This window comes from Trichoplusia ni, chromosome 2 (assembly GCF_003590095.1).
Source record: "Trichoplusia ni isolate ovarian cell line Hi5 chromosome 2, tn1, whole genome shotgun sequence".
NCBI classification, from domain to species: domain Eukaryota; kingdom Metazoa; phylum Arthropoda; class Insecta; order Lepidoptera; family Noctuidae; genus Trichoplusia; species Trichoplusia ni.
The window spans coordinates 16,384,952-16,446,340 of NC_039479.1; the positions used below are offsets into that span (position 1 = coordinate 16,384,952).

At 37.1% G+C, this 61,389-nt stretch overlaps 4 protein-coding genes and 1 long non-coding RNA gene across 14 annotated transcripts; 3 read left to right on the forward strand and 2 right to left on the reverse strand.

Moving 5' to 3' along the window:
- The first annotated feature begins 7,367 nt into the window (after positions 1-7,367).
- LOC113508432 lies at positions 7,368-9,454 on the forward strand. 2 transcript variants are annotated; one of them, XR_003402022.1, is made up of 3 exons: positions 7,368-7,580; positions 8,389-8,522; positions 9,134-9,454. It is a non-coding gene; the product is annotated as an uncharacterized LOC113508432 (long non-coding RNA). The 2 variants fall into 2 exon arrangements; XR_003402021.1 differs by having other exon boundaries at positions 7,368-8,522.
- Positions 9,455-12,755: 3,301 nt separating this feature from the next.
- On the forward strand, positions 12,756-36,978 carry LOC113508431 (gamma-tubulin complex component 2-like). 2 transcript variants are annotated; one of them, XM_026891474.1, is made up of 16 exons: positions 12,756-12,935; positions 13,036-13,203; positions 13,363-13,507; positions 14,116-14,302; positions 14,722-15,017; positions 15,219-15,347; positions 15,600-15,773; positions 16,051-16,228; positions 16,662-16,950; positions 17,226-17,341; positions 17,651-17,822; positions 18,342-18,510; positions 32,149-32,292; positions 32,689-32,766; positions 34,194-34,363; positions 34,665-36,978. In XM_026891474.1, the coding sequence occupies exons 1-16, from the start codon at positions 12,865-12,867 to the stop codon at positions 34,756-34,758; spliced, it is 2,580 nt and encodes an 859-aa protein (XP_026747275.1). In that variant the 5' UTR covers positions 12,756-12,864; the 3' UTR covers positions 34,759-36,978. The 2 variants fall into 2 exon arrangements, with proteins under 2 accessions (XP_026747275.1, XP_026747276.1); XM_026891475.1 differs by lacking the exon at positions 32,689-32,766 and having other exon boundaries at positions 12,757-12,935.
- LOC113508430 (transient receptor potential cation channel protein painless) lies at positions 18,686-32,129 on the reverse strand. Its single transcript, XM_026891473.1, has 2 exons — positions 31,128-32,129; positions 18,686-21,794 (listed from the first exon to the last, which is right to left on the reverse strand). The coding sequence occupies exon 2, from the start codon at positions 21,774-21,776 to the stop codon at positions 18,909-18,911; it is 2,868 nt and encodes a 955-aa protein (XP_026747274.1). The 5' UTR covers positions 21,777-21,794; positions 31,128-32,129; the 3' UTR covers positions 18,686-18,908.
- Positions 36,979-37,419: 441 nt separating the features above from the next.
- On the reverse strand, positions 37,420-49,788 carry LOC113508433 (dynamin-1-like protein). 8 transcript variants are annotated; one of them, XM_026891477.1, is made up of 15 exons: positions 49,539-49,788; positions 48,801-48,945; positions 47,687-47,895; positions 47,224-47,434; positions 46,622-46,731; positions 45,924-46,061; positions 45,135-45,375; positions 44,305-44,450; positions 43,639-43,782; positions 43,114-43,278; positions 41,944-42,018; positions 41,420-41,500; positions 40,320-40,497; positions 39,218-39,429; positions 37,420-38,951 (listed from the first exon to the last, which is right to left on the reverse strand). In XM_026891477.1, exons 1-15 carry the CDS (start codon positions 49,638-49,640, stop codon positions 38,895-38,897), a joined length of 2,214 nt encoding a protein of 737 aa, XP_026747278.1. In that variant the 5' UTR covers positions 49,641-49,788; the 3' UTR covers positions 37,420-38,894. The 8 variants fall into 8 exon arrangements, with proteins under 8 accessions (XP_026747278.1, XP_026747279.1, XP_026747277.1 ...); XM_026891478.1 differs by having other exon boundaries at positions 40,320-40,443; positions 43,096-43,278; XM_026891476.1 differs by having other exon boundaries at positions 43,096-43,278.
- Positions 49,789-50,282: 494 nt separating this feature from the next.
- Positions 50,283-58,771, forward strand: LOC113508434 (TIP41-like protein). The gene is made up of 6 exons (XM_026891485.1): positions 50,283-50,465; positions 50,544-50,701; positions 50,926-51,105; positions 57,569-57,782; positions 58,159-58,317; positions 58,573-58,771. Exons 1-6 carry the CDS (start codon positions 50,451-50,453, stop codon positions 58,675-58,677), a joined length of 831 nt encoding a protein of 276 aa, XP_026747286.1. The 5' UTR covers positions 50,283-50,450; the 3' UTR covers positions 58,678-58,771.
- The last annotated feature ends 2,618 nt before the right edge of the window (positions 58,772-61,389 follow it).

Genomic DNA, 61,389 nt, shown 5'->3' on the forward strand with positions numbered 1-61,389 from the left:
CACGCACTACTTAAGTATAGATTCTTTCGATGAGTTACTGTACTGTGAGTAATAGATTTCTATACTTTTTAAAAGAAATATTAATGATTCTCATTTGTAGAATAATCTGAGGCATTATTATCGCAGATGTTTATGGCTGAGCGAACTCAACAAGTGCTCGCATAAAGTTTCACTTCTCTCTGGAACGAGAGCGTCACGCCACGTAATAGTACGTAATTTCATCTTAATTATAGATTCTCTTAGAAGATTTATTTATTATAGCGAACAGTAAAATACGAGCCGAGAATAAACGATGGTATCTTAGAGAACAGGTGTTTATTATGAAATCGCAATCGTTTACAAAATAAAATAATTAAACTAATAAAGAGTGTGCTCCTGGCCATGGCTTTAAATAGAGTGATCAAACAAAGCTCCAGATGTCTCAATGAGGGAACAAAAAGTCAATAAGATGTCTCTGTACGGCCCTTTAGCGAGTGCATTGAGGCGCAGCGCTCACAATGTACCCGCAGACCAAAACCACTTCAATCATGAAAATAAAACGCATACAAAATGTGATGACGTTCAAAAAACCCTTTATGCCCCACCAGCCAGTTATTGAGACGATTGAATTTGTAAACCACAGTCCATATCCAATTAGGACGAAAGTTATTTCCTTGTGCTCAATCGAAGCTTCTTGGAAATCATTGCTGTATCAATCCGAGTAATTATAAAAAATAAGTATTCCATGTTTTGGGTATAAGCTACCATACCATTCAGAATTTCAGACATTTCGATACTTTCCTGTGTTTGTACTGTTGTTCCTATTCCAGCTGCTTCTTTTAATCAAAGGTTAACTGGTAAGTAAGACAATGGTACGTAAAGGATTATTAAAACTATTTGTGCTTAAAGTACGGGTTAGTATTCAGAATCATCCTATTATGGCTGCTTACTCATAAAGAGTTCGTCTTAAAAAAGTTGTCTATGGTCAAATTAAGTCAAAGTACGTAGGTAGTAGGACGAAGATAGCTGACGTTAATCTTAAAAGTGATAATTGTAATAAATAACTCTGTTAGTTACTACTGCTTATCTATACATGGCTGAAAGAGAGTAAAACAATTTAGTAAAACATGATAACATTGAGTAATCATTTGTTTATTATAGTACATAGGTATTTGAACTCCTTGTTGATAAAACTTAATAGATGTCGCTTCAGCAGTCTCGAAACAGGCCAAAGTTCCAGATGGTTGTCACAAAAGTACACATGTATTTGTGAATAGACGAAGGGTCTATTCACAAATACCCAGGTCATTAACCTTTGATTTTTGCAAAGCTCGTCAGTGGTTACTTGATAAACACATAAGTAACAATTTCAATTGAAGTACAAGTATCGGCATACAACGCCATCTAGTATGATAAAGGTAAACCATTCGTGGTAATATTTTCTTGAAATATAACAATAAAAAGATGAAAAATATTAGTTTATTGACTCAAATAATCAAAATTGTGTGCCTTTTTAATTAAATATAAACTATGATTCTATTATTCAGCATTTCCGGTTGGAAACATGCGCCTGAATAATTATTAAATCACTGTCATTAAAAAAAAAAAAGTTTATTTTTAATAACATTTGAACTCTTGTTCATAATTATAACTGGCCTGATATATACTAGTAAATATGATGTATATTATGTACTGCTAACGTAAGCTTCGATGGCTTGCATAACAATAGGAACTGTATGTTAATTATGATATTTCCCAACTCTGACTAGAATTTTTAAACATGTTTTGGTGTTCGTTTAATAGTACACTCCACAACACCATTATGTTTTGTATAATTTATAATGATCTAGGTTCTGTCCACATTATTATTTTGATCATAAATTCGAGTTGTAAATTTCGATTTGATCTGTGTACCAGCTTAGCAAAACGAAATCTTTGTACGTTCTGTATAATTGTTTATAATAATAACTTATTTACTTTTTATTACTTGGCATGAGTTTTCATGATTGAATCAAAAGATTACTTATTTCAACGGTGAGGGTTTCACATTAGCAATTTTGTTACATGTTCTTATTTTATTCAAGATAAGAAGAAGAAATTATGTTAAGCTAATCACAAAGTTTTAATCACGCTAACATAAAGTACCAAATTCAAACTGATATAAATATAAAAAGTAATACGGAGATGTAAACAGTGCGCACAACTTAGACGAGAGCGTAATCTAGTGACAAAAGCAAGAAACTACTAGTAAGTCTATTCCACAACAGATGTCGCTGTTACAAACTTTGAAGATAAATTATTTTAAAATTAAAGATGTAGTGAAAGTATTGAATAATATTTTATAATATTATATTCTGTTATATTCTTATCATATCAGGCAAACATAATAAGTCCCTGCTAGTCCTGCTACCTTCTACTTATGCAAGTATTAGATATTTAATGTTACCTACCTGTGTAAACCTAATTTTGTTTATACATAACTTTTTCCTGGTAACCAAATAAATAGTTGTTTTTTAGGAGTTGTATCATGAATTATCTGAACTTAATTTACTTATATCTTAAAGAGTTGAATGTTGACAAACTATTATTATCGCCTAATTTAGTGTCATTTTCCTATAGATCCAGCCTACACTGATAGAAAGACAAGTTCTGATCAACAACATCGATTCTCGTATGTGTATAATTTATTTTCCAAGAAAATACCTAACTATGTATGTGACCGGAAGCAATTACGACAACATTCTTGGTATCAATAGCTATAAACTGATTTTCACATGCCATCTACGTGATGATACGTAGGTGTAATGTTACCGTGTACACAAAAGTAATAAATTTACTTGACTATGTGCCTGTGGCCGCTTTGACCGCCAAATATCGTTATTTGTATTCAACATACGACTTACAAGTGCGCATCGAAGTCGGTACCAAAGACTACTTGAGTTTACCTCTAAGAGCTGTTTTTTTTTAATAGTTCCAGGGCAGGAGCGGTGACATCATTCAGGATACTCATAGAGATATCAAATAAGACCTAATATACCTTAGCGTTTGATGAGGAATTTACCAGAAGATTTATCGCCCAGGTGTAGGGGATTTTATCAGAAGGAAAGTACGCAAGTCGGAAATGATGCAATTTAAATTTATAAGACGTAAAAAGTATTAAGGATAATAAGCGATAAAGGTAGACCTTATAATCAACAAACAATTATGAAGTTCTTTGAACTCAGTTCATATTAGTAAAGAACTATTAGTCAATTGATTTATAATCAAATACTGCAGATAGCTAATGCAAATTTTTCAGCCCAAATTGGGACGCCATTTTTGTCGGTCTATTTAAACCTAATCATATTAAAATAAACAATATTAATTCACTCTATAAGTGCTTGTGTCGCGTTGGACAGTGAGCACCCTATTGTTTTATAACTTGTAATACATTCTGACTAAACAAGGATGTACATTCTAAACATTCCGGCTGAATTAATTTGAATGCTTGAATTTTCTTCATGGACAATTTATTGACTCGTTTTAATAAAACATAAGGCACAAGTGGTTTATGACATCGATGCTATTTCTATTGTTTATCCTCTTCCAAAAAGAAAAGGCGCGGCGATCAGAGTGAGGACCGTTAGGTGATAATAATCTAACAATAAGTGCTTAAGGCGCCAATGATATGTTCAATCAAACCCGTAATGCATATAGGAACATGTCATTTAGAATTACACAGAACAATATCGCGTCACATTTGAATTCTGATGTCAAACAAGGATCTGAATACAATTTGGTGCTTCTAACACGTGTGGGTCGTCTGTAGATAGTTATTATTCACATTTGGCACAAAGCCGACTTGGACCGCGGAGTCAACGCCCTTGCATCATGTAGGGAGGATCACGTAAGTGCCGAGGAAAGTCATGACGGAACTTACGCACAAGTTATGGAAATAAACTGTTGTGCTAACTGACGAGTGACGACTAAAGGACTTAATTTAATTCCTTCCTTTCAATTCTTTAACCTTCAACATTCTTAACATAGGTATCATCTGTGACAGGCACTATGAGTCAGTCAATATGTTAGATGTTTATTTGTTTTATAGTCTCGAACGTCTCGGTTACATTAAATTCGAAGAAGTCTCGGAAGGTGTTTATAAGTTGCGAAAACGCAACTTGAGCGTTCTGGGAAATGTGATTACCTTTGGAATTAAACTAAAAAATCCACTAATTCAATATTAGTCATATAAGTACATATCAAAATCCTTTCTTCCCATAAAAAAACCATTCACTTTTGAATTACTCTTTTAAATCAGACAAGGATTTAAAAGGGAAACTGTATACTACTCGCTATTTAATTTAAAATTTATATACCTTTTATACCATCCGAACAGTCCAGATTGCATCAGGGTAGCTCACCAATCAACAAATCAACTTTTAAACCCGTGGTTAGCTAAACCAACTTACGTACTTTACTTCGAATTACTCAGCGACTGGTAACAATAGATAGAGTCGGTTTTCCCCTATTACTCCGATGTTACTATGTCGGAGGCACCTAATCCATTCCGCTGTCGTATTCTACAATTAAATTACCATAGCGGTTGCGGGAACGCGGCCAGGAGGAAGCGGGCGTCCCCGCTGCATACTGATGCAGCGCTTTGTCTCAACTGTGGCCCTTAGACGATGGCCAGAGCCTAAATAGCTAAATACGAGTATATAAGGCTTTTCTGTTTTGTAAATCCTCCGCTACTTGTAGGATTAAGTAAAGAGATGTTTCAAGATTATTGGTGTTTTATTCCTGGGTATCAAAATCGTGGCAGGTTGATTGTGTAACCTTTTATGTGGTAGTCAATCAAAGTCCTTGTGATCTGATCATCAGCTCGGTTATAAACTGAGAGACAGAATCGGTCACTTAAAGTCCTGTACCACACAGTAAGTACTTTTTCGGCACCCCTAAGGATAAAATGCATACTGAGGCAGCGCTTTGTCTCATCGGAGGCCCTTAGACGATGGCCAAAGCCCAAATGGCTAAAACTCTAAGGGATTTTCTGTTTTGTTAACCTTCCGCCGCTTGACCAATCTAGGATGAAGTGAAGAAATGCTTCTAGATTATTGGTGTTTTATGCTTGGGTTGTTTATGCGTGGTTACATCTTATATTGCAATCAATCAAGGTCCTTGTGAGAGAGTCCCTGAGAAACAGAATAGGAACAATTGGTCAGTTAGGTACACTCTTAAAGTTAGCAACTGCTATGTCGGCACCCCTAAGGATAGTAAAAAAAATATTTGTATTGTGAGTTCAAGAGGACCGCAAAAATCAAAGAAACCTCTAATTTCATGCTCGTAGTCCGCACTTGACCATTGTTATCGTCAGTGAGAAGACTATAGATACATTTCGTTTTTTTTTATTTTTATCCTTCGGCCACTATTTTTGATACCGCATAAAACCTTATCCCGGTGTCTGGTTATTTTAGCCTGAACTGAGCATATCAAATAGATAAAAAATCTTTTTATAAATTGATGAGAAACAAAGACGTGCCATGCTTTTTTACATCATTTCATGGTCACATTTCCAATTCGTATTTTGGTCATAAAATCAACCTGACACAACTTGACTGGTCATAAGTAAAACGTGATACATATACGGTGAATATTTCTATTGCCTGCAAATGTAACATGTTAAATAAAAGAGGATTTGTTCATATTATATGAAATTTGTTCATAAACTTATTTCAAGAATCCTGAACAAATTGGTTGGTTGAGGCTACATATTAACGTATGTATAGGCTCATGAACAAGAGGCCTCAAGCCGCCTTATTTAACTGTCAATAAATTATGCACAGATTTCACGGAACGCTTGACGTTACTCATCAATATGACAATGACGAAAAAAAGATTGTTAACAGGTACTGGAGAAGTGTCAACATGAATAGTTTTGCACCGTTCTCGCTAGTTGGGGAGTCCGCGACCTTACCAGAATACAAAGACGGGCGGCTCCTTATGCACGGCAACGCATGCGCGGTCACCGACTCCAGACACGGCCTCCCCCCCCCCCCTCCCTCCGCTCCGCACTCCCGATACCTCCAGGCCACGTGCGCCGGCGCATACTTACCGTGAAAATGACCATTTCCACGAACGCACCGGAACCTGGACGTACACCAAATTATTTTGTAGATAGCAATAGGTGATTATTCGGCAGGCCATAAGGTAAGTAATTACTCTTAGGGGCTGTGCCTCTTTTATTAAATATTTATGTTGTATTATGACATTTACTTATTGGTTATATGTTTATTTATATGTTAATCGGTTATACAATTCAAATTCAAAAATATCAAGAAGCTCTTTTTGAACAGCAGGCAGATTCGCTCACCCTTTACGGCTTCATTAGGTTTTTTAAGGAACTAGTCCAAAAAACACAAAATATGGGTTACCAATACGCAACGATTGGCCTCAGTCGATTGGCTAATCGAGTAGTAAATCACGATATTAGGGCGTAGGACCACAGCTTTGCCTCCGGATCCGCATTGAGTAACTGCGGGGGCTCCAACGCAATAGGCACCTGATGTAACCGCTTGTACCACAACCTTTCCGCTGACGCAATCCAGCTGTTCCTACAAACGCACCATCTAAACCACGGAACATAGGAACATACATGGAAGTACTACATAGATGATGGCTATTAAACTAAATGACTGATATAAAACAAATTACTATTTATTATAACTTACACGAAGGTATTTTTGTATTATTGCATGTGAGAACCGAACAAATAAGATAATTGAAATTTAACTCACTTCACAGACAACAAAGAGCAACAACAATCAAAAAGCAACCAAATGACATTGACTCCAGTATTGCAGTACCACGGCCGTACAGGCATTTCCCTCTACTTTTCTGTTTTAGTAAACGGTGTCAGTCTCGCCGACGCGGAAATGATTAGAATAGCTTACGTCACTCATTATGAGTACAGTCCGAAATGCAAAGTAATGATTACACTATCTGTTCGTTCGTATGTTTGCAGGGTGGTCCTCTCCTAATGGGCCACCCCGGCTCTATGTCCTTGCAGCCCGAGAACTGAGAAGTCGGTATCAGCATTTGATAAGGCATTCTGAGATACAGGCGTACTTGTATAAATTGACAACCGTTTGCAATCCATTAGATGTGTTGTTCGGTTTCTGTTTTAGTAGGATTTTATACATTTTGTGTATAGCAATAATGTTTACTTTAGTGAATTAGTGAGATGTCTTAGTTATCTAGGTACTTATTTACCCTGAATAAATAATTTAACAATGTAACTAACGACGCGAGACGACATTGACATAGGGTCCGCAATAGTGACTATGCTGTTTTTTTAATGTCTGAACTGTATTTTACTTTAATGATGGATACATATCTTTTTTTTCAGGCAAACATAAATTGATCAAATTACAGTGAACAGAACTTACCTAAGCGTGACTTCAGCCCTTTGTACAAATTTTGCGAACTTGTTTCGTCACAATTAGTCACAAACCCCCTTTCCTAAACATTAAAAGAGTTTATCTTTATCAATTCTTATTAGTCAGGGAAAGACGAAAAATGTCTAAATTGCTTATGACCTTTAAACGTTACGATGTGCAAATAAAGTAAGTATTTATTGAGTAAGTGGGTTCTAAAATTTTCCGGTAAATGTTGATTGTGCTGTGCCTTTCATGAGGCCTTCTAAGAAGAAGTTATTCCGTAAAGATTTTCACCCAGTAGTATTTACACAGACAGTTACTTAAACCTAATAAAATTTAAGAACTTTTTTGAGCAATACTTATTTCAACATAAAATGTTATTTTTGTACTGCAGCGAAGCTGCGGTAAACATTTGAGTACTACCATGAGCTTTTATGACTATTTAGTTGATCATTAAATTCCGTAATAGTTTTATAAGTTGTCGTAAAGTTAGGGTAAAGACGGCTGGGCGCCTAATTTCATATTGAGTAACTGACGTTGCTGTGTGATGCTCGCAACTACTCAGTAATTTATTTTTATGAGAAGGGCCTAGGTAAGATTTTAACTCAGGTCTCACTGATTCGTCGCACTTGAATGCGGAGTAGCTTCAATTATTTTTTCCAAATAGATGTAGCAGCTCTATTTAATGACTTCTGCAATACAATGGCCCGATCCAACTGCTTCATACTTATGAAATTGTCAACTCACTCGCCTAGACCAAACCAGGTTTGAATCTATTCTGTTTGCTGTCGAATGGAAGACGATTTGGTTAAAATGAGAATGTGAATGAATGTTTTATTACTTCACTAATGCTCTACTAATGCTCTAAAGGCTAATGCTCCACTAAATTGTAGATAATAAATAAATTGATACTTTTTCTTTGTGACCCTCTAGTTTTCTTTGCAAGTATTTTTTTTCTCTCCTCTTTTATTCATTCTTGTCAATTTCGTTGTAGGTTCCAAGACAGACATTATTTTTTCTGGGACACATCAGGCCCAAGTGTTTCAGTGATGTTTATTGGTGTCAATGTAGATGCTAGCCTTCAGGAGTGGTTGCTGAGCATGAGTGTTTTTTGTTATCCCAAAAAAGGTACCTAATTATTAAAAATACTGTGGTCATAAATGTATGTTCCCAAAGATATTATATAAAAAAGAAGGGCATGTATCCATAACAAAAATAGCATCAAATCGAACACAGTAAGTTACAACTTGCAGTACCAAAGGATAATGAAATTCATCCGTTGTTCGATCAGATAATTCATATTGCAGTCTTTGCTAAACGCGCATTAATATTGTTTAGTCAATAACACAATGCAGGTACATGTACTTACTGCTTAAGTGAAAGGATTCTTAGCTTTCGAATATATACCTTATATGATAAACTCTACTGACATATTGTAAAATATTTACTCCTAACATGACAGAGGCACTCAATTACGGGAAGACCTTCAGCTAAGATTATTCGCTACGAAAGGAATAGACGAGTGCCCACTCCCATAGACTAATACAGCTCATAAAAATTTCAAAATCTCTTTGCCTTCATCAAGCTGTTCTACTACTGAGCATTTTGTTCAAGACAAGTTATACAAAAGGATTATAATATTACCCACTCCCTGATCTTTTATTATTTCCCATTTTACAGGACGCCAATTTTTACAAGTATTGCATTCAATAAACGCCTTTTTAACTTTATTTTTACAGATAGTCTACGAGGTTTGTTTGGGACCTATGAATCAGGTTCCCAAATGCTTCTGGAGTGCACGGAAGTATTTACTTATTAAACCACCGGGAACGAATTTCTTAAGGAGCCTGCGAGCCTCTATCTATAGGAAGAAAGATCCCCAAAAACCACCCAACGCATTATGAGCTAATTTGGAGCCCAAGTGCTTAAAAGAGAGTTCACCACTGAGTAATACTGGCATCCCCACTCCGACAACACAGAAAGCTAATCTTATCTTTCAAAAACGGAAAAATAATGATGGAGTTGATAGACTTTCATTGAATAAAACTTGAAAAACCCCATTTTATATCTATTACCGTGTCTCGCATATAAACAAACTGTTTTTACTGAAACATGGAATATTTTTTGTATTACACTTGAAGGTATCTTTCTTCATTGTTCAAAGCCTAACAATAGCAAGTTCTTTCTTCAAAACTTTTATTACGTGTTTAATATTTAAATCACTGTCATTTAGAATTTGAAATGCTATAGGAATAGCATGTACCTTGCCGCTATTTTTGATGCCTTCAACGTAACGTTGGTCATTATTTAAAAACAGAACACACTCGTTGACATAATCGCGCCTCCTTATTCGGCAAAAATACATTGTTTGGTGAGTCCATGAACAATAGAGTTAACAGTAAAGCTGTTTCTTATTCCGCTCGGATACGGACACGGGGGGACCGGTTGGAGTCTGTAAATTCCGTACATTGTAATTCAGATTGAATGTCGAAACGCACGAGTCGGCATGCGGCAATGCGGATGCTTCTACGCGCGAACTTTGACTTTTCGTTGTTCAACTGAAAAATATTGTTAAATGTTTTATGCGTCGTAAAGGTATTCTAGTAAACCAGGATTACTTACAAAAGTTGTTTCTGTGGTCGCACTCTAAAATACATTTATTCGAAGAACTTAATGATGATCATAAACATAATAATAACTATTTAAGTACTAATTTTTGAACATAACGTAATAATTTACTCATCCATTGCGTGTTTTCTAGGAAGCGGCATCGTTAGCATCTTCCGCGTCTCCACCCACTTTATTAATCAGTAAACGTCTCGCGGCCAATAAAAGTGCGGCATTTATAGAATAGCTGTATAAAATACATAAATCCAAGCCAAAAGAATGGCGTACCCTGTCCGACATCACAGAAACAGATTTCAAAGGCACGTCGTTTTTCATTGGCCCTATAAACTCAGGTGTTTATGGGGTTTGTCACTTTCGCATTTTTTTACCGACCCTTTTATAGACAAGTATGTGGAAATATTTATAGCGTTACAACTACCCGTGGAACAAGGATTTTGTTTCGAAATGACCGTTAAAATACTTTTCTTAACATTGGCTATTACTGTTTAATTGACTTGTTTTTAGAATTTAATGCTGAGAAGATATATACTGGGGTCATAAAAATAATAAAGAACAGCGCCAAACAGGTGCGTTGTGTTAAATATCGGCGATTCACGCAATTGGAGCTTGTAAAAGAACATCAAAGGACAGTCGGTAGGTCTTGTAACCTTTATTTTGCCAACACAAACAGGAGACTTATCATGTTACCTATTATTCGCAATCAAAACCATTTGGATCATGAATCGACAGTTTTACTCACAAGTGCCGATTCTTTGGTGTTTCTATCAAAAAATCAAAACAGATTGCGTTCCTTTGTCACTGCTTGATACAACTTCAACGTTCGCCGAACTTCTGTCAAAGCTTTTGTGTGATGCCGCCCTACGAAGGGAAAAAAGTTTTACGCTTGTGACACAACATTTATGCTATAAGGAACCGCTTTTTTAATGCCGCTTCCCACTGGTTTGTATGCTTTTTTTTCTAAATCGGATTACGTTGTGAATAATCGATATCGTTCATAGGACTTTTTTATTCGAGTAAACTTAACACCGACAAAATATATTGTAAGTGGATGTTAAGGTAATAATAGAGCGAATAGAATTAACACCAATTCTGAATTTAAAAGTGTGTGAATGCTCATTTTTGGTTTTAATCGACGTCTCTATGAAAATGTTTTAGTTGAAGTAGACATGTGTCATGAATGTGGTAACTAGGCAAAGACAATACTCAAACGCATTTGAGCGGTGACCTAATGTCTTCAAAAATCTATTTATTCGGAAGTTGAGTCAACATGATTCACCAATAGCATCATGCTGGTGGCATTGCGGTCAGCTGTTCGCGTTGCATATAATTATATATTCATAGATACCTTGAGAGTTTATATAAAGAGGTACCTAATTATTAATTTCACAGCAAAAAACGGCAAACAACTTACTAACGTTTCATAACATGCACAAACAAACAAAACACAATTTTTTTCTTGCGCTGGGATTCAGTCATTGAGGTGGTAGTTATATCACACTGTAGGTAATCTTTTCGGTTAAGTAAAAATAGAATTGTTCAGGAAATTTTAAACAGTTCGATGTGAATCTGAACTTAGGTAGTAAAATGCTAATTCGCTACAAGCGCCTTACCATAACGCAAAGGTTGTTCACGTATGACTTTTAGGTTCTTTCAATTGATTATTAAATGATTGCCCGACTAGTTTTGGACCCAACCGGAGTCCTTAATCGTGAGCTGACGTAATAATAAATCAGTGTCACGATAGTTACTATAAAAAGACTTCCATTGAATTAAATTACCTACAGAAACATACGTTTCTTAAATAGCTGATATATATCTGCAATTATCAAAGAATGATCGCTTGATCACCTGTATCCTAAAATTAAATACACATATATAAGATATTAACAAGCCATATAAGTCCATATTCAAACTTAACCTATATTATCCTTGTTTGAAATGTAGAGTGCCTTGCTGTTTTATCTTAGCAATATCTTCAGAGTAGGAGTTCAACTCAAGGCGTGATGGCGCGATAACATGCGCTAGCGTTTTACTAATGTTGTATTGGAAATTATTGCAAAGTATCAGCAAGATAAAATAAAAAATAAAATGTACAGTAAACATTGTTAGATGTGCGGTTATTATTAAACATGTCATCCACCTATATAACACAAACAAACTAAATTGAAATCGCTCTATCTACTCGAGAGCTGTGATGCCACAGACAGGCACATCCGCCAAGCTTATAACACCCTCTTTTTGCGAAGGCTTAAAGACGAGATTCAACTAAAAATCATAGTGCTCCAAGCTCCACAGTACTAAAAGACTCCTCTGCTTCAGTTAGTAACAAAAAGGTATGAAAAATACACAGCTAAAAAATAACTGCCGTAAATCGGTAAACACCAGTATTATTCTAGCCGGTATGACTAATAAGCCGTAATGAGAAATGAAAATAATACAAAGACTACTATGTATTTGTATTATTCTTATTTCAACCAGTAGCAAGATATGAAAAATATAATTCCAGGCAATCGCTAACAACTCTGGCCGCCATTTTGATTACATAGGTTTGTTTTTATTCGCAGCTTGCAATTTGCAAGTCGTTTTTGGTGTTTTTTAGTAATCTACATCGATTGAATACAGTAAAATGAATTGTGATTGAAATAGTCTATGATTGTCGACTGACGATACAAATCCCATAATAACGGTTAGAGTATAATATAACGACTAAAAGCATCGTTGCCACCATAAAAAACCGAAATCGTTTGTCAAACAAATTGTCAAGTGTATCAAACAACTGTCAAATTGAATTGAACACAAATGAATGAAGCTTTTACGATTTTCAAAATAATTTGCTAAATAAATGTTTCAAAACTGGATTTTACCGAAAGATAAAATGCAAGGCACAATTAAAGAGCTCCTTGACGCCTTAGGGTTAGCTAAGAGTTTGATTACATGTAGTACTTAAGCTGTCTTGAGTGGTCAAATGTTGTCGTTTTAAATTATTATTAATGTCTTTTTATTGAATGTGCAGATGTAGTTTGGAGGCGGACACTGTATTAGATTATATCCAGAATGATCCCAATTACGGAAACAGTAATTTGTCCTCAAAGCAAGTGAACGAATACGCTCAGAGATTGGCGCTAAAAGCTTCGAATGCTAAGGCGTTTTTGAAAAAATACGAAGAGCTCCGGAACAGAAAGTATGTTACTTATTCCTTTTTATAATACCTCTGGAAGTTAAGCGTATATATGAACGAAAATATAATTATGCCAATGAAATTACAACTCTTTCATGTTTACATACTGAAATAATTGCAGGTTACATTTTGATAAATAATTGTGTTGTAATTTGCTTTCAGTACTGATAATTTAGCAGACATTATAGCTCTCTTCTACAAGTTGGTTTGTGATGAGAAGAAATCAAAAATATATAAACCAAAAGTGGCTCCTAAACCTATATTGGGTGACAACAAACACCAGATCACTAAGGACGACCTTCCACAGGTAAGATTTACTAGGTTTTTCATTTTCATTTCAAATTAACATATTACATTCTTAATCAAAAGTGAATTTTTGCTGTATTTGTTATATTAATAAAATATATATTATGTTATTGTATTGTAACATATAATATACATAAGTAAGGCTAAAGACACTTGCTGATCAACTTAAAATCCTAAGCTGAGGTTAATTTAATTGACCAAAACTACCTAGTCTATTAATAAAGATTCTGTGGCTTGACAAGTATTTGCCTTATTATGATAATTTTCATGTGGTTACTGTGACAACCAGTTTATTTACACTGATTTCAGTGCTATCAGTTGTGATTCCAACATGGCACATTATACTTGGTCTATGGTACATATAACACCTTGAATTTAACCACATAATGTTAAAACATTCTCCAGTTTTATAATTACAAAAGTTTAGCTCAAAATAAGTCCATTAATTTCAGTGGATATAAACTCTAATATTATGATGTTCTTTAACTGTGCACCAAAAATTATAAGATTTCAAACTGAACATATCTCAATCACCTTATAAACTGTCTACTAATACTGTGTATAAATAAATACTTTTTGTATTGAACCTCTTTTTGAATAATAATTCAGATCAAAGACAAACTCCTGAAAGCTGTGGATGAAAGCAAGAAACTCGTCATGAAGTCCTTTGAAGAGAAAGAGTCAAAGCTGAGGCCAAATTGGTATAACAGTTTGGACCTTCCCAATTGGCAGAAAGACCATCCGGCTATGTCTTGGGACTTCCCCAAAGAAGCTCTTCCTATCATTTCTTCCTTATGTAAGTTCTGTTTAGCATGTTTAAATCTATATTTTTCATTTACCTTTTGGTTGACCATTTTTAGTCTGCATCTGACTTCTTATTCTCAAACAGAATTTAAAAGCTCTAAAGTATATTGCGGTTGTCTACTAAGTAGCAATATTTGAACATTATCATTAAGTGGAACGGCTCCCTGATTCATAGCAATAACTGTCTTCTAAGTTGTCAAGATTCTGTTATAGTTGTGAATTTAAAATGAATGTAAAGTAAACATATAAGTAAACAAAAGTTACTAGTTTTATTGGTTGGGTGTTAGGGCTAGTGACAGCTAGTTGACATGTGTCTAACACAAAACCAAATCATATAACAAAAATACTGCAGACACAAGTCCATAATACATTTTATGTAGAATAATCTAACTTGCTCTTACTCTTTTTCAGCCGGAGTGCCAATAGCATCTCAAGAGAACATTATCATTGATGACCTGCTTTACGTCTTCTCTGGTGTACCAGGCAACTACATAGTCCATCAACCAGTTAAAGACACCTTTGATTCCAGAACATTCTTGGTATCTGATGATGTTGATGATGCTTTGAAACAAATTGTCCAGCAAATGCTTCCGTTGGCTTCCAATTATTCTATAGTGAGAAGGTTCATTGAGCACTGCAACATGTGGTCTGGACAAGTGTTGCATGCTTTAGTAGCAGCCATTGAGATACTTTTAAAGGATTATTATGTAAGTAAAGTGTTATATTAGATTTTATATTTAAAACAATGGGAAAATATCTAAAAATGTCATATTTGGCGCAGTCCATTGTACTATTCAACATAAAACCTTGTTAAAAAAATATTGAAACAGTATAAGACTTATTAATCAAAGGAAAACAAAAAGGAAATATTAGTATGACTTTATAAAAATGACTTGTTCTTGTTTCAGACAATGATAGCTCAGTTGGAGACTGAACACTTATCTGCCAACCTTACATTACAAAAGCTGTGGTACTTTGTCTTGCCAACCATGCATACTATGCAAGTCCTTGCCGCCATTGTCACTAACATCGGAAAGGTTTGCATTTAGCATTTATATTAAACAACAAGTGTGTTAAAACAATAAATTTGGACTATGACACCTAATACAACCGACCGACTTGTAATGATTGGAGAGCTGATCATACTACTTAACTTTTTCAATTTACTGATTTTTGAGTCCTTGGTATTTTTTTCTTTCAAAGTAATGATTCCAATGTAAAATCATAAATTTGAACATCATAATTGTTCCTAATAATAAACTTTTTTAAAACCTACTTTTCGTTTTCAGAGTGAACTGCGTGGCGGTGCTGTGCTAACAGTACTGCATGATAAGACAAACACTCTAATGGGTGACGCGAGAGCTCAGGAGATATCCTTGTTCCTAACCGAGCGAGCTTGCCGACCATACCTCTGTATATTAGACCAGTGGATACATAAAGGGACTATTGTTGACCCCTTCCAGGTAAATTGAGCTTGTATTACAACTGCAATATCTCATAGCATTTCACCATTACTATCAAATGCACATGATTGTGGTAAAACTCTTACTACAACCACTTATATTTCATCCATAAGGCATAATTAAAAATTGTGGGTCCCAGCTGTAACTCTTGTCAGTTATTATAGACATTACAGACATCACATTTTTTTTTATATAATTGGGAAAAGGCTAAGATGATGATGACATTTTTTTCTAATACATAATTTAATAAATGAATGTGTATTATCTTAAATTTTAGGAGTTTATGATAGAAGATAATGAGCTGATCAATAAGGAGGAGCTCCCAGTGGACTATTCGGCCGACTACTGGGAGAAACGCTACAGTATTCAGAGGGACAGAGTGCCCAAGTTCCTTGAGAAGTTCACTGACATCATTCTCAGGACAGGGAAATACTTGAATGTTATCAGTCAGTGTGGTATGTCTTATTTGCAATTTGTATGTCATTGTTAATACTTTTGCAATTTGGTTCTATTATTAAATGATGTAGGTAACGGTTTACTCACGCGTATTTATGAGCTGACACGGCGGGGTCGCGATAAATACGCGTAAGTAAACCGATACATCATTAAATATAATGAATCAGTCTCACGATAGTTCCTATAAAAGTATTTGAGTCTATCCGATAAACGCGAATACCCTAGTATAAATTACCATTTTTTTTTAAATAGCCATTTAAATAAGTCAGCAATAAACGAAAATGATTTTAGTATCTAAACATAGGTAAAAAAATACCTGTTTTAACTTTCATGATAAAGCAATGCAATCTACACATTGGATGTCAAAAGGCATCTCATAAAATTGGACTGATAACGTCGAGACCTTTCGAAATTAAGTTTTTTTTCTTTCAGGTAAACCAATAGCCAAAACGAATACTGAGGAAATAAAATACTCACTCCGCGAGCAAAATTATGGTGCTATCATACAAAAGGCGTACGCTTACGCCAGCAAATCTCTATTAGAACTCTTACTAAAGGAGTATGATCTCATGGGAAGGCTGAAATCAGTGAAGAACTACTTTTTAATGAGCCAGGGAGACTTCATCGTACAGTTCATGGATGCGACTGAACAGGAGCTATCGAAGAAAATTGATGATATCATACCTTCCAAATTGGAATCGCTTTTGGGACTGTGTTTGAGGTAAAGCTTTATTGTATGTGTTGTAAGGTCGACTACATTGCATTATAAATAGCTAGTGAGTGTCTCAAAGGTTGAATTGCTGTATATGGATGTTACCAGCGGGACCCAGCAGCCGTTTTGAAAATTAGACTACTTAAAAAAGACTAAGTAAATACACCAATAAAAATAATCTTTTCATTTAAACTATCCTATCCCTATCTTGCTAAAGAATTTGCGTGCTGTGTCTTAATATTTCATTGAGATATATTTTTATACTACTGTTTGTTATATTTTAGACTGTCAGCCGCAAGCCACGACCCGTACAATGAGGATATGAAGATTGAACTACTTCCTTATGATCTACAATTCCAAATGTTTAAGATTTTATCTATCGAGACTGAAGAGGAGAAAGGTGTGTTAAATTAGAAATGCATAAAAAATGTTATTTGTTTACGTGGGACACGGATAGCCAAGTGGTTGAGGTCGCCAATACGCTAAATCCGGAGTGCGCGAAGTGTCGCGGGTTCGATCCCCGCCTACTACAAGCATTTGTGTCTTTGTGCATGTGACTTAATTTTTTTTTAATCGCGACATATATATTAAAAACCTTAAGCGGGATTCGATTCGATTTAATTATTTTGATTGCCATACTTACATACATTGCCTTTACATTAAATTCATAAATAGTAGCTTTTATTTACTCATTTACTCATTGTTTCAGAATACAAGCAGAATAAAGACTGTCCCCCACTAACTGGCATTGAGACATTCTCATTTGGCATGGAAGTGAAGTGGCCAGTGTCTCTAGTCCTCAACCACAAGGCCATCGCTTGCTACCAGATGATATTCAGACATCTGTTCTATTGCAAACATGTTGAGAGACTGCTCTGCAGGTTAGTTACCAAATCTACATGTATTAAGAGAAGGTGGTTTAAACAACGTGTGATCATTCAGAATTGTTTGTTGGTGTCTCTGAGCTCCTTTTCTGTCATGTCTGCATCAATATCATTTGTTTTGTATACAAATGTCCGTTATAAATTTGCGCTTTAGTGTATATTAATAAGGCATACTATTACGTAGAAGTTGTGACCCTTTATATGGAAGTTGCTATTTTTATTTCTTTACAAATTCGATGGAAATGTAACATTGTGTTCTTGTTTGATTAACAATGCCGTAATGTGAAGCATTCCAAATTGCCTATTCTTCGAACAGCAGCTGCCATTAATGCTCTCCTGAACTCAAACACAGATCTTGATGTGTTTGCGGATGAATGGAAGGTTTGAATTTTTGTGAGAAGGATGCATGACTGAGTTAAAATTAATTATAAGTTGAATAGTGTAATTGGCTTCGGCCGTTCTGTTTATCAATAAATAAACAAATGCCTATTTACTCATGGTATATTATTGCACCAGGGTGTGGCTGTACAACAAGGTGGTGAAGCGTTTCTCTGAGGCGCGGCTGTACGCGGACGCGTTCGCGCTGCGCCAGCGCATGCTGAGCTGCATCCAGCACCTGCAGTACTACATGTGCGTCGAGGTCATCGAGCCCTCCTGGTGCCAGCTCATACAGAGCCTCGATAAGGTCAGTCATAGTACTTTTTGTCATATAACTAGTTGTTGCCCGCTGGTTGAAAAGTATTCTAGTGTTAATCCTGGTTAAAACTATCTGTGTACCAAGTTTCGTCTAAGTCCATTTAGTGGTTTTTGTGTGCAACAGAGAAAGGATTGAGTACTAGGTAGGTAAATAAACAAAAAAATAACGGTGAAACTTAAAATTTATTGGAATATTTGAGAATGAGATTCATTGACAAAACTTCGGACGCAACAGTATATTTTTACAGTTTCATATCAACTGCATTCTTACTTAATATAAATGCCTCGAAAATTAATACTGCTTAACATTACGTTAACATATTGTTATAAATAAGACTATAAAAATGTTAAAAAGCATAAAAAAATATGTAATACACTAATACAAAATCAATTATGGTACGTTTCTAAAGAATTTAATACCTTCTTTAATGTATTTTCAAGATTTTCCATTTTTGTCTCGTATTTTGTCAACAAGTCCTTGATTTCATCGAATTCGGTTATGTTAGTCTTTTTGCTTATAACTATTTTAGCGTTCTTTACGATTTTGCGATTTAATTTGTAATTTTGACACCGTTCAAAACAGCAAGTACCACGTCCCTCTATATCTTCATAATCATCACTGAACTTTCCTAGTGGCTCTGCGTGAGGGATTTCAATCTTATTGTCTTGATTTGGCTTCACAATTATTCTGTATTTAGGAAGGAAGAATGGAAACAAACTAATACGTTTTGCGAAGAATTTAATGCAGAGCGTCTTAGGTTTGATGATTTTCAAGTCTTGAATACTGGCCGGCAGCCATGAAAAACAAATACTTGACCGCGAAGATGATCGACCGCTACCTATTAATACGCTCTCAAAGTATGAAATAAGTTTCACTCTAGAAATGTGTCCCACAAGTTCGGCATTAGCCCTGATTTCCTGAGTATCGCTTACAGCTAAACCGTTAAGTAAATTAAATAGTACAATTGGAATCATAAATACGAATACTATGAATATAATGTGGCTTGTTACTGGGAATGTACTGAATTTGATCGATCCGGCATCAAACTCTCCGGTCAACATGACAATAGTTTTGAACAGGGATCTTCCAGGATCCTCAAAGAAGTCCTCCTCTTCCTCTTCCTCTTTGCCAACAGCATTCGGGTTTGGAGGAGTCTGTTCATCATTTTCCTCCTGCCTAAATAACGTGTAAAAACTTAAAGCGAAAGCTATGATCAAGATACAATACCATAACAGAAATTTAAAGAAGTTCCAAGACACTGTCTTTAACATTACAATATTTGTCGACAATGTTGGGAATTGACCAATGAGAAGCACTAATTCAGCGGATGATAGTAATATGGCCACCGCGGACAATTGTTGTTTAGTAGACTCTTCCGCCGAGTCCGAACAAACTATCCAAGCCGTGACAAATATCAACATTATTTCCATCCAGTTCTCTATACTTTGTAAGTAACGAGTCGGCGACACAAGTAATTGGAACAACTCTCGAAAAATTAACAACAATAAACCAATAATCGTACCAATGTAAGTAATTATGTTCAACGACTCTACTAAAGCTTGTTTTTTCTCTACGCCGTATCCTAAAATAATATAAAGAATCAAACTTAGCCAGAACAGAGAATAAAACGTTATGTTTGAGTAGAACAGACAACTTATTCTTTGCCACTTCAGGTATAAGAAACTAGTGATAACTGGATGTTTTAAAAGTGGCCGCAGCTCAGCATTCCGCGTCATGTATAATAAAGCATCAGTTTCGGGTGCTAAAAGAGCATCAAACTCTTTGTGGTTGTTAATAGAATTATCCATTAGTGGCACTTTAGATATCTCGTTCTCATATGAGTTGTTAGGGTAAACTAGGAAGCTGTATTTCATATGTATTTCGTAATCGTCATCACTTGGTCGTTCGCCATTTGTCGTAATGCATTCGTCCAAAAATGTCTCCAACGTTCTCGCGTTGATATCGGCCAGCGGTGGCTCGTTGAACTTATTACGAAGACCAACACAAGCTCCGTTCCTTAATAACTCTAAAACTGTATCTTGGTCACCGTTTCTAGCAGCGTAATGTAGGGCAGTATTGTCTTTTAAGTCCAGATGATTTACGTTGATATTGATCTTAGGATGCTTCAGCAATATTTCCAAACATTTGTTGAAATCTGCCTTAGGTGTTTTGGCGTAAGATCGCATACCCTTAACTGTTATTTGCACCAGAGATTCACTATTTACTGAATCAAATAATGTGTTTTCGTTGTCCACAAATAGCTTAAGTATTTTATAGTATCCATATTGGCATGCAATAGCTATAGGTCTGTTTGTATTGCTTGAACAGGTAGCGTTAGGATCTGCGCCGAAAAGCAGCAACGACGAGACCACTCTGTGTAAACCCTTTTCAGTAGCCGACTGTAACATAGTGTGAATGCCGTTGTTAGATGCTAATGCCTGCCGGTGTTCGTTCTTCTTTACAAGCTTTGTAAAATCTCGGATAAAATTGTCTTCTTCATGTCTACTGAGATAAGAAAATAGTTTGTCGATGTCAATTACCTCTTCGACAACCTCTTCAGTTTCGAATTTAGCCACCAGATGTGGAAAAGCTTCCCCGAGATAATCACGAGCCGTTTTACCTCTTCGGTCTTTATATGAATCTAAATTTATAGGCTCTTTCGCATAATCCAAGATTAATGTTACGATTCTTTCTAGACCTTGTTTTGCGGCAGAATATACTGGAGTTATACCTTTTAAATCAGGACTATTGGCATTGCAGCCCGCTTTTAAGAGGTGTTCTACCATATCTTCGTACTTTGCTAGGTCCTGCTCGCGGTCGTCATCCAGCTCTTCTATCTTTTTAATTGCCATCAGCAACGCTGTATTTCCCTTACTTTTGACATTGACGTCAATTCGATCATCCTCTAGCAGTAGATTTAAGGCGTCAATATTTCCACTTTCTACGGCGAAGTGTATTGGAGCCGCGGAGTGAGTTTCATTTATCTTATTGACTTCCACTTCGTGTTGTAACAAAAGCTTCACAAACTCTCCCTTCGTTTTTGGTTCTGACACTGCAAGTTCGAGACACGTTTTGTAATCAGGGTATTGATACACATGTTCGAGATCCACGGCACCGTAACCGATAAGTTTTTTGAATGTAGCGAAGTCGTTCAATTGTAGAGCTGATCTGAGCTGGACTTGCGGGTCCGTACCGAAGAGGGAGCTCCCGCGCGACAGCTTGTTGGTCTTCATCTCGTATGTGTCCCGAGACATGTCGCGCTACACTGGCATCTGAAACGTAAAATGATTGCTTTTATCACCGCCCACAATTTTCTTATTGAAGTAAATTGTTATGTTACTCGTATGTAGTACTCCAAAAGTATCAGTTAAAGACAATTGGGTTAATTAAAATGAATAGCGATTGAACATCTGGCAAACTATCACGCGTATTTGGCCTCTAAACCCTTATGAGCAGAATAAAGGTGTAAATTAATAAAAAGATCCTAATCTTGAGTTTCTATTTGATTTACTATGCTAACTGCATTTACAAATCTAGTGTGAAATAGTGTTAATCGGTGCCTTGTAAGTTCCGATAACTACAAATCAATCCATTTAAGTATATCGTGGCCTATTTTGAAGTTCTCGTAGATCTACGATAAAATTAAACGCCTGCGTACGTTTTTCGGTTTTGTTGTTGTTTTTTATTGTAGCAGTTGGGTTCTAGAGCGCCATTTAATTTGATCGTGCTACTTTATTCAGCAGCCATTTGAGTTTACCTAACAGGGCGCCGGTAATGAGAGGGCAATTATTCCGAATTTCTCTCGCAGACATAAAATTAATGCGGCGCGCGTGCTTCACTTCTAAGGTACTACAATAGTGTAATTGGATTGATAGGCGCTGTCTATTATGTTTCACTTAATTGGGAAAACTGAGCAATATTGTTTAGGAAACCATTTTGAAAAAAGAACCTTAAGAAGAAGACTTAGATGCTATTATCACGAGATCAATCGATCATGCCATGATGTTCCTAATTTGTAATTTTTATTGCACTATAATTGATTTTTGGAGCATTAATGAGCCAATGAGTTGAGTGTACGTTGTATGCTTGGTTGGTACACAATTTCCGTTTTAAGTACCCGCATGTTGGCTCATTTACCCGTTCGTTTGTGCCCATTGATTTCGCTGTTTGAGTATCGTGTTAGATAAAATTTATTCATCTGTAATCCGCTTAACATTTTTCTTTTATATCGTTGAATCGTGACAAAGACGCTTATATAAAGTGTCTATGTTTACTTTTGTTACGCTTGTCCGGCTAGTTAGGATAATATTTATCTTCGGATTTGCTCTGAATACACCGTGACTCAATTTTGCTTCGGGCTTATATTATAATCCGATTAAGGAACATAGCTTCTGTATACTTTAAAGCAATTTGGAATGTGACTGCGAGTCTTAAAGTATTTTCTTGTTTCTAAATCGCAACAATGTTACTTTGGTATGCCTTTGCTTTTAACGTTGACGAATCGTATTTTGTGATGTAGTATAAAATAGTCGTACAAAATTGTAAACATTTCTGTTTTCAACAATAACATGCTTATATTTAATTTGTTGTTAAATTTAAAGTTTCCAAAAGTAAAGTAACGTGTTTCTAACGGTATAATTTGCCGCTTGCTACATCCAAAATAAAGATGAACTAACAAAGAGTTTTCTCCAAACAATAGCTGTGTTCGCCCATCGGAACGTATGAGATACCACACATGTTCGGACAATTCAACATTGAACTATAGACTATACAATATATCACGGTTCTCATACCTCGCTGTAGGCGCATGCGTGAATTGCTATTGTATTCTACATTGGATCACCTGTTCAGCGTCGATAGCCGATACAACATTGCTTTTGATTCATAGACAAATGAGCCGGTTCGATCGTTAACAATCTTGTTTATAATATATTTTTATACTACGTGTACTGTATTTTTGTATTAGTTATTTTCAAATTTTAGAGAGTAAAGTATAATATAGTTTTATTTTTAATATTATGAATGTTGGTTTACGGAATAAATCGAATTAGTTTGAGTATATTATTATAATGAAATACTTGTCCAGATTTTTATGTCTCCAGTCTTACATTTATCTCCATTATCAAAATGTTTTATGTGATAAGGTATAATAGCTACTTTATTTCATAATCCATAGCATTAATTCGCTTTAAACGCAAGTAATGATCTCGGAGTAGATAAAGATCTCTTTGCAGTTTAACCTTTATTATTTGTCATAATAAGTGCACCCTTCCAAAATCCTTGGCATTTATCGTTTATGAAAAAGAATAGCCATGGGCGTGCCCTCTGACATCCAGTACAGACCTTTTGAATTGTTCAACTTTAATTATGTTTAACATGCATTTTACAAAACAAATCGATGGATAATATATATATTTAATTTCTCGATTGATTGAGCAAAATTTGATCTGAATGACCAAAGATCAATGGTGCTATGAAGGGGAATAAATGGCTTACTTGATTAGATATTTGGGATGTCGAAATAAATGCCTTCTACCTAGGTAGAGCTAGTTAAATAAAGCGACAATGACCGAAATAACCTTTTGATAATTCAAATGACACGTTTATGTGTCAATTTAGAGTGAGCGGCTTGATCAAACCTATATTGTTCATACAAAAACACGTCTGCGCGAGCAATGGTTTTCAGCCATGTAAGTATTTTTACTTTTAATACCTAATACGCATTCGTTCAAATACGCTTGGTATTTGCTGACTTTCGAGTTGAGCCCACGGTGGCCGCGGTACGTCAACATACACTTACTCAAATTTATTTATCAGCAAACTCCATCGGATACTTTGCATATGGAAATCTCAGAGTATTTGTGTTAAATGTCAGTGTTTGATTCTTGTGCTAATGTGAGCGGCCTGTTGAGGTCATGCATCAACGAATATTGTTCCATTTTAAACCTGGCGTTTAAATGGTATTGCAGACAAAAAAGGTAGAATGAGCGTACGCACACGAATGAAGAATGACAGGAAACTGCTTCCAAGACAAAAATAGAATTAAAAAAGAGTGAATGAATGTAGCGTACTTTAAAAATATCTAAATAAGTTCAAATTGCCCAATTGACAATTAACAGGCTGTATCGTACGTATAACATAGCTAATCAGTTGAAATTGTTACAAATAATGTAGTTGTGTTGCCATTACACAACAAATAATAAAAATCTAAATTTATGAAGCAATCGTAGTTTTTAACAGCCTTTTTGTACGGGAACCTCATTGTTGCGACATTCGCTTTCTGGTGACTTATGACAACAACGTGCATCTTTTATAGTGCCTGCGCTTAGCATTTCGTACGAGTTCCTTGGCAATCAGCTAAGCATTATGCGGCGGTATTTTGGAATACATAATTCAGTCAGGTCCCAAATACGCGATTCGTCAAAACACGTTTCATTTGATCTATAAATCTTCTAACAAAAGATCAAAGTTCAATAAACAACAGCTGGCGAATGTCAAACATTACATTACACATAGCTATTTAAGGCGTTTGCTGTACCTATCCTTATTTCTGTAGCTGAAAGAGGGCAGAAAATCTTAGCATGTTTTCTTTTTTAAATATTATCCAGACAGTCTTGGTTGGTTTGCCTCTACCGCCTTGGAAGAGAGATGCATACGACGTGGTATATAGTAGTGATTTTTAAAAACTGCCATAATCTAATTTCTAAGTAATTATACCTAGCTTATGTCAATTTTTTTTTTGGCAACGCACTGACTGAGCGATCGTCCATAGCGATTATATGGTCACAAAATGTAGAATAGTACTGATATGGTCGAGTATGAGATGATTGCATATCACTTATGACTAAAATAACTACAAAAAACAAACAACTTTAAACTTGTTGCTTAATTTTGACAGTGAATCAGTAGAATGTTATTCTAAAGTAACGTAATGTTGTAAGCAATTAGCTGTATCCGTTGTTTCTTAATAATATCGGGCTTGCTTGTAATATATGTTTAATCTGCACGCCACCGGTAGCGGGCGCTTCGGTCTAATTGCCGGACACGCTTTAGTTGTAGAGAAATTACTTAAAAAAAGCTGTTGCGGTTCGATGTTGCGAGTATGTTTTGTTGCGGACTGGTATCGCGTTGTTTCGGGTTAAATATAGAAAAATGTTGATAAAAATATGGATGTAGTTACGTGTCAACAGGATTTTTATTCGCATTTTAGTAGTAGCACTTTCGTTGGTTGTTTTTTTAATTGAAGTCCTTAGGATGAGCAATTATGGTAGAGTAATTCGTTACGTCACCACAAAGTAGAACATAATATATTTATTACTCAGATACCAGCAGTTTACAATAAGGTGGTAATTATTTTCTACGCCGTGCTCACACCTTTTTCTAGTATAAGTTAAGTATCAAAATAACGGAATCGCATCTGAAAACTTTAAATAAGAGAGCACTTACAAAAGTCTTAAGACAAGATTTAAACAAAATTTATATCAATTGAATGGACCGTCTAAATCGAATACGTGATCCAATATATCTATGTTTATGATATCTATTTGTATAATTATATTGCGGTTAATGTAAAATATTGATGATGCAATGAACATGCTCAATATGAACTCATTTACACCTACACCCGTTTAATATGTATTGGTATGTAATTTAGTTTCTTAGCCCTATTAAAATCTTTTTGTTAGTTTATTATTTTCTGGTCTGATTGGATTCAGATTTAATTACAAAATATGTAAATTACTACGATTAGTGGAGTTTACTGCTGACAAACAATTTCAAATTTTAATACTGTAGCTTTATATGGTTTAAAATCATTTTAATATATAACCAACCAACCAAATATGGTGATTTAATTTAATATTTGATTGTATAGAAGCGATTACATGATAACGACCATGGTTTATAATCAAATATGAAAACTATTTGTAGAGGATCTGAATTATATGTCTTAATAAGGATACTGTTAACTTTGTTTAATATTTCGACAATCAATATTGGTAGAGCTTAATAGACGGTGCGTAGGTGGAAAACGCGACTCGAACGAGTAGCACGTTGTCGGCTAGTCTTGCAGCCAGTCCTCCTTGGCCGTGATGCAGCCTGACTTATGATGTCATGATCGCATTGTGTTCAGATTTTATCGTTAAAAAAAATCAAGAATACCACAAAATTTTGGTACTAAGACAATAAATAGGATAAAACCAAATGCCTTCGTTCAATTAAAGTTGATTAGATAGAGAAAACGGAAAGACGAAACGAACCACGGTCAGAAGTGGAATAGTGGCCTAGTTAGCATAAATAAAATAAATAACGTAGTCTTGAATAAATTTTAGTGTTACGAAATACTTTCAATTAAGCAGCACCCACACCCACGCTTTAATTACTTGTCTAGTTTAGTAGTCTACTAAGTCTAGTTTAGCAGCTTGTATTAGTTATAACAAAATATTTAATAACCTATTTGGACAGGTTATTTTCAAATACAAGATTGTACATCATGGAGGTAACGGTCCCTCGAGGTCTTATGAATTTTAACTAGTCTCATCAAAAACTTGTTTATTTTTGGGGAGCGACCAACCGAGATTCTGAGAGAAAACATAAATACGTATCTGTATGGTCTTGGGATTGTGTTTCAAGTACAATCTTCAAGTATGCATCACCATAAAGATTTCTTTAGTATAAATCGTGACCAATTCTCTCTCAAGAGGATCATGCGTATCGTAATTTCGCTTCACCAAGAGATAGATGGTCGAAATAAGCGTAATCTCAGTGTTACCACACATCCGGTACTTGACCAACTAAATGTAAAAAGGTCTTCCGTTCCGCACATAACATTTCAATTTTGACGCGCGTTACAACAGCGACTGTAGAAAAGGCTTTTTGTCAACTCTGAGTCTAATTTGCTTCGCCCTAAAAACCAGATGCATTTATTTTCTCTTCGCATTCTTCCTTATTAAACAAAAAATATCATTCAAAATTTCATTTGGAACACAGAGGTATTGACTATGTCGAAAGGCATTTAACAATTTGCAATAAAGCTCACCAAACGAACTTATTTTCGTTCTCATAAACTTGGCAATGTGGACGCAGTTGTAATAAGGCTATGAACTCTGGTATCGAGTGCTTAATGGCTATTCAAGATTAAATCAACACCGCTCATTTACGACACCCCGATGTACTTGGAAAGATCATTTTGAGTTTCTATTTCCAGTCGGTTGAGCGCGACCTGCGATACGATTAACAGTTTTTTAACGTTTTTTCAAAGATCTGCAGTTTCATACTTTGATCGAAAACTTTCCGCTCGTTCTCGCTTATCGAAAACATCTGTTTGCTTCATCATTTTGTTGTTTCGTTTTTGATTTTTGAGACTTCCGATGTTCCAAAAAGCGGATGAATACTTTTTCTTGTTATTGATCCGGGCAGAAATATTAATTCTTCTAGAGAAGTATTTATCGTGTGAAGTATAGAATGAATACACTAAATCATGATTGTAACGACATTTTTCTATATTAATTACAAATTTTAACCTCATAGTATCAGTTTTTGTCTTTTTGGTATTGCCACATTTTAAAATAAATGAAGTGGACATTCGTATGTTATGATAGCGTTTCCAGTAATGAGGTTTTTATGTTCTCTCAGATTACATTTAATGTGACAACTGCGGTTAATTTGTGTATAAAGTACAATTCTAATGGAATGTTGGTTACTTTGTATAGCCGTACGAAATAGTATAAATTATCTAGTAGTTCTATGAATTAATGTAAAAAGAATTCCCCAAAGAAATATCACCTACAATATTGCTTTTCACCACTTCATGTTACACCAGTCCTATCACATTTGGTTTGTGGCAAAAAAGGAATTGTGGTTGATGCATATCTATCTCACCATCAGAGCTGCCGGGTTTTGACACATTTGTGGTAGACCGCATACACCTCTGATGAAACTATAACGAGTATGTTGATGTTGGTAACTATCAAATTACTCATGTATATCTAAATTCTAAAACACGACCAGTAGATCTGTAGATGTTCTTACGACAATCTGTCTATTAGCTCTAGCAAGCCTCTTCGCACATCCATATATACCTATGTTGTTTAAACAAAGTGTCACCTTCATTAAATCAATTGCTTCTTTAAATAGTTTACTTATTTGGAAAGTACCGTTTGACTTCTGTTCGAGTCGGAAGTGCTTAATAAATTCATACGAATTCGAACTAAGTTCTTTATTTGGTTGTGTGGGGACGAAAGCTACGCTCATCATTAGGCGTTATTGCATCAATGTTTACGTCTAGTGACATGACAGATTTGTCAATATTGTAATTAACATAATAATACCCGTCTTTAATGGTCGATGGTCAATGCCTCATGGCCATTTGGCCCCCGCATTTAGAGACACTTCTTGAACTCAAAATTGATTTAATTACTAATACTTTTATACACAAAAATGCCAGTCTATTGAAAAGCATATCGAATCATAGATGTCTGTCTTTTTCAATGCCCATAGATGTCTCGATTCAAGAAAACTTAAACCGTTAGAAGCGCTTAAGCTAACAAATAAAAGACCAAGACTGTTTTATCACGCAAGACTCATAGTATTCGTCACAGTCATTTTACGACGCTCATTTAAAAAAACACTGGAATTTGTCTAAAAACCACGAAGTAAAATGTTGTTCAACCTTCGATTGACCGGCTCAAGTGGTTCGTCTTTATCTTATAACATCAAACATTTCTGTATGTTTGTTTATTCGCTGTAGGTAACTGTTTATTTATTAAACATTTTATAATATTACGTACATTTAGCCATGGTATGCCCATATGATCGTCGTTAATGACTTTCCAATGAGGTGTTCTTAATCACCTGTTTTATACAAAGGTCGATTTGGAGTCATTGCTTGACCATCATTTCGTCGTTCACTTTTTCATCCATATTTTCTCTTCGATTCCTTGACAGTCTAATGAGCGTTTTTTATTTTTCGGTTGATTTGGTTTAGCTCTATAAGATTAGCTCATGATGGACTTATTCCCATCATTCCCCTACATCGCGATATTACATATGTTATAAAAGCATCGATGCATAAGTACTTAAGATATTATTATAGACACCTTGCTTACTGTTCCCATCAAATAAGGATACTTAACCTACTTATAAGGATGACGGATGAATCACACCTACCATAACAATACAGTGTATCTGATACAGGATTTCTTACATACTTGTATTAACTATTATTAACGATTTCCTAGTGTGTCAGTTTTATGTCTATTTCGCAAGATTTCCCATTACTAGCTAACCTGGACTAACGAGTTTTGCGAAGTACTTGTCTACCATTCGTAAGCCTACACGTCTCGATACTCGATGCATTTTGCAATTTAACGGGCTCATTGTGTTGCCATTTTAACATAGGTGCTTTATTTGCTGCACAAAGATCATCCCTATTTCTTTCGACTACCTTGGTTCGCTCTACCTCTTCACGAACGGCATACAAAACCACTTTTCTCATGGCCAAACAATTTTATTTTCTGCAGAGTATTTTGTTCTAAAAATATATGCAATCCATTGTACAGGATATGTCCGTTTCACTGATATACATGTAACATAATAGTAGCTGTCGCCTGCATTTGTCTACCACTTAATCAATTAGCCGACATGGCACAACTTCCCGCGCTCTGTATAGGCTCACCGACCCACATGCCCTGCGTCATCATAATATTAATGACGTCATCCTGACCTTGTCGAGGGCTGAACGACCAGCACATATGCAGTGGTTTCTGTTGACACCCACATATGTTTTGTTCAGTTCACAAAACTTTGTGTCACGGTCACAAACAAAATACAACATAATCCGGAAACCATGACCAAATATTTAGAAGAGAGATGTTTTGGTACAGTTTAACTGAAGATCTATATAATTTTATGTTTAATGTTTTTTTGCACCTAAAATGCTTTTAAAAAACTATTTATTTGTAATATTTTTTCAAACTGCGGTTCTCCACGACCAAATTTAAAATTCAGTTTTTTTGTCAGTAGCTTTATCTGTAATGACGTTTGCTGTTTATGATCCAATAGCCATCCCTAATGATTTTAATTTCGTACTGTTTTACCTATAAAGATTAGAACATAAAAGGAACAATTTAACGATCTAGCCAGTATTACAAACTTTACAAAAACCTTTCATGACGAAGATAAGTCGCAATAAGGACTTTCGTTTTGCGGCTTGAAAGGTTTGTGAAGCAGTTTCTAATGTCATGATGAACTCTACCTTTATCAGGTAGACATTTACCCAACTAACAAAGTTTGTAAGGTCTATCTTAGTGCTCTTGTAGGGATGACGTATCCGCTTCTGACTTCCAAACTCTTGCACTTTCTTCGAACTTAAATTTACCGTACCCATATTTTATTATTCTTTTTACTTCGTTTTATTATGACTCACAAAGATATTGGAAATTCAATCCGTATCCGTTTACACAAAACACTGTTCGATGCAGAACTCTTCGATGACATGGAAAAACGAACATTGTATCTCGACATTATTTTCACACATTTTGTTCACTAACACTATTATATGTATATCATTCGTTATTTTAAGTATTATATGTAATTTGCCAACCCACCTGAGAAACACAAGATTAAAACTGAAAGTTCGCACTTCACGATCACTTCACTGACTATTGGTTCGCATTCGCATAGCGTCGGAGCGGCCGCGCCACTCAAGCTTGTTGCTGGAATGAGGCGGTGCGCGCGCGCAAGTGTGGGAGGCTATCGCTGCTCGTTTGTCCTGCAACCTACTGCTGACTACCGAGAGCTGACCCAACGCAATTACTGACCATACATATCGTATCGATGTACATAATCGGATGTAATTGCTTATAGTAAACAACTGAATATATTGCATTCGATTCTAAATTGGTTGTATTGTTAATCGAAGGTTTTATTGCCTTGATTATCAGATTATAATATTTATAGTGACGATGAGATGACTTGATAAGCAAATATGCACTTGACCCTGGTATAAATATATTTTTATCTGGAATGGACGGTCTATGGTGTAGAATTACATTTTGGGATCCTCCCTTAAGGATCTATATGCGAGAACATAACGTTATAGGTTATCGAAATTGATTAAATGGAGGTCTATATAAAGGGCACCTGATAGGTGGCAAGGTAAAAAGCATTGTCAGCCATATTGTTATAGTTTTTTAGCAAGTGTTTTTTTTCTGTGGGCGGAGCAGATTCGTGATAATTTGTAGGCGTTGCTCCTTACCAGCGCATACGTCACAAGGTTGTATTACTCACTGTTTTTGTTCCACTCCGTTTAAGTAATGTGTAAAAAACTTACTTTTAGAGCCTAAATATTTAAGGCAAGGAAAATCTTTTGAATGAAACGAAAACCAAGGCATAAGTCTTAATTAAACAATCGATCGTTGGGACAAGTTGTCCTACGACGGCAGAAATACTGATGTAACTTACGATATATCTTGTCTTCTCTAGCTAAATTCAATGTTATCAGTCATAATTTTAAGAGACCGTAACATTGACAGTGCCCTTTTTCCTTCCTTCACATCTAACCTATCATCATCAGGTTGCTAAAATCTCGAGTTTACATAACGAATAATTGAAATCCTCCTTTTTCAGGTGCACAACGTGGATGAAGTATTGGAGCGTCACAATGACTTCTTGGAGTCGTGTCTCGGTGACTGCATGTTGACCAGCCCGCAGCTGCTGAAGGCCGTCACCACCCTCTGTCTCGTCTGCGTACAGTTTTGTACATTCATACAGGTAAAATGCTATTGTATACGCCCTCAAGATTTAAGGTAACTGATATCGCCACCCCAGTATCTTAATATATTTTCCGCATACCTAGATGTGCACTTGCAATTTTATTTATATTTACTTAAAGATTGTTTAAATATTATAAAAATACATTGAAACTTAGTGTAAGTAGAGAATTTTGTACTATTTATAAGTATATTTGATGTTAGAGAAATTGGTGAAGGTTTTATTTTATCCTTGCTGTTAGCAACGGTTATTTATTTTGTATGGCTGTTATTACTATATTTTTATATCCTTTGATGTCTAGCAATGCTTACCTATGGTTATCATATGTATAATTTCTAACATTAATTTATTATTGTATTTTCTTTTAACGCTACCAAAACACGTTAATTGGCAAAGGAGATGCACAAGTACTTCGTGGACGCAGAGCTTAACAGTATGCTTGGATCGACGTATGACAATACCGACTATAGTGAGGTATATACAGAGTAGATGGACAGTAACAATAGCGCACTGATGCAAACTAAATAATCACAAGTACCATAGAACTTCACCGTCGATACTTTGACCACACGTCAAACGTCATGTAATGCAGACACAGTCTCAGTCGCGATCACTTGTAATACTTAATTGTTGATAAACATTTCACTACGCTTCTTGGTAAAGGTTAAAAATTGTAAAACTAATGAAATACATTTTGCTTCCATGTAGTATTTGTGATATATCAAAATCATTAATTTATTAACATGTTTTCTAAACGTTCTTTCATGACTTTTCTGTTTTAGAACTTCACAGTAAGTACCTGTATTTATAAACATTACTAATATATTATGTGTTTGCTGTTTAATATTTAACGATTATTCTTGTTTTCCACTTGGTCTGGTGAATATTGAAATTAAATCTTATCAACATTCTATGTTTGGATGTACCAAAACGTTTGTTGATATTATTAGCAACCAATTGATCTTGCGCGTAAAAATGAATATTTACCTAAAATATTTTGACCCGTTGTTGCTTACTAGTGGACGATTAGAATATTTTTTGGAAATGGTTAAGAATCCGCACAGGCATAAAGCAAATCAGTAGTTCGATGAACTGTAGTAAGCTCGCTTAAACCTGCGCTGCGACTATTAGTCATGAGCACTTTTTTTCGGCTGGCAGTTTGTTCATCGTATGCTGAATGCTACAAGACCGATAAGCAGGTCACTTCTTGTACGATCTTTAAAAAAGCTGGCCTGGAAGTGGAGTCTTAATAAATTAAAATTTGATGTTGCTTTTGTACCTTATGCTTGCTACCTTCCTTATTTATCATTTTTGTGCTAACGACTAAAACTACTGACAGCAGTCTTCACACTTACGTTTGTCTAGCATAAATCTTTAGTCATTCTGCAAAGCAGACGCTGCGACAACGTTACACGTACGTTGCTAGTATGCGTTTGTGAAGTTAACAAGGTCAAAGGCACCTTAAGACCTTAAAAATAAAGTTTCAAATTTAAAGTACCAGTATTTTTCAGTTAGATGTAGAACAAACGATTAAAGTATATTTTGAGTATCAAACCTTTACTTTACTAATATTGTACAGTACAGTTAACATGTTGAGAAACATTATTAGGTGGACTAACTGCCCCTCTAGTCAAGAGACATTTCAACAACATTAACGTAAATACACAACGCACAAATGTATGGAATTGACAATTCGATTCCAATAGTCACGTAACTTTGACATGTCATCTCTGTACAATCGACCGGTTTCTATCAACGCCAAAGTTTGCTGAAATGTCTGCGGCTGATCAGGTAGTCGTCCTCAAATGTTTCTTTCAAGGACTATTATGCTGGACAAAATCACGTGTGGAGGTTTTCAAATAGCCATAGTCTGCTTATTAACCTGTATTATCATTGTGTAGGAGGTAGGCTGCGGCGGTGGGTCGACCACTAGTGGCTCAGCAGACTCGTTCTCTCGTTCCGTGTCGCGCTACGGGCTCCGGTTCACGGCCGCGTTACTTTCCGTGCTGGCGATCATCGAAAGGATGGCGAGAGATAATAACACCAACAAACTCTTGAACATATCTGCAAGGTAAGTGAAATACGAAGCATTGAAGCATACTATAAAACCTAATTTGACTTAACTAGCGTTCTGGTGGGCTCGAATTGGTGACAGTGGGAATCCTTTCCCATAGTAGTGATAAATGCAAAATAAAACGTCTTCATTAAGACTAGTCTTGAGAAGAGCAACAAATATTAACGACTAAAAGTAACGAAAAAATACCAATTGGCATAAAGCGCTAGGAAGAAATAATAAATGCATTCTAATTCACGTAAAATTAAATTAATCAACTAATACCAGCTTATTGACAATTTATTTTCATCCTCCTCAGATTAAACTTCAACACGTACTACGTGAAGCAATTGGAGAAGTTCTGCTCTGACGACAAGCTGCTGGACGCGGAGAGGAAGCAGGCCGCCTCCTAGCATAGGACCGCGCGCACGCGCTCCAAACTAGTCACCTCCGTGTGACTTCATGTCTCTACACAGAGACGCTACACAAACTACTAAGTAACTCCATCTAAAATAATACACACGAAATTAAACCATAATTATTACCCTATAAGGTTGATTTTACATAATTAGAAATGTACTACAGAAACTACTAAGAAACTCCATCTAAAACTAACACACACGAAATTCAACCATAAAAATTACCCTATAAGGTAGGTTTTCATCAGTAAAGATATATTACACAAACTAATAACAAACTCCATAGTTTATGCTCCATAACTAATACACATGAAAGTAGATCTTAATGACCATGTAATAAAGTCGACTTTGCCCCATTTTGAATATCCGATCAAGTTGATTATATTGAAATGAAACGACTTTTGCGGATTTTATCGCGGTTTAATTTTTGGTTTTAGTCCCCATACACCTTTGCAAGTATCATGTTCACTTGCAGACTGCCCGACCAAAAATTAAATCGCGATACATTCGCGTAAACCTAAGTTGATTATACTTGAACAAAGTTAACAACGTTAATATTTTACTATCTAGAACTAATACCAACAAAATTAGATTTAAAAAAACTTATGTAATCAAGTTGATTTTAACCGACCTTATAGAGACATAGCACACAAACTACTAAGATATTGTAAAATCATATTTTAATTCATAGAACTAATTATATAAAAGACCTTAACGGATAACTGATAAAGTCGATTTGAGCTTAGCGGAGATTGCACACAAAATTCTAAGAAACTATGGTACTCCATGGTTTAATTTTTAGAATACCACAAAATTAGTCTTATAACACGTTCGATAAAGTTGATTTTCCATTGAGTCTCAGACAGAATCTAATTATTGGTTTATTTTCCTAAAATTGCCCCAATAAAGCTATATTTGCTAAATAAGTCCATTGACCACGTGAAGTTAATTGTAAATTGGTCATGTTATTAAATGATTGAATCGCATTACATTGAGACCTCACCTAATCTGTATCGTGGTCCATCTGTATTATTGTCAATTTTAAAACGTTATTCTGTAAAAAATATACTTATTCCTGCCACATACTAAAAAGTACAATGCTTTATACATCTATATTTTACTACTTAGATACTATCTCGATAAAATCTCAAATAATAATAATATTTAGTCATAAATAAATTACAAAAAAAAATCCGTTAGTGGTAATGAACTAAAATGTCCATGTATGCCATTTAAATTCCATAGATGAAATTATTTTGCATGTAGCACGATTGGATCAGTAGACTTTAAATATAGTACAAAAATTAACTACAGTAGCAGTATTTGGATTAGCAAGTAAGTAATTCCATGGATTTTGATGTCGTGTCGTGTAGCTGTAAATGTTAGAAATAGGTAAAATTTCCAAGAAAAACAGTAGTGAAAGCTTTAGTGGTAATAAGCCCTCTGGACAAGTCAAATATCAGAAGTTATGATGGAACGAATAGCTGAGAAAATGTTGGGTGTTAAGTCTTTCTTTTTGTTAATTATCAATAAGAAAATTCAATCCCCTTACATTTCAGACTTTTTATCATCATTCATTATAGAAGTGACACTTGTCTTCGAGGCCTTATATCAGTATGCAATATTAGAAAGTAGCCAAACCTTGATGGTATTATATTCAATGTGGGTGATATCCTAACTAAGCAATATAAATTAAACCCGTTAACATATCTATAGTATTGTGGACGCCCATTAGCATAAACATAATATTTTTGATATTAAATTGACTACTATACATAGTATGTAATTATGAAAAGACTAGCAAATGTCACAAAGTTTCTCATTCCTTGCCATAAGTGATAAATTTAAGCCATGACAAATAGTACATACAATTAGATAGTAAACAAGTGTTCCCAAACTAGGGGCGGTCTTACGATCTTGGAAAAGCAAGGTAATATAAATGGAATACAATTATTGTAGTCAAAGTAATTCACCATTCAATCATGTATGGATGATATGACGTGTTCCACAGCAATAATTGATCAAAAATTATTAGCAGTTGTGGTCGCAGTAGCAGTTTGCTCTTTCAAGGTCCGTAAAACCCGTCGGACATCACAAAATAATACTCGTTTTGTTGTTACTCTACCCATTTATCACTGTTTCACTTCCATAACAAATATTATATTTATAGTGACAATTTTACATTTGTTGTTGATATTGGCTGTGTTCAAAACCCCATAAATAATAATTATTAATAAGTATCTATTATAATAACTACATACATTTTACACTTTTCTTGATAATTTGATAATTAATTAATTTGCATATTGATTTTAAAATGTGTTCACTTTTCTATCTATGAAAACAATTTTGTAATCTCATTTTTTTTGTTTGTGTTTTATTACAATTAACTTCTTTAGATTACCACTTCGTATTTTTATTATAGGCACTGCATACCTAAGTTGATATTAAACCCCATTATAATTAAATCTTAGTATGTTACATGTAAATACCATCGTTATTATTATTATTCAATAAACTCTAATATTAACTATGTTTGTTTGTTACTTGAAACCCAATGAAATCGTGCATTTCCCGAAGTTGAAAACTGCGTGTTCGTGTCATTTTCAATGTTGTTTCGTTCAGAATTAAAGGTAATTTAAATAAAAAAAACAGTTTCCATGACAGTTAATCTATTTTAATATTTAACAGACTTTTAAATACAATCTTATTTTTGTAACATTCAATTGGTTTCGTTCGATACATAAAGCAAATCACTTTTTGGACTCAACAATAAATACATCATGTAACATTGGAATACTCTCTATGCTAATTCATGATAAAACAAATAAATTATTTTAGTATGGACATGACACAAAATGACTTGAAATCGTGAATCAAATTTATAACACAGCATGCGAAATTATAAACTAATGAACAAGGAACTATATTTAAAATATACTGTAAAAGCATTTTATTGCCTTAAACTAGCTTAAGGTGTAATCAATGATAAAAAAGCCCTTTTAAGAAGCTATCAGACAACTACTTAAAAAAAAGTAACCAACCACCCTGTATAGGGCACAAACAGAATATACACCTAATCAATCCAACTGACTACTGCCATACAACAACCAAAACAAATTTTATTTATAAGGTACAGTAAAACTACTAAGGACAGCCAACTTTTATGGAAATGTCTATGTAGCAGACATTGAGTAATATCACTGCATTAAAAACTACCATGTAAATATGAATACACTTTAATGTTAAGCCTACCTTATGTGCTTGATATACATTAACATAGTGAAATGGTAACTGAAGTCAACAGCATAATGTTTGTGCATTATTTAAAAAAATACAACTGAAACAGACTATGCTTTGTTACAATCCACCCGTGCACCTAGAAATACAATTTATTGGCACTATTTTATGTAACCAAATAGTAATAATTCGTACAATGAGTTTATTATGTGTATCATAAAAGAAAGTTTCATATACCTATGGAATTCTGGCTTTGCCTTAGTTCGAGCAAATTCAAGTCTTATTTAACAAAATAATCAGAAAGTTCCGCGAAGGTTATGTGTATGCGCAAAAAAACTTATGCTCAGTTTGTACTAGGGAATTGGGTATTAATATAAAGACAAAATGCTGATCAAAAGCGTAATATACACAAAATGTTAACAATGCAGTCTGATACAGAGCACACTAACTGAGCCCAAGTTTTCTAAGCACTGAATAAACCTATGACAGAAATACGGTTTACTCTATCATGTTAATTTAATCATCAAATGATTACCCAATAATACTCTAAACTACTATAAACCTCGCAAAATGACTGAATACTTAACGATACAAAGCTTTACCTGTACGCGGTGCCTTTTAAAACTGTCAACTAACATACATTTGCTGCTACATTATCTGCTTTTACTCAGAATTTTTGGTTTCCGACGTAATGTCATGAATAAATACATTTATTAATAGCAAAGAGAGCTGCAGTGTACTAAAATAGAAGCAAATGTACGTGAGTGAAATATATATTGTAAGTAAAATCGCCTAATGCACATAATTTTCCTACATTAAGAGAAGTATGTACAGAGCTTATTGCTCAATTCACTAATTCACAGACTAGAGTCTTCGTCTTCCGGCGACCATCACCACATGTGTGTCTCTCGGATCTCACTGATAATTTGACCGGCACGCTGCAAAGCCTGAAAAAACGAACATGTGTTATGTTTGCTACATTTTATAAATCCTTTTTACTACAGTATCATGTAGTATATATCCCGCAACTTCCAAAAAGATTAACTAATAAGCCTCGATTTACATACAATAATATAAATTTACCGTATGACTAAGAAAAGACAACTTGATAAAACTATTGCCAATTTACATGGTAAATACTTTTAAGTGTAAGTAATATTTTTATGAAATAATACCATGTACTGCACGCTTTTTAGAGTTCAATAAACCTTACCTTAAGCATGTCGGCGGCCTCCTTCCTCCTCTGCGCAATATGTTCCGACTCGTTGAGCATGCTCTCAGCCTGGTCGGACTTGTACAAGTGAGTGACGAGCTCAGACTGCAGATTGTCCTTTACATAATTCACTAAGAAATGCATCACAGCCTTCGGTACAGAGTCTTGGATCGACTTGCGCACTATGTAGAAATATGACTTGATCAGACGCTCTGAAAATGAAATAACAATATTAAGAATAACAGCTTCAAAATGTCGATTTTCAAAAGGAAAGTCAAATGACTTGAATTCCTTTCAAACATCAACATTTTGTGGCAAGGTTAATTAATGGTGCAATGGTTTCGTTTTAAATAAAAACGATTCGCTAATGAGTGATATGTATCGGAAGGTTAATAACAACACTTAAGAAAATAATAACTTATGGTAGTGAAAACTCGCCCCAAATCAAAATCGTCATTATTATTATTCGGGTCGACAAACGAATCTTAACTTATTTTATAATTCCGGCGAAAACTGCAGTGCAAGAAATCTGCAATACGCCATTGCTATACAGCAACATATTTACATAATGTTATGACATTGCATTAGTAATTAGCTGATATTTGATTAGGAGTTAGTAAAAATAATGGTATAATTATAATCAAAGTAATATAATACAAGCAGCAAGCAAAATAGATCGATGGTAGGTGGTCGGAAGTCTAAACAGTGAGCAAAATGAGTAAAGCATTCTGTACACCGTGTTACTGTCCTCACCAACTAAGTCACCCATGTGATTCAATTGCATTACGTTGATGCCGTCTACAGTCTGTGTGTTAGAGATTAGGAGAGATGTTTCATCGCTCCGTCCACCTAGCATCATAAGAATATACTGTTGAATGGAACATGTGGTGTTACTGATGCAGTGAAACTAACACATCAAGTTACATATATGTTGACAAATCAAACGTGTTATGATTGTATCGCTAGTGTTATTTATGGTCCCATATACACGTTGAATATATGAATAAACGTCACTTTTAGTTAGGAAACTTGTTATTTTCGGACACTAGACAACCAAACAATCACAAAAGGATATGTACATGAAAGCTCAGTATAGACTTACCAATGACGTCACAATCGTGTTGTTCTCTGTCTGAGAGCTTGCGCGATGTATGGCTCGGCACCTCGGGCAGTAAGTTGACTGGTTTCTGAGGAGTCAGCACCTTGTTCTCAGGTGTACCATTCATCTGCAATGTTATGTAGTTGGAGTTTGTTGCGAAGTCAAAGACGAGTGGAGGCAACTGTCATAGTACAAAGTCATTAATACGAAAACTTACTTCTATTTAAAAAATTAAGATTTTTTTCTACTTTTTATATGAAATCAAACTACGAAACAAAAGGTGGTATTCGGGTGACATCTTCTATTCGTTACTTCCCTTAACCCTAATTTGGTTTTAGTAGGATTGTGATGGAACAAAGCGACATGTCACCGGGTTCCGATGCCACATTTAAACAATAACACTTTTCAAACACATTTCAACCAATGAAACAATTAAATTGTTCAGTGAAGGTGATTAGTTCTTACAGTGCCGAATATTTTTATTTTGAATAAATTCTATGTAGTCAGAAAACGCAAACAAATTAATTATGATAGTCTGCTTATTTAAATAATGGTTAAATAATTAGGTCGGTCAGATAACATTTTTATAATTTCTTGTCAGGTTTTTTTATTGAATCATTTGAATGCACTTTAATTTGCCTATGATTCAAAAATCTAATTGAAGCTGCAGTGAACATCTATACAGACATTATTTTTTTTGTCGGGATAGCAAAAACGCCAGGCCTTATATTCATATAATAGTGCATTCGCGATATCGAGATAGCAGGGGCTTGTTTTTAGCGAGGTGGGGATCCTCTTGGACACCAGCCTCCTCAGGGGAGGAAGTGGGTAGTGTCGGATTTTATACTGACGAAACTTGAACCGCCGTGCAACAACTCCCACGTTTACGCCGGTGCGTGGCAATTCCTAGCAATTAATCACGCATTTGTCAGGCCTACTGAACCCAACTAAAAGCCACTTAAAAGTGACGCTTTTGTAGTTGTGGCATCTCTTCCACTGCTACATCAGTCTTACTTTAGAAGGTAAGCCCCCGCATCGGATAACATCACGTTAACTATCACTTGATCATTATTATATAAGGGTAACCATTGAGCTCTGCTCACCTGAGGGGTTGCTGGAGATTCACTATTATTGCTTTGAGTAGGAGATCTGTTTTCCTGACCATCTGTGATAGCCGGCACATGCTAAAATAAGAATTGTGAATATTCAGTAATTTGTACATTAATTGTGCGATTATCTAATCTACTTAGCATGCAATTCCTAACATACAACGCTTTTTGTTATTTATTGATAAACTATTTTCAACAACGCATAAATAGTTAATCATTTGCCGTAAACAAAAAGTCCGTATCGCATCCTAATAGTTTAGTTTAAGATTAGTTGTAATGTGTACTAATGAAAAATGTTAGTCAGCGATAATAAGGCAAAGCGCGCATGAGCAAGTTAGAGACAAATATATTAATGTTAAATTACTCATGTGTGCTTGGCCTTAAAAAGAGAGCCCACATAGTATTCAAAGCTTCACCAACATGATGCCGTCACATGATGTATTAGGACAATGCGGCTAACATGATACTGTAGTAACACAGCTCTAGCTCACAAAATATAAGGCATGTTCAATTTTTACCTTGTTGTACGAATCCCAAACACTTGCCAAGAATACTAGGGTGGACCCTCTTTCACCCATTTGGCGAAGAAAGAGCTACAAAACAATCGTCAATAGTTACTACAATCACAGAAAAAAAAACACCAAATCTTTTCGAAAAATAAATCTGCATAAAAACATTTTGGTACAACAAAAAGGTTAGACGTTATTTTAACACGACAACTGACGCACATACATAGTATTGGAGCACTACACTACGCAAGCAACGAGCAAACAGGTTCACACCAAACAAAAACTAACTGCCCTGCATAAAGAAGTTCATTCCGTCGACAATCTTAATCATTTTAAAGGTATTTAACTAATGATAAATGTTAACTTCGAGAATATATACCTATGAACAACTATATACAGGGTTGACTAACGACACACAATCCATTTGTACATGTCTTTAAATGTAAACAATATATTAATTAAAACTGTACAATAAATATACTAAAAAACAGCCAACCCATTTAAATTTAATCTACTACACGATTTTAAAATAAATCTACATATACTCATTCGCCTAGCCTTTTCCCAACTATGTTGGGGTCGGCTACCAGTCCAACCGGTTTCAGCTAAGTACCAGTGTTTTACAAGGAGCGACTGCCTATCTGACCTTCTCAACCCAGTTACCTGGGCAACACGATACTCCTTGGTTAGACTGGTTGTCAGACTTTTCAAGCTTCTGACTACCCTGTAACGACTGTTAAAGATGTAGGAATAACAGCCGGGACCCACAATTTAACGTGCCTTCCGAAACACGGAGGAACTCGTTATGACAAAGATGGTCACCCATCTACGGACCAACCGCGTCAAACATAGCTTAACCTGTGATCAATTCACTTATGCGGTTATAGCTTACACACAAGCATCTACATATACTATGCATATAAAAAGATAGTTTGTAAAATTTTAGAGGATCAATTTAAAATATTTTACCGAGACTAAAAGAGCACTAGGCAACGACTTTATACAGTCTACCAGATAATTCAGACATATTATGTGAAAGATACCTTATAAACCGATACATTGTTTACACTTCAAGACTTCTCTAAGTCCTCACTTACCTCTTGTTAGTGGCATTAATACCCACAACAAGTGACAAGACAAGCTTAAAGCGATAATATATACTTTGATAATCGTGGGTACCGGTGAGGCATTGGGTCTGGGCGTCTTCTGGCGGTACACGGGGCTGTGGTCGTCCATCAGAGTGTCGGTGCTCTTCAGCAGGCCCGACACTAGCGCCGCCTCGCGGTGGAAGTCAGGGTGCTTTGTGTTTATGTACGCCAACTCGATTTGAACTAGGTTCTCAACCTACATAATAAAATATTATTGCAGTTTTCTAAGTTAAATTCGATATGGAGTCTTTAAATATGTATAACTAGGTTATCGTTTGTGTGTAGTGTAGGTGTTTGTGGTTTTTACATTGTCGTTGGTCACCAACAAGAGATAGTAATTTATCAATGAGCATTTATGATAGTTATAGTTAATTGCATTGTGTTATAGATGATAAATTTACATTCATATCTTAAACAGAATCAAAATTTTAGTTTAGTGGACATAAGATTAGTTTTCGTTCTCTGACACAGACAGTTATAGTGTTACTGCAGGACTAAGACTCTCTTTATAAGACTGTATTTCTTGTTAGTGACGAAGTAGTGTGTGAGCGCGTACCATGGAGTTGGTGGCGGGCAGCCTGGTGCGCAGCAGCTGCGTGACGACGTCGACGATGCGCTGGTGCAGGCGCGGGAAGCGCAGCATCTCCTGCTGCACCTCCGTGCCGCAGTGCTGCACGATGCGCTGCATCTCCTCGTGCACCTGCACACACGCGCACACACGCGCACGCAAGGTCACTACACGCCTGGCTACATCTACCACTATTTTCTTCAATTTCCATATTAGGCAATATTCTTTTAAATACATATGTATTTGTTGTATGAATGTGTTTTCGATTTGATGAAGTACCACAAGATTTACAACGAACTTTGTTTCGAAAGCATTAAAGATCTAAATGAAACATAGATAATGCAACTATAATACATATGTATTTAAAAGAATGTTGCAGAAGAATTCATGTCATATTTGAAATACAGCATGGAAAAATATTAGATTATTTACAAAAAAAGTCAAGTCACCTAACCACTCAAATTTTCAAATAAACTCATCAAATAAAGTCAATCAGTCATTATAAAATCAAGTATGGCACAAACAAATAAGACATAACTCCATTTGATCTGGAAAATGAAAAGGAAAATTATACGCATTTCACTACGTAAAACTTGCAGTTTAATGTTTCGGTTTTACTTCATGTTGGTACTGTTAGATTTTTCAGGTAATTACCAGTTCCACACAACGAAGAGATGGATCTTCTAATCTCCTAATCTGCCGCTTTACTAGCAATTCAAAGGACACTTCAGGTACAAACAGGGCAGGCCTTGGACCCGTAGCATTACGAATTGCCGTCAAAATATCCATGCGTGTCAAACCTGAAAACAAGTACCACACTTTAAAATATGTATGCAACTACATTAATGTTTATAATACGGTTGTGAACTAATGTGGCAGATCTGTTGCGAAAGCGAGTGTCACTCGAATTGCATTTATTGCACTCCTAGAAAAGAAACAGTTTTGTCAATACTCTATCGTGCATAATCCTTGGCGTTGCTCAGATTACTTTATATAGCGTCTTACGATCAACTTTTATCTTATATCTCTATATAAAAAGTTTCAACATTCAATCGCCTCTTACGATTCTATTCTATTATATAAATCAAGATATCTAAACTATTTTTATAAGCAATTTAAAAACAAGGCTCGTTCTTTACTGCATTTCACAATAATAAAAGCGTAGCTTATAATAACAAGCTTTTGTTTGTGTGTGGGCTAGCGTATTGCAGATAAAACGCATTCTTATCTGAGACGGTTCAATAATTCCTAGTAAATGACAATTCATTTTATGAAAGTCTGTCTCATGTCTAAATGGCATTTATCGAATGACCAGGTTGTAATTAAAACAACATATGCGTCATAAAATGACGCGCTAAAGGCACACACACACAGAATCTAGTATCCATTTACACGGAACTGAAAATCATTCAAGTACAACGGCATTCTTCGAAGAATCAACGCACGTTCTAAACAATGCATTGTATACTGTCTCAATAACTTACCAACTAAGGGATGTATGGAATCCAAAGTGCGGCCAAATGTTTCATGGAAAATGTAGCATATTCTAGCGCCTCCACAGAGTTCTGTGGTCTCTATGTTTCTAGCGGTACCCTCGATTGTGGAGCAATAAGCGCTGGCGAACTTTGTGATGATTTGCAGTAACGTCTGTGACTTATCCGAAACATCTTCTCCATACGAGTTGAGAAGCGATTGGAATTGTGAGATCATTACGTTGACGCGAACCTGTGACGTACATAACGATAGTCATCATAGATAATAATATCATATTATGTGTGACAGTACTATTTAGCCTTATCACGCCGAGAAGATGATTGTGGAAAATTGATAGTGCATGTTCACGCTCCGATTGTGTTTACGATTATCTTGGTTTTTGTAATTTTATGATAGTAAAATATTCAGAGCTAGGAAATAACCCACATTTTTCGATTTGATGAAGTACCCCAAGATTTACAACGCACTTTGTTTCGAATGCATTAAAGATCTAAAAGAAACATAGATAATGCAACTAAATGTTGGCTGATTACACAAATTGCAATTTCATCAAATTCAAAAGAATTATTTCAGATCTATGTCATTTTAATCCATCTTGAATGGAAAGTTAAGGCAAATTTTGCCTGATCATTAGATATTGATAAGTAGGTATTTTATTACGAGCGACATCATTGTTTACCTGCCTGCGCCTTAAGGGGTCAGCCTTAAGGCACAGTCAGCATTACAATAAATATTTTTTAATAAAACCGAGATTTTCCTACTTCAATAATGTTATTTACCTTCAATTCCGGTAGACAATCCCTTATATGATGCATCAGTAGTCTGTTCAAGGTCTTTGCCAAGTACGGCGTGCCGTTGCGTGTAGCGATAGTAGGATATTTCCTTTGTAAGTACGTCGCTTCATCTTTGAGAGCATCCTAAACACAAAACAATTGAAATCAATCAATTCATTCATTTTATATGAAGATGGTCTATAACACGAAATACTGCTTGCGCATTCAAGATCGTAACAATATCATTTACGTAAGAAATATCTACATTTAGTGATTTACTGATCAATCTGGATGCTTGCCCAAATGTAAAACAATAACAGTCTATAAATTATGTCTGTCATTATAATTAGAATAGGATGATGAAAATTAGTAAAGAAGTTGGGTAATGCAGAAACACATTTCTGGGCCATGAAGGTATCTCTCTGGACAAAACAACTATGATTGCTTGTACTCATAAATACAAGTGACATCCATATTTAAAAATGTTAGACGACGAAGGATACTGGAATTATTGGAATTATTCAATTCAATTTTGTGACTACTAGTGTAAAAACAAATACTGTAGTGAGGCCAAATGTAATAAATACCATAATAATAATCTTAGCCAAGTAATAAAGACAACTCTGGCGCAATAATAAACAATTGCCAAACATGTACGAGTGAAAGAACACGAAATATGTTGATAGATAATTTGAATAATTTACCCCAATCGACTTCCTATCAATAATGTCTTGTTGTGACCTGTTTACAACACCAATAATACCAAGTTTTACTGGTATGACGCGACCGCACAGGATGTCTATCGCATCAGTTCCTGAAATAAATCAGTATTTTAGGATCAACTATCATATATGTGCCAGTGGGAAACATTAGTATATTTATCAAAAAGACTTAGATAAATTGTTTGGCATTTTAAACACGTTTTTATCAATGTCTATCAAGTAATCAGCATCAGAAGATAAGTTTAACACAAATGCTTGTATTGTGGTATGTAGTATGATTAGTATACACAAAATTAAATATATATTATAATACAAAAATATCCATTATTTTTGTCTAGTTACCATTTTTAACTAGCCAGTCATTTATTTGGCAATCAAATGACTGAATACTGACCACATCAATTTAGTGTTTGAATAATTATTTGCAGTTGAATAATTAGTGTACTTGCTATTTTATGCTATTTAATGTATGTTCTTGGCATGTAGATCAAAGGCATTACTAAAATTTTATCAGAACACTATTAAAACATTTTGTGTGCAAAAAGTTTAATTTACCAACGGTTCCAATTAACAAATTCTCTCACCTGCATCCATGAGATCAAGTTTAGTGACCACAGCCAAGGTCCGTCTGCCATCAGGATCAACCTCCTTAGACATTTTAATAGCCTCACTTGTGGCCATATCTGTATTAGCAGCAGTAACGGCCAAAATAATGGAATTTGGGTTTCCAATATATTTAATTATAAGGTTCCTAATTTGGTTTTCAATATCCTCTGGCTGGTCACCTATTGGGACCTGTTTAAAAAACATGACATAGGTCAATAGATAAGATTTATTGTAGCAGGAAGCAATGATTGACAATAATAAATGGTACTAGTTTCAAGGTCTACAATTGTTGTTTACATTCAAAGAACTTAATAGAGAATAGTAGCTCCACCCCATACTTATTCCAGTGGCACATTGAGGTTTTAGCTGTATGTTCTTGGGGGATCAGTAAGTATCAGCGTAAAAAGAGTCAAATATTTATTTGTATATTAAAATCCTTACCTTTGTGATACCAGGGAGATCTACAAGAGTCAGATTGACCACTCTCGTTGAGAATATCTTGAGGCTGATCGGTTCTGGACAAATGCCCTTGTTGCTGCCAGCCATACGGTCTGTTTCTCTCTCGATCTCTTGTCTGATCTGCTCGAAATCTGAGTAAATTTTGTCTTTGGTATGGAGGAATTTGCCCCATTCTTCTAAATTTACAGTACCTGAAGCAATGGATAGTAAATGTCTAACAAATATGGTAATGAAAACAGAAACAAGTTAGTTTTTCATGAAGGTTTTTGAAATTTAGGTAAACAAAAGGATTGTCAGTCTTTGTTATAACTAGACAATGATTAATTAGTCATCTTTCATGCTAAAATTTATTATTGCAAGATGCAGGAAAACAGTAATGATTTATATTTCACAATTCTGCACAATAATATAATATTAAACAGTCCCTAGCACTTTTTAAGCAAATATTTTCAGAGTTGTAGAATCAATGTAGTAGTGCACAAACAAAGAGAACATGCACATTCATAGTATTATTTAAATTACAGTTTACATGAACAAACCTGTAGTCAATTTTTGGGAAAGTTGAGCAATTGGATTCCATGATGCTGACTCTGTATTCTGGTTTCTTAGCACTAGTCATGGATTTAAATAAAATAATACTAATTAGGCTACTTAATACAGTGCCACAATTAAATAGAAAAATTATCAGTTTAATGTATTACAAAAATGAAATTCAGAATAAAATCAAAATTGATGATGAAATTCTTGTCATTCTTAGGTTGCACCCTTATTTAAATCATTAAAGTTCTTTTTTATAAGTTACTAATATATACAAGACTTTTTTTATGTTGTTCGGCTTATTTCAATTGCCAGAACTTCACTATTATGAGTGGGAAACGGCAATTGTTCAATGCACTACATTTATTAGTTACAGTGGCATTGAAAAAAGTACAATCACTTACTGTAGTCTCAGAACAAAAACACTGCCATTCATAGATCATTGCTCTATTAAATGATAGATGATAAGTCTAAATGTATAAATTGAACTATTTCTTTGTTTTACTTAAAACATTTTTCAATAATTAAGTTAGGGTCCAATTTATGAAAGATTATTTACCTTCTTCAGCGGTGCGATGTTCCTTACTGTCCTTAGGGCTGTAGACTAATTGCAGGACAAGAGGCCGACGGGTCACTATTCCTGGGCCACGGGGGAGGAATGATCGACCAACTAGGCTCTCTATAACAGAACTCTTTCCAGAGCTCTGATAAAAAAGAATAGGAGTCAAGAATCAGTTTCATTTATTTTCATTCTTGTTAACACATGTATCTTGATGATGGAAAAAAATGTCGTTGTTTAATTTAGAACGATAAAAAAATTTGCTGCAGTTCCCTAATTTATTCCTTAATGTTTTTTGTTATCATGAAAATAGATTGAGATTTCATACAAATTTCCGTTGCAGTAAATCTTGATTATCATCGTTTTTAGTTTGTTTTTATAATAATATACCGGTTTGAAGAATAGAAAAAAAATACTTATTGGACCTCATGATGTCATTGATGTTTGTATTGATCGAATATTGGAAACGATACGTGACTGTGCGGAAAATAATAGATGAAGTTAAGCTATATATTTATGAATGCACTTTCATTTACTGTTATTCGGGAGTGCGGACTGCGGTCTTGGTCAATGACAGTGTCGTTCAATTGAATAAAATGGGGACAAAGAACTCTACTGACACCTTTACATAACCATTATAAATATAACAACAGGAAATTCATTACATTCGTCAGCCATTTATATAGCGTGTACTTTTATTATTGATAACTGATAACCAAAATTATGTAAAATAATTACCTGAGTTCCTAAAACTATGATTTGAGGTAATTGGATGGCATCAGCTCCGACCGTATTAAAAACGTCTTGTAACTTATTAATAACTGGTATAAGCGCTTCCATAGTTAGTAACAGAGTCTAACGTACACAAAAGTTGTTTTAAAATATCGTACGATGGTTTTATATAATACGAAAAGATTATTTTTATCAAAATTCAAAACAGACGAACCAACCGGTGAAAGTCGGCCATATTGATTTAACCACCCTCGCCCCGCCACTGGCCGTTAAGTTTATAGTGATGTTCCTATCTAATAAAAATCGATTTATTCGACTACATGTTTTAGCAACCTTGTGAAAATAAGTAAAATTTCCAATGCACATTTATACAAATTTAAATCAAGCTTATAAAATATAACATGGTTTTGTTTCAAAAACAGAAGAAAAAAAAACTACTGCGACATACTTTCATAGGACGACATGATAGCTTTTTTACGTGAAATGAAAAAAAATCAGACAAATTGAGATCCTTTATGATGTAGAAAAATCGAGTTAATAATTTTTGTTTATGTAGGAATGTTTCGATCGAACGTTTATTACACTCTTTTATAGAACTGCCTTTTTTCAATGTTTCTGTACATAATTTTTATTACTTATTTGTTTTCATTAAAATATTACCATGTTTATCAAATACTTATTTATTCCATTAGGCGATTAAAGGGATTCATACGACTGGGAAATAAGCAACCATCACTTGTTTGTCAATTTTATTTGTCACCGTCTCACCGATAGCATTCTGAAAGTACCAATACTGTCATATTGTGTCAGCCAATGCCAATTATTATTTTTATTGCTGGGAGAACTGTTATATTTCATTAGAAATTTTTCAAAATCATAGGTATTAAAATAACAGAAACATCTTGCGGATTTGAAACCATGTTTAACGCTGAGGTAATTTTCGCAAACTAAAATGCCGGGAAAGTATAATCATCATCGATTGGGTTTTACGTCTTTTTATTTTGATTTTAGGTAAACAGTGTTGACGCCGGAAGATATAAGAGTAACTCGCAATCCATTCAGTTTGGTCCTTGGCTTATATCTTACGATGTTAGCTGTATATTACCCAGCGTCTGTTCGACTAAGGTTGTATGTGAACGTGATGATGATCAATTTTGTCAGTTTTGTATGTAAGTAACTCGTTTGTAAATGATTATTTTACACTGAGAGGTAGTGAGACTCCTTGAATACCTACACCAAACGTACTTTAACTCTGTAGAACTAGTGGATTTGATACTATTGCAAAATGACATGTAATAGCAGCAGCCTTAGAAAGTTAGTCATGACACAAACCTAAACTCAAAAACATTGTAAAAATATTGCTAAATTAATAGCTTTTTCTCTCTTTTTTCAGATACTCGAAAGAACTGAAGATACCACACTTTCCTGATATGGTGTTTCCTAAAAATATACTTAAGTTGACACATAAAAGTGGTGCCATAATATGTTTCAATCCTTTGGATGCTCTGAGATGTGTTGCCAGCAGGATGGATGCTATTGAAGTGGCTTGTGCAGAGGCTTGGCAGGAAGCCCGGTAATTTTAATGACATTAATCACTACTCATTGAGTTTGAGCGGCAGGTTCAAAGATAATCACAAAGCTAGTCAAGCAAACAGTGATTGCTGCTCTCATAGACTATTAATCTGCTTTTAAGGAGGCTTTGGTACTTGGTACTTGGTGATGGGCTCCTTTTTCCGCACGTAGGCTCTAAGTCGGCCCATTGTGCGTCAGGTGTCTTTGGGAGGCTGTCAGTCCAGCCATCCCAACTCCCTCCAGAAGCGCAGAAGTCTCCTGGGACGTTCGCAGGCTTCTGTGACGGAGCTCGGTGAACCGAGGATCCCTGCCCGGCATTCCGCGACCCCCGTGCACTCCAGGAGCACGTGTGCCGCTGATTCTTCATGTTGAAGACAGCCTCTACATAGTGGACTATCTGTAACATTGATGGTGAAAAGGTGTTTATTGAGTGGAATGTGCCCGGTCAGCGAGCCCACCACTATTCGTAAGTCGACCCGCTTTAGCCCAATCAGGCTGCGAGACAGTTTCGGTGAACGGATAGGGACCGCCTCCCTTGACTGTCTGCAGCCGTTAACTGTAGCCCAGCGATCGTTGTGATTGTTAGTAGTCTGTCGCCTTAGCCATGACCTGCACTGGCCAAAGGGCACAGGCAGGTATGGCCGGGGGCCAAGGATCCGCGTGTCCGATCCCCTCCTTGCTAGCTGATCAGCAGCGTCGTTTCCTAGGGATCCGCTGTGGCCTTTTATCCATTGCAGGGTCACCATGTTGCTTGCAGCAATGCGCTCAAGTGCTTGGTGACACTCTTGTATCAGCGACGATGTGATGATGTAGTTGTCCAGTGCCTTCAGAACCGCCATGCTATCGGAGAGAATCCTGATGGCTTGGTCCTGGATCCCTCTTCTTTCTATAGCTCTGGCCGCCTGGGTGATGGCTACACACTCGCACTGGAAGATCGAGTTATCTGCACCCAGAGGTATTGATATGTTGATGTTCAAGTCCATTGAGAATACTCCTGCGCCCGTGCTTGAGTCCGTCTTTGAGCCATCTGTGTAGACGCGTACCTCGTGTATTCCCGAGGAATCTTGTTTGTTTTCTGTAGTTTGTATCGTGTATGCTTTGTTGAAGACATACATCCTAGGTATTCGGTCACATGGTGCATTCAGCATTGGTATGGACTCAAGGCTTTTGTGCCATATGTCACCATGACCTCTAGATTGTGCGCGCCACAGTCCCGAGTGTTGTAGTCTTGTAGCAGCCACCGCTGCCTCTTGTTGTATGAAGAGATCCAGCGGTGGCAGTCCAAGCAGCACTTCCAGAGCCGCTGTTGGTGTTGTTCTCATGCATCCTGTGACAGCACAGCATGCTAGCCTTTGGAAGCTTTGTAGTTTATCCATGGCGGTGGTTAGTTTGGTCCTGGGCCACCATACTACCGCTCCATATGTGATGATTGGCCTTATTACGGCTGTGTACAACCACAGGGTAATCTTGGGTGAAGGCCCCATCTTTTCCCCATTAGTCTTTTACATTGCCAAAAGGTGATGCAGGCTTTGTTGAGTTTTTGTTCTACATGTTTATTCCATAGCAGTTTGTTATCCAGGGTCACTCCCAGATATTTGACGTCACTGGTCAAACAGAGTTCGGTGTTGAATAGTTTTGGTAGTTTTAGGCTTGGCAGTTTGCGTTTGTTGGTGAATAGTATGAGTTCCGTCTTCGTTGGATTTACGGAAAGCTCGTGGTCTATGCACCATTTTTCGACTGTCCTTAGAGCAGAGCTCATAAGATTGCACAAAGTACTCTCACATGGTCCGCTGATTAGGACGGTGATGTCGTCCGCGTAGCCCACCGTGAAATGGCGTTGTGCGTTGAGTCTTGTGATGAGCTCGTCGACCACCAGGTTCCACAGAAGCGGCGAAAGGACTCCACCTTGAGGACAGCCTCTCGCCACCATGGCCCTGGTTGTGTCATTTACGGTGAGTTGTATGGCCCTGTTCCTGAGCATGTCATCTATCCATCCGGCTTCCGTTGGATCAACGCCATGTCGTACTAGAGCCTTTGCAATGCTAGTAAAGTTGGTTTTGTCAAAGGCTCCCTCAATGTCTATGAAGACTCCCAGGGTCGACTGCTTTGCCGATAAGTCTCTTTCGATCGTGCTGACCACACTGTGTAGTGCCGATTCTGTTGATTTGCCCGCGCTGTAGGCGTGCTGGTTTGGGTGAAGCGGATGTTGTAGTAGCGCGTTTGACCTAATGTCCCTGTCGCAGAGCCTTTCCATCGTCTTCAGAAGGAGGGATGTCAGGCTGATAGGTCTGTAGGACTTTGGTTGTGTGTAGTCACTCTTGCCGGGTTTCGGTATGAATACTACTTTCACTTCTCTCCACTTTTGCGGGGTGTACCGGAAGGCCAGACAGGCTCTGTAGATACCTACCAGATGCTTTATCAGCCCCTCGGCGCTCCATTTCAGCAGACCCGGGAATATTCCATCTAGGCCCGCTGTTTTAAAGGGGAGGAAGGTGTTTATGGCCCATCTGACTTTGTCCTCGTCGACAATTCTTCGGGCGGTGCTCCAGTCCGACGCCTGCGGCACGTGTATCTCCGTTCCCAGCCATCCTTTCTCCGTGGTAATCCTACAGCCCGGGAAGTGGGTTTGGAGTAGAAGTTCGCATGTTTCATCGTCGGTTCTGGTGTATTCACCGTCAGGTTTTTTAAGGGATCCTATATTGCGCTCAGGTTCGCATGATAGGATCTTTTTTACCTTGACTGCTTGGTTGTTGCTTGAAATATCTTCGCAGAAACGTCTCCAGGCTTCCGTCTTCCTGAGTCGGATACGCTTCTTTAGACGTCGCTGGGCTTCCTTATAGAGCTCCCAGTCTTCTTGGTATTTGGTGTTCATTGCTCTGTTGAACAGTTGTCTTGTCCTGTGGCGGAGTTTGTCTAGCTCAGGTCCCCACCATTGGTTCGCACCCCTCGGTTTGACCTGGGGTAGTGTTGAAGGACAGGCTTTCTCAAAGCAGTCATTCAAGAGATGCGTTACTTGTTCCACATGCTTCTCGATGTCTGCAGTGGTGCTGTGGTGGATTTCGGCGTCTGCCTCCCTCAGACCTTCCGCGGTTAAGCTTCTGAACTTGTTGCGGTCTATCTTCCGGGGGTTTCGTCTCGGTGTTGCAGGAGCGATGGTCATTTTTAGTTGGTACCGAATCCACCTGTGGTCCGAACAGGTTAGCTCGTCAGACACATGCCAGTTTGAAACGTGCTGAGATATCCGTTCGGTGGCTAGGGTGATGTCGATTATTGTTTGCGCTCTTGAGGTTACAAAGGTCTTCTTTGAGCCCCTGTTGAGGATATTAAGGTTAGTGGAAAAAAGGTAATTCATGAGTTCCTCACCTCTCGCGTTGGACTTATCCATGCCCCAAATGACGTGGTGCGCGTTGCAGTCCGCTGAGATGATGAGTTCCAGACCTTCTTCTTCGCACCGGGTGATTAGTGCGACCAGCGAAGCCGTCGGTGTGACCTCGTCGCCCGGCAGGTAGGCAGATGCTATTACGACACTCGATAGGCTATTGGATGGGTCTACCAGGAGCCTCACAGCCGTGAGATCCCTGGAACAGAACTCAGTCATGATTATTGCATTGTAATGTTTTGGTATTAGTAGGCAAGTACGTGGGTTACTTACGGTGCTGTTGACAATCAGTTTGTGTCCTGCGTTGGCGAGACCACAAATCCTGCCCTTCCTAATCCACGGCTCTTGGATTAGGGCTATGGTCTCCGTAGAGTCCTCCAGCTGCCTGCACAACATGGCCGATGCAGTCCGGCTGTGCTGGAGGTTGGCCTGAATGGCTTTAATGGGGTTTGGTCGGGGAGCTGTCGGGTCCATCACTACCCAGCAGCATCTCCTCCCTCGCCTCGTTCTCGACGCGCCTCCACCAGTCGACAGCCTCCGGGGTAGATTCCCGGGGCCGGGCCGGCGTGTCTGCAGACATCTCCTGGTCCATGGATGGACCCGGGTGTCGCAGGACGCTGGTAACCGCCTCCACTGGAGCCTCTGTTGCCTCGCCAGGGGCGAGGTTAAGAGGCTCGTCGCTCGGTGCGTTGGTGATGGGCGCCTTTTCCCTCTTGCTGTCGTCCTCTTCCCTTTCGTCTACGAATTTAACGTAGACCGACCCCAGCTTATAACGCAAGCGCCGTTCCTTTTGCTTCAGGACTTCGGCCTCCTGCATGGGTATCCCCAGCAGTAGCCTGATCCCGTCGCATTCGGGCGTACGCTGTGCGTTATATAGACACCAGCTGTTGATGTCGTAGGTGTCGGCGTTGGCTTTGTGTAGACGGATGCGGAGGCGGTCCACGTCGCCGTCGGTGAAGTCGGGGACGTAGACCGCCCCCTTGACACGTTGTGGGATATCCCTTTGCCGACATACGACCAGCTTGGTGCCGGGTATCGGCGAGGGTATCTTATTTGTCGTGCGGCGCAGCCAGTTCAGGGCGAACTCGTCCTCGCACCACATCTTGATGACGCCTTCGCTGAGGAAGGTTCTTCCTCTGAACGCTGGCGTCCGCACTGTGGGGTCGGTGGAGAAGATGGTTGTGTCATACTCCTCCATTATTCTCTCCTGAATGAGCTGATACTGCTCTTCAGTGATGGCGCGGTGAGGGTCATACCGCACGGCCACGCAAAGGTCGTTAGACCTCAGCGCGTCGGCGTAGTTGACCGCTCCTGGTCCTAGGGATGACCGGCTTAGTTTGGCGCGCTTGTCTTTCTCTCGCGGCGTCAGAGAGTCGTCGGGTCTAGCCCTCTTACCCCCCTTCGCCGGTCGAGATTCCAGCGCGGCCTCTTCCCGCCTCACCCATCTCGGTCTGCCCCCGCGTTTTCCACGCGGGACTGCTCTCTTTGCAGCTGCTTCATTGCTGGCGGCGCCGCCAGACTCTCCGGGGCGACCGCGAGAAGCCCCCCCGCCTTCCGCGTCACCTGCAGCGGAATTGATTCCCGCGCTGGCAGCGGAACTGGGTCCCGCGCCTTGGTTCGGCTCAGACGTCGGGGCGGCTTTGGCCATTGCTGACCTCGCCGGGGCCGTTGGTCGTGGGACCTCTGGCTGTGCCCTTCTCGCGACCGCCTCTTCAAGCCGGCGCAGCCGCTCAGCGCGCGCTCGTCGTCTACGCTGGCCTCTCGAGAGTTTCTCGAGGCCTTCCCTTCCTGGGGTGCTCGGCGCCTGTGTGGTCTGCCTGGCCAGCGTATCCTTTTTGGATTTACCCTTCCTCTCCACCACCTGCCACAGTGCTTCCGCAGGGCGGGTGCAGGGCGGCATGGCAGCTTTGAGGTTGGACAGGTCCAACGGGTCATTGCTGTTTACCTGCGCGCAAGGGAGCGCAGCAGGTTGTCGGTTGTGGGTGTTGGAGGGATGCTCACCGGTTGGCGTCACATCCCTCACCGGCGCGTGTGTCGCTGCCGGCCTGGTTTTTGTTATTGTAGTGTCCCTTTTGGTATCCATGGGATCTTTTAGTTGGTTTCGTCCTCGTAGCTTCCCACCCTCCTTGGAGCCCGCAAAAGGGGGCGCTGAGCACCGAGCGTACCCAGACGCCAGGATTACTACGAGGATATAGGTCCCCTCCCATGCAGCAGACGGCGCAGTCCCCCGCCGAGATCGTGGCCGCGATTACCTTCAGGTGGAGGGTAAGAACCACCCGAAGTCGCCGACCTACAACCGCGACGGAACCGCTCGCCTCCACATGTTCAGGAACCTCGCCTGGCAGCCCTCTGACGGGTTGCCGCAGCCGATTGGCCTGGGGTGGCTGGACCCAGGCCTCCCGTTTTGGCAGAAGTCCAGACCAAAGAGGTGTGTTGCTTCCAGACGACATCTGACCCGGCCATCTTTCAGCTCAACCTCCAGGTTTCCTTCGTCCTGCCTTACGGGTCTCCACGCACGGCACAAACACGCGGGAGGATGTTTACCTTACCCGACATCACGGACTGTTGTGATGAACGGGCCCGCGCCAACATATCCTCTTATGAGACGCGGTGCAGGTGGAGGTATTTGTGTGTGAGTGTGAGATGAACTTACATAGACTGCGTACATATATACATAGTGGGTAATATATATCTGCTTCATAAGGTATAAATTACATAAACCTATATATGGTGCGTCCCATTGTGTCAGTCAGCCATCGTAAGTGATGACCGAGTGCCCCAAAGGGACGCGGGCCCTCCTCTTTTATCCGGGCTTGGGACCGGCACCCCAGCCCCCTATGCGCAAGCACAGAGGCGAGCTGTGGAGACAGTCCCCAGTGCGCAAGCACAAAGGGGCTGCGGAGGCAGAGTTTAAGGAAAGGAGGCTTAGATCAATAGTAATTCAGAAATTGAACATAATTTCTATAATACTGCTTAATTTATTTGTTTAAATTGATGGATGGCAATGGACATGACCAAAACAGTTGCAATTAGGGTAAAATATTTTTTGTTTTACCATGTTAATAATTATTGTCATTATTTTAAGACCAGGTGCTGAGAAACCCAAGCGGCCTTTTGATTGGACATTCTCAACCAACTATAAAGGCACACTCACAAATAATATAGTCATTGAAGAGACTGATGAAACTATTAATTTTAATTTACTCAAACAAAAAGATCAAATACTCTTCTACCATGATTTGACATTATTTGAAGATGAACTCCATGATCATGGGGTCTCTAAACTGTCTGTTAAAATAGTAAGTTTTGGTTACTTTTTGTTATTTCTGAAGTAGATATTTAATCAATTTACTAGGAAACTGTTTCAAGCACCTATGAGGGCACTAAAAGAATGAAATTGTGTTCTGTTTTTTTTTCTACTATTTTTATAATTTGATATTTTTAAGATGATTTTATACTATAGTTTAATGTAATTTTTAATATATAGTAATTTTAATTTAAAATATCTATGGAGTTCGCTTAAATACCAGTTCATCAGCTCCACCACACTATAAACTCATACTACTATTCATGTTATTAAATCTTCTATTGTTTCCATTCAATATGTGTGTCACATAGGACATAAAGTTGAAAGTAATCTACAAAGTAAAAATACATTCTCATGTCTGTTTGCAGCGGGTTATGCCGTCCTACTGGTATGTGCTGCTTCGATACTTCTTGAGAGTGGACGATGTGTTGGTGCGGTCTAACGAGACTAGAATGTTCCATATGCTTGACACAGAACATGTACTTAGAGAGTACACAGTCAAGGAAGCATATACTAAAGACTTAAAAGTAAGTATCAAATTTAGATTTTTTCTTTAAAACCTGGGCCATAATAATTTAATAGAATTATTTTAAAGAATTATGCTGTAGTGTGAAGCAAAAATGATTGGTGCCCAACTGAGGCAGCATAAGGCGTGCGAGTTTTGTTACCAACTTGGTAATGATATATTAATTTAAAATGAATTATAATAGTATACAGTAACTGTTAATTTTCAAATTTCATCAGAATTGTTGATAACATTAATTTTGTTCATTGTTTTTCAGATCTCTACAGCTCAAATGAAAGATGCTGATGATGTGATACCAATATTGCCTGTAAAAGAAAAAGTCACGCACAAATTGGTTGTGAATATACCTTCAAGTTCTTAGGTTTCTAAAGTGCTTCGATCTCCAATAAAATAATTATGAAATAAAATAAGTTAAGAAGTATAAATGTTGTAATAAAGTGCAGTTGTATTGGGTATAACGATTATCTCTTTAAAATTTCCTTATTATTTCATATTCGATTTAGATGTTCTTTTTTATGCTCACCAAGAAAATTAATATATAAAAAAATGGTTTTTGGGCCGACAACAAAATATTTCAACTATAGGAATCTACAGCATATGTGTGCAAAAGTATGTGAACAAGTTGAAAGGTCGGAGGCAGTTACGAGATACTTAGACACTTTGATTTATTGTTACGTTTATTTATTTTTATTACAAAAATACTGCCTCAAATCAATTTCAGATTGACAGACAGATTATTTAAATAAAGATCTTTGTAAAGTAATTCATAAAACTGTTCCCCGTAAATTGAACAAGTTCGGTTTCTATTGATTAAAGATAAAGTTGGCACTCTGGAAGCCGACACTAGCGCCAATTCGTGCAGTGCCATGAGTTTGAACTACGCCAACGACGCTGCTGCTCCGATAACGCTAGATCGCTACTAGTCCTTGGTTTGGTTCTGTACTACCCTACCATTTCAGAAAGAGGATAAAATAAAAAAACGGAAGCCCCACCACAAACGGCAACAAAGAAATTTATTAAATGTACATAATTCAAAGTAGTTTACCTAAAATGTCGAGTCTGCATTTTAGGGTAAAGTTAGCTTACGACTCATGTCATTGCGGTGGCATAATTTCTACTACATTATGTAGGTACATACAAAACTTCTGTTTCAATAATACTTACCAAACAAATGATTTATCTTCAGATGGGAGTTCTATGTGATTTTAGAATTCAGTTTCACGTCCACACCTCTTGGTCTGCGTCGAGCCCACATTGTGAGGTTTTGTATTCCTTGGAATTTTTGTTGGGTACGTAGGTTGAGTAGTTGTCTTGATTGCATTTGAAAAAATCCCCTTAATTACGGAATGCAATTAAAGTAACTACTAATGCAGACGTAACAGTTACGTAGGTACTGATAAAGAAATATCAGTTGTGCCATTCGACAGTCACGTACCGAACATGCATCTTCCTAATGCTCATTAACGTGTAGTGGCATATTTTGATTGCTACATTTGGTGCAATCCTTGTTTTAGACGTATTAAGCCTAAGTCACTCCTCCTTTAGTCAGCTTACAGCCAGGGCCCCGATTCTGCTATTTGACAATGGCCGATGAATGAATGGCAACCGGATTAAATTTGAAATTATTCCTATACTCTTAAGCATTTTGCCAATTCAATAATTGTAATTTAATTGTATTGACCTTGGGTGTACCGTCCCGTACTGAATTTTCAATTATTTTGTAGGAAAAAAGGCAAAAAAAGTCATTTTAAGTCAATTTTCATCCATTCATCGGCCATTGTAAATAGCAGAATTGGGGCCCAGGTCTGCCGGTAAGATCGTATTTTCATCGGTAGGTACACACGTTCTTAAGTTTACTTGAACTAAGGACAAACACGAAAATCGATAAACTGTCACTAGTTGTTTCACATTGCATACATTCCTCTCTCCTTATACCTACTTCCTTTAATAAATGTTCTTATACCGTGCTCGGACGGTAAATAAATGTTTTTTTCCAGTATTACAGGGGAATCAAACCTTTTAAAAACTGTTGAACTTGTGAAATTTGTGTGCTCGTCTACCAAAGTTCCAGCTTTACAATCGATGACGCCAATAGAAAACTGGAATATAGAGAGATGACAGATTGAAATTCGACTACACGGATAATCAAGTGGACCGAGTGGTTGAGGTTACCACGCCAAAAACCAGTGGGCGCGTCGTGGGTTCGATCCTCGCGCAGGACAAGCATTTTTGTGATCCATGAATGCTTGTTCTGAGTCTGGGTGGTATTGTGCATGAGATTTGTATGTTTGTGAAACCCCCGTGACACAAGGATTAAATTCCTAACCGCAAGAGTCGTTTTTTTTTTATATTTGCATTTTCATACATTTGTGTCTTATTTACCGACGGTTACGATGGTACGACATCTGGCTAGACGTGCCAATAGTGCTTTATTCAAGGCGTAGAGCCGCCTCACTTTTATAACTTCAACAGTACTGCAGTGGTTCTTATTAAACGTATGATATAGCATTAAATGAATTAAATTAAATACGATCTAAAAGAATGTAACATGATAATCAGCTGATGATTATAATCATATCTAGTTACACGTGGAACAATTTTCCATAGCTAGAAAAACCATGCCAAACCCGCATTTTTTTGGGTTTGACAAAACTGAAACCTTTTCTAGTTTCATTTCTTGAAACCAGAGAGATCAGGGTTCCTAACGCCACATCATAAGGTAATAGGTATTATTCGAAGGAGATGTCGCCTTGTTTTGCAATGTCACTTCCACAATCATCATCATCATCATCATCATCATCTCAGCCGATAGCTGTCCACTGCTGGAGATAGGCCTCTCCTTATGTTCTCTAGCGCGACCGATTCATTGCCACCTGCTTCCTACGAGACCCAGCGGCTTTCACCAGATCGTCGGTCCATCTGGCAGGTGACCTTCCCACGCTGCGCTTGGTGGTACGTGGTCTCCAATCCAGAAAATTTCTGCCCCATCGACCGTCCGTTCTTCCACGATCACAAAAAAAAAATAAACATGGTGGTAGACTGGAACCTGAGTAGCTACATACGATCAAACTGT

Excerpts from the sequence above, each read along its gene's own strand:
- LOC113508431 (XM_026891474.1), top strand. The coding sequence starts at position 12,865 with ATGTTTCAAAACTGGATTTTACCGAAAGATAAAATGCAAGGCACAATT. Across the intron at positions 15,774-16,050 it reads CTATTGTTGACCCCTTCCAG|GAGTTTATGATAGAAGATAA; the intron begins GTAAATTGAGCT and ends CTTAAATTTTAG. Across the intron at positions 32,767-34,193 it reads ACAATACCGACTATAGTGAG|GAGGTAGGCTGCGGCGGTGG; the intron begins GTATATACAGAG and ends ATCATTGTGTAG.
- LOC113508433 (XM_026891476.1), bottom strand. The coding sequence starts at position 49,640 with ATGGAAGCGCTTATACCAGTTATTAATAAGTTACAAGACGTTTTTAAT. Across the intron at positions 46,062-46,621 it reads TTGATAGGAAGTCGATTGGG|GATGCTCTCAAAGATGAAGC; the intron begins GTAAATTATTCA and ends TTTTGTGTTTAG. Across the intron at positions 40,498-41,419 it reads AATCTCCAGCAACCCCTCAG|TTGCCTCCACTCGTCTTTGA; the intron begins GTGAGCAGAGCT and ends GTACTATGACAG.
- LOC113508434 (XM_026891485.1), top strand. Across the intron at positions 57,783-58,158 it reads CTAAACTGTCTGTTAAAATA|CGGGTTATGCCGTCCTACTG; the intron begins GTAAGTTTTGGT and ends GTCTGTTTGCAG. Across the intron at positions 58,318-58,572 it reads CATATACTAAAGACTTAAAA|ATCTCTACAGCTCAAATGAA; the intron begins GTAAGTATCAAA and ends ATTGTTTTTCAG.
- LOC113508430 (XM_026891473.1), bottom strand. The coding sequence starts at position 21,776 with ATGTCTCGGGACACATACGAGATGAAGACCAACAAGCTGTCGCGCGGG.